At 44.5% G+C, this 61,909-nt stretch overlaps 1 protein-coding gene across 1 annotated transcript; it reads left to right on the top strand.

The window, feature by feature from the left end:
* The first annotated feature begins 10,917 nt into the window (after window positions 1–10,917).
* Window positions 10,918–60,552, top strand: opn7b (opsin 7, group member b). Its single transcript, XM_067240237.1, has 6 exons — window positions 10,918–11,141; window positions 48,474–48,561; window positions 49,116–49,278; window positions 50,046–50,173; window positions 59,057–59,391; window positions 60,007–60,552. Exons 2-6 carry the CDS (start codon window positions 48,474–48,476, stop codon window positions 60,505–60,507), a joined length of 1,215 nt encoding a protein of 404 aa, XP_067096338.1. The 5' UTR covers window positions 10,918–11,141; the 3' UTR covers window positions 60,508–60,552.
* Window positions 60,553–61,909: the final 1,357 nt, after the last annotated feature.

Below are 61,909 nucleotides of genomic sequence, written 5' to 3' on the forward strand. Positions count from 1 at the left end.
TTTGAACGTACAAGTGTTGTCATGCGAAAGACTGACACTCAAACCAGTTTGCAGATTTATCACACGCTACTTCATATTTCTGTTTAAATACAGAAAACATTTGGACGGGGCTTGAGTTCGTGCTGAAATAGTCCACCCTCATCCAGCAGTACAAATGAATCTTAAAAAGCTGGAGGTAAATCTTCTGCGAATCATGCAAAGATTTAGCTGGTTTCCTGCTTGAGCTGTGCCCACCACAGGCCTTATGTCCTTCTGTTGTGTGCCTCTCTGTATTGTCTTCTATCAACACATTCCTCACAATTTTGAGACACTTGAACAGTGTGGGAAAACAGTTCCCTGTTCGGGTTTATCCCTGAGCTAAATTGTTTCCATCTTTTCGTTCATACATATGCTCCTGAAGACTTTTATGGAAGCATTCCTCTTAAGGTGTGAGAGCTGTGAGACTTGTTTTCACTGAACACATTCCAGAGAACATGTCAGTGTCTTCTTTGAGAGAGCTCAGAATGTTTTTACACACAATTTGAGAAATATGCAATGTACAAACATAACATCAAAGCTATGAGCATGAAACCTACCCATAAATAGCCAGATATGTATCCTTATCATATTGACACATTGTATATTTAATTATATTCTAATCCCACTTAGTACTGCTAGTTTATGTACCCTTAGTATAGTTAGTCCACATATTTAAATTTTAGGTATATGTTTATTGTATGCACCTTCCTGCCAAAGCAAATTCCTTGTCTGTGCAAACTTTCATGGCGAATAAATCCCTTTCTGGTTCTGGTTCTGGTTCTGGTTCTGGTTGAGGAGATACATTAATAATAAATGAAAAGGATGTCAAGAGACAAGTGTTTTGTCTTTATTTGTTAAGAAACAACAATCCACAATGTAACAAGTTGGCAAATCCACACTTTTTCAACCTTTTCACCTTTTTAACTTCAAAATTCTAAGACAGAAGAGAAGACCTGCCTTTTATGAGACCTGCTTGCATGGAAGTTGATCAGTTACCTTTGGCAGTCCCAGTGTTAAACAAGTGTGTTTAGCATAAAGACTTGGGTTGAGGAAGACAATACTCAAATGTGGTCAAATCGTTTCATTTGACTTTTGGTGAAACCCAACTGATGCTCTCAGGTCACATGTCATGTGAAACCACCTGTGTACTTTGTTCTTTTGCACTAAACCACTGATGTGGAATGCAGGGCTGAAGCAATCAAAGATACTACTGTATAGATGGATTTCCTAAGGGACTGCAGAAAGGTTTAAAATATTTAGAAATAATTTCTCAATTTTAAGTGCTGCTGACCCAGGGGTTTTGAGTAAAGTGGAATCCCTCTTGTTGTGCTATTGATTTCAGTTGGTTTAAACTTAACCCGACCCACACAAGTATAAAACCTAATTTACAATAATTCACTGAAAAGTAGAGTATAGGGAATGAAATATTTTAGTTTATCAATTAAAATGGGTCCCATTTTCTCTGACAGGGAAAGAGTTAACACTGTCAAAATCATGCCAAGGAATTGAAGTAATCCAACACAGGTATTAAAATGTTTTTACATTTAATCCGCACCTTTAGATATACTCTGGGCAATGTAGGATTAAAAACTTCTGTAATATTTTTTACATATATTATCCAATGCCTGTACTTGACATGAGCCCATTTTATAACAGCCTTGAAATGACAACACTTGAGTTCCTGAAGAATACCACTTCATATTTGTTTCGATTGGTATGTCCATTATGCAAATAACCAAGGACAAGTTCCATTTTGTAGTTTGTATTATATTGTTGTCCATGGCATTTTCTGCAGTGAGAAATACATTTAAAAGCTCAAATTAGTATTGTACACATCTGTAGGTTTCAATTGCTGGAGAGCTGAGCGCCAGGAAGGGGCCACCTTGAGGTGACTGTTTAGCTAATTATTTTACAGGTTTTGGTTTCAATGAAACAAAGTTTAAGAAATGCTAAAACACCAACAAAAAAACTAATCAAATAAAACAAATCAATAAATCTTTGAAGCACTGCAAGAGGTTAGGAGAAATCACTTGACCAGATTGTTCCAAACTCAAGAATGGTACAGTCCATCTTTGACAGTCACAGATTTATTGACAAGTGGTGAGGGGACCTGAGAGGAGATCTGTTTGACCTTAATCTCTGTCTCAGAACACCAATGAGTTATGATCACATCATGTTTACCGAAGCTTCAAGGGCACTAGTCTTTTTTGCACAGTGTCTGAGCATTAAAAATATCAACGATATTGAAAAATGACGTTGTGTCCTTGGGCAAGGCACTTCACCCTACTTGCCTTGGGGGGAATGTCCCTGTACTTACTGTAAGTCGCTCTGGACATGAGCTTCTGCTAAATGACTAAATGTAAATGTAAAATGTAAGACTGGAAACTGATGACTTTTGACATGTACATCCTTCATGCAGTGATTTAGAAGTGCGATGTATGCATTACATACAGCTCTCTATTGTGTTTCTCCAGTCCTTTGCTCTTTGCCTAATTGCCAGAGGCCCAACAAAATAGGTTCCTCCATCACATGCCTGAGACCAATTTAAGGAACTGACCACCGTGAAATATGACACTGAAATCGTTGCTTCTCAGACGAAAATACATCAAAAAAAGTTAAACACCCTGCTCTGAGCCAGGGTTTAACCTAGTCTCTTTCCCTAAGGAACGGAATAATCTGTCAAAGACTTGCTAAAGTCAGTCAGACACAGAAGGCGATAGGCCGCATGCTGCTATAACCACAGACCTACATCAGTCTCACAGCTGGGGCGAATTGCTGTACAGTAAGGTTTCCATTCTCTTTCTTTTGATATTGTATGGGATTTTGGAAGGCCATGAAGACATGATTAAAGTGTAGATATAAGAGCCATGATATTCCTAGCATGCCACTTACAGACCATTATGAAGCTCTCAACCAAACTTACTTCAACCTTCACTTTTTCTTTCCGTAACTGTAATTGCTCTAACCACATTTTTATTACACACTTTGAGAAAACTATTTGTAACTGAAATGGAGGGAAGTGACATTTCTTCCATGGAATTGACTGCACTCTTACATATACAGTATGTTTCAATACAGGCAAAATTAAAATGAAGCTACTAAAACCAGTGTTACCTTCTGAATCACAATTGATTTCAGTTTGCTCACGGTAGCTTGCGCTGTTCGTTGCAGGACCTCAAAGGGTTGCAGCGACCGTAGGGTGCAGTCCCTCTGAAAACTCTGCTCTGGTAACACAATAGCTCATGTGACTGGAATGTTCATGTATGTGTCTTTGTAATGTTGTGTTCATGTTTCATCATTGTGGTAATGTGATTTAAAATGGCACCGGTTGTCAGTTCCAAAACAGGGGTAATCGCTGTTGTCACTATAACATAGTTTGGTTTAAAAATGGATGACTTCAGGTCAACTGGATGAGAGTTGTATTTTGAATACATCTGTATTTCTGGGGTTGTGCAGAGTATGGGGCACAGGAATTGCTGTAGAAACAGGAATCTCTGCCTCTGAATGATTACTTCCATGCTTGCTCGTCACAGTATCCTCCTATCCTGTGAAGCATGAAAGATATCGGCTGGCTACAGTAGCTACCCAATCAGCAAACAATCAATCTTATTTGATAACTTGCCTGCAGCCAGCTTCCTGTTTTCTCCCACTGTTCCCACTCATTAGGTTTGCAGGCTCTCAACCTGTGTCCAGCTTCTTATAAAGTGTTGAAAAAAAAACATGGAAGTTTAAATATTTTCTAATTTCTGCTCTCTGGATCTCTATAATTAGAAAGCAGCTTTTCATTTTGTTCATCTGCGTCACAGTGCATTGCTTTAGCCGTCTGTTTGAAGGATGAAAAAGTCAGATTCATTAAGTCTGCAAGATTCTGCTGCACTAAAGAGGCAGTTTGTTTGTTTGGTTTGGCAGGAATGTACGAAGCCTCAGTGTAACTCAATCACAGATCTACACTCCTCTCCTCAGTCTGAGAACTAAGAGATAGTTCATAAAAGATAAGAAACAGGTGAGAACGTATGTTCTTTGCTCTAATGCCCACATATACCTTTTACAAAATGATGGATTCGACTCACCTATGGCCGGTAGAGAGACACAATGGTGGGTTTGAGTTGGGAAGACGTAATATGTGGAACAGAGCTCTTTGAAGCTCAGTAATAAATCTCACCGGGCTAAATCATATGTGTCTTGTCAGAGCTCTGCCCGACAGTGTTCGTGAACAAGTGAAGGAATTATGCTAAAATAATTCATTGTTTCTTGTATCGCCCAGACCTCATGGATGATGAGAAATGTAAGACTCCATGTAGTTGATCCACTGAGTCTACATGCTTCTCCTGCTTTATTGCACTGAGTTATGTTATTAATTAAGTGGACACTGCCAAACAAAGGCTGGGGTGAAATACCTTACCTTTCAAACCTTTCCTAAGTCAGTCTTTTTTAAATGTTCACTACAATTATTCATCTGCCAAAAGGGAGGCAGTAGTATCATAGTAAGAGGATAGGCTCTGCACTAAACCTGGTGAAATCTAAATTTTTGTGCTCCAGTGGATAGTTGTTGGCTGATTACCAATAAAATGCCATTGTGTGTGAGTGAATAAGTGAGGCATTTGAGAACAAGGCAGTGATCCAAGTGAGGGAGCCAGAGAGCAATCGAGATGAAATGATGAGCTCAGTGGTGTGAAGGGAGGAGGGCGGGTGACAAAAAAAAGATAATTCTGTTTTCCATGCCTGTGGCAGACAAGTGGCCAGTGTACAGGTTCTCTTACAGTAAGTAGCAGGCATTACATGTAAAGAAACACACCACAAAGGGGGAAGTGAAGTGACATCTAATGAAGCCCAATTGAGATGATTAAAGGAAGCCTGGTTGCATAAGGATGATTTACATTTCCCTCCTGCCGGGTCTAACAAATAATAATGAATAAATACAATATATGTATATAATACATATCCTATATTATATGATATACTGCCAATCGTATAATCTCATTTCCTTATTTTTGAATTTACAATCTCAATGCCAGTACTGTGGGTGGGAAACCCACCAGTGTACAGTACATCTGAACATTTACACAAACAGATCACATTTTTGGTATTCATTTTGTAATATCCTTACTATATCATGCCTTCCCAAGCATGTTTAAATTCTGCATGGCTACATTTTCTACTCTTATCGCTATTCTGAAGCATTGTTTATGATGTTTGATACACACATTTTTTGTCTTCACATGATGACACAATTTACATTTTCGATTTAGGTAGCCAATCATTATGATTGAAGATACATTGAAGTCTGACGGATGGGTGGTTGGATGGATGGATGGAAAATGGATGGGTCTCCCAGAATCCTCCTGTGTACAATACTTCATTAGACAGACACAAAACTGTGTGGGTCGCACATAGGCATGTGCATGGTTCCGTGTGTGTCTGCACATGCACTGGCTCTGGGCTTGTGTTTCTCCGCAAGTGTTTGTTTTCCCAAGCCCAAGGTTGTTGCTATCACCATGCTGAGATGTAAAGCGCAATTAGTCATTAATTAGCTTGTCATAGTTGGCTGAGCAGATAAGCGAGGGTCTGTTTCAAAGGGATTTGATCCCTGACTGAAGTTTGACTCTTGGATGGGTCCATGATTAAAACGTGATGTTATAGCTGTCCAGTTGACTGAACAAAATTATGAAATGTTCTCACTTATTTCTTTCTCTTTACTTTTATTGAACCAAAAAAACATCCATTGAGACACAAGCTCTTTTTCAATGAGAGTTGGCCAGGACAGACAGCAAAAGCCCTTTGGATAAGAGGCTTCTAAAAACCTAAAATATGAAAAACAAACTAAGAGCATACAAAGGATAGCACAAATACCAACCAATATCTACAGTATACCCTTACAACAAGCCAGCCTTCTGGAAGCATCTAATTAACAATATGAACACCTGGGACCAAGGAGTTCAGCACCCTAGCTAATAACTTTCCAAAGCTGAAAAACCTTTCAAAAGTTGACAAAGCACCATGATAAAAGAGTAATATTTCCCATCTCCGTAAAAACCCAGGGAACATGTAAACATCAGGTGGCTGTAACTTGGTAAAGGGAGGGGTACACCCAGGATTTAATTCATGGGTTGGTTTTTGAAGTGAATAAAACCAACCCAGTATGCTCAGTAACTCCCTCCCTCCATCTGTCCATTCATCTATCCATCCATCTGCAAATATGTCTTCACAAAGAAACTGTTTTTTCCATAAGATTTCATTGATCAATCAATTTGATCCGGCTAGTATAATCACCAATGCTGATGTTACATTTACATTTAGTCATTTAGCAGACGCTCTTATCCAGAGCGACTTACAGTAAGTACAGGGACATTCCCCCCGAGGCAAGTAGGGTGAAGTGCCTTGCCCAAGGACACAACGTCAGTGCGCACGGCTGGGAATCGAACCGGCAACCTTCATATTACCAGCCCGCTTCCCTAACCGCTCAGCCACCTGACTCCCTGTTCCCCTGCGTGTTTATTTGGACAGGTATTAGCATGCCAGAAGAGTTGGCTATCGCATTATTTTCCCTGAGCAGTGCTTGACGATACATTTCTGCAATTATATCCACATCTCTGTCAATTGCCATTGTTTAAAAGGACAATAAAATCCTAAACTGGGCAATTAGGTCCTTATATTTCAATGCTGGCAAACATCCCATTTTCCAGCATAGGTTAGCCTAGACTGCACCTCGTAGAAAGATACTATAATTTCAAAGGCAACATCCCAGAATTCCATTTGAATTACAATACAACATTGACTGAATGGTGCGTGACTGCAGTTTTTATAGCATACCTTGTCCGTAACGGCAACAAATACATTCTGCCTCAAGTCACATATTTACTTAGGAGAACATGCACATGGCCTTGACTAATTCCCCAGTATTTTATCACATTGCCTGCTATTCTACCCTGGCAGAGTGAAAACTGCAGTGGGTGAAGACTTTTGTTAGCTTGATGTGAGCGGTTGTTTGGGGACTAGGATCCCTGGAGTGGTTTAGATATGCTGGTTTGATGCCCATCTTTTGATTATCTGTTCCATGACATTTCGCTAAGATCTTATTCCCCGTTCATAAAAATGTTAATGCTAAAAATGTTTATTTATGACACATTTTTGCCTCGTGCTGATTTGGAGTGTGAACTTAGGCCATGAGCAACAACTTGACTTGACGGAAGCAAGAGAAAGCGTTTGAAACGAAAGCGTTCTGGGGGTACTCCCAGCGTGAATGTGTGTGCGCGTGTGTTTGTGCGCATGAAAGAGGTGTCTCGAATGGTTTCTTTTTGACTTTGTGATGGTCCAGACACCAAAGTCCCAGTGTGGAGGATGGAATCCACTTTGCACAGGAGCACACATCAATGAAACACTCCACCAATTTCCTTCCCATTCATCCCCCACTTCACTTAGATAACCAGGATATATTTACCTCTGTCAGTATCTCACTGCACATGCAACCCCAGTAATCTTAACTGCTTGACCACTGCAGCTCTGCTGTGTAACACAGAGGGTGAGTGTCTCTAACTTTCATTCACCTTGTTATGGAACATCAATTATAGATTGAATGCTTCTTATTACGAATGAATGAATTATTTTATGTATTAGCATTTTCGAATCTGCAACATGAAATATTACTATCTGTTATTCTATTGTTATCTATATATTATGCAATGTGTTTTTGTTGCCGATGCGGATGAAAATGAACAGATTCTATTGGAAGATGAACAGATGGTGTTGCAGAAGGGCGAGTTAGGGGAGAGGGAGGGAGAGAGAAACCATTTAGTAAACTTTTATTCTTATTAATATTAATATCATCAACAACACTATTGTTAATAATGACGATTATTGCAAAACTCTTAAAACGAATGATAATAAGCCCAATAATAATAACCTTGCTGATATTAAACCTATTAATAACTAACCCTATTATTGTTGTTTATATTGATATTGGTGATAATAATATTATTATGCTGATATTGTACATATGGGAATAGCTCCAGGAATGTCAATATAGAAGTTAGAATGTGTTATATATGGAATGATTATGGCATGAAAGTGAAAAAGAATTGCTGATTTTATCAGAACATAATCTGATTTTATCACCCTTAACTGTATGGATTGCACCAAATGCAAGGGAGATATTTTGATTTTAAAAGCTACTTTACATCAAATGAACTTATAACAGGACAAGGTCTCTGCTCCGCCTCCAACACTACCCTGATGATGGTAGTGAAGGGCGTACTGTATCTTTAAGATCAATCAAGAGTGTAGTCTAGACCGTTCATCTGCAAAAGTGTCTTTTGAAAAAGACAGACAAATTAATGCTCTGAACCAATCTTTTTTCCGCTCGAGGTTCTCTAAAGCTCTTTACTCTGAAGTAGGCTATTACTTCAGTTCCTAAATCAGACTCTCAGGTTCCTTTGTGTGCCCAATATGTAAATGTGGAACAACTCTTCATGGTCCAGAACATTCCGCTACTGTAGGTTGGGATCTCCTAATCCTGAGTCTATTTGAATATCCTTCGTCATCCTCACCATCCTGACGGCTGCCCCGCTTGCTTGACGTTTCTTGTGTTTGACAGTATCTTGACATCTGTCTTGTTTGCCCTTCCTGGTTGTGCTGTCCAATAAGAAGTGCTGTTTGTTACGTGGATTCAGACGAGCACAGATGAGCACAACATCTGAGGTGAGTGTGGGCATTGCTACAAGTCAGCCTGCCCAGTACTCTTCCATAGAACCTGAATGAGTGTGGTTTCAGGACGTGGGGATGATGGATGCCACAGGTGCATCAGTCTTGGTCCGTTTTGAGTCATCTCCACAACTGGTTCCAGTGAGTTCATCAGCTATTCCGCCTGATCCCAGTCCTCAAAACGTGGGCAAACAAAATGTCTAGTCCCCTGAGTATATTTTCAACGTTCTCTTTTTGCTTTTGCAACCTTTGAAACATGTGATGTGGAGTTCCATCTAGTTAAGCCTGCCTGGTGCTCAGATCACCATGTTTTTTTGCCTGTGTTCAAGTGAGTGCTTGGAAGTGATGGAATGATCATTTTCACCAACTTGTCACCCATAGCCTTCTGTGACAGCAGGCCCTTACATGCGTGATAGATGAAATAGAAGTCAATAGGAATGGATAGTAAATAGAAGTCCATCATGGATGTATACTTGAACACCTGCCGGATGGAAGAAAATGTTGACGTTTGGTCTTTATGGTTGTTTTTTTGCATTCTCCTGAACCATAACTAGGCAGTGTGGTACACATGCTGACAATCAAATGATAGTTTTGCTGTTATGAATATGTATTTGATGGATTGCCAGAGCAGAATCCTGACAATTATAATTAAGGAGTAAATTATTGACAATTATGGTAAGTATCTTTCGACAAATACATCTATCAGGTGTGTGTGTAAAACAGCTTTCTCTCTCTCTCACGCAAGACAACACACAGATCTCCCCCCACCTCTCTTGCTCACACACACACACACACACACACACACACACACACACACACACACACACACACACACACACACACAGAGAGACAGACTCCCCTCTCTCTCTTATTCTCAGACTCAAATACAACTATCCAGCTCTATCCTGCTGTCTCACTTAAACAGTACACACATACACACCTTATCCCTTGTCTCTCGCTCGCACACCCCTCTCTCTCCCTCTCTCGCTCAGCCTGTTTATGTATTAAGCTTTTGCCGGATTTCCCTAACTTCACACACAGTCGATGTTGATATGTCTGCAGGTGGTCCCAACCAACAGCCCAGAGAAACTGAATTGGCTTTTTGCCTGTGCAAAACTTCATCTCCTTCCCCAATTCCGCCCTTGTCACACATCTATGGCGTCAGTACAACAGTATCTTATCCTGACCTTATCCTGCAAGCGCTTTGCTGTTTCATCCTTTTAATTTACTGTCTAGTCTTCCTCCTGTCTTTAATCTGGGTGGGTTACATATTCTATGACTTCACACAGTTGAAAAGAGACACTTCTAATCTGTGTGTAAGAGAAAGACTGTTGGGAAAACTTCACATGCTATACTATCAATCAATGTATTTTTATAAAAAGCACTACTGCTTGTGCCTCTTGACTAACAAGCAGGTGGGCAACTTGACGATCGTTAGCTTACTAAGATCGTTAGCCTACTAAGATCGTTAGTATGTATTCTCCATAAGACCATGCTACATGCCAAAGACTAGGATACAGATTTGATAGTGTCGCCACAATCATTTCACTTCAGATCAAGAAGTTGCAAAGCCCATCTGGGTGATCTTAAACAAACCATTCATTCTTCAAGATATTCCTCCAAATGATTGACATTGTCAAAAGAGGTCCTCAGTGTGGCTGTATGTCTGAGTGGAGGTCCCAATTAGCAGAATAAGCAAAGAAAGGTGTCTAAAGGCAGACAGAAATAGCAGATATGTGCATGTCCATGTTAACATTTTCTCATTACGCAAATACAACTTGTTAAAAAAATCTTTCAAACCATTATTCGGATGACATTTTCAATTAATCATCCAATTAGTCTCGATTCAAACATTTCTGGAGGTGAGTGTGGGAAAGAGACTCCCCCTCCCTGTCCCCGTGGAAAGATGCGTGAACGGAGCGAGAGGGAGAGAGCCATGAAAAAGAAGCACGCTGGTAAGCAGGGCGCCACAGAGGGGGAGGGAGGGGCTACAACAGAGAGGTAGAAGGCAGCTTAAAAGAGGAGGACCAGAGTGAAGCTGAGAGAGCAGCAGCAGAGAGAGAGAGAGAGAGAGAGAGAGAGAGAGAGAGAGAGAGAGAGAGAGAGAGAGAGAGAGAGAGAGAGAGAGAGGCTGTAACTGGAGTAGGCTCTTCTGGGCAGCAGCACATCTCCGTTCCCTCCACGGACGTCCTCTTGGCTGGCTGTGTGGGGGCCACCCTTCCAACGGGAGCTGACTCCGCGAGGGATCTGTGTGAATGACAGAGCGTGTGTACATCAGAGAAGCGGCGCGCAAGTCTGCAGCATGGATCGAGCTCGGCTCTACATTGCTCAAGATGGTTGTGCCACCCATGCCCAGCTCAGTTCCGGACTGACGGACACTCAAACCACATGATCCCCAGGAAGCCCTGGCACACCCTTCCAGCAAGGTAGGTGTCATCCAGGCATGTCTTGAGATACCCTGTGTCGTTTCTCTGCTTTGTAATTAGATCTGTTGTCATTGTTCATGGACAACAGAATTAGGGAAAGATTGTGAAACATCTATTGTGATTATTGCATGGCCTGCTTTGGTGTCTTTGGAGAGGGGGAATGGAAAATACAGTACCAGTCAAAGGTTTGGACACAATTGGGAAAATGTGTCCAAACTTTTGACTGGTACTGTACATTCAGGGTATGGATTACATAATTGACTAAGGCACATTGCTTGGTGTTTTAGCCTCCATAGTAAGTTTGGGCTATAAGAATATCTTGGATTGTTTAACAAGTCCCTGTTGAGAAGAATGGATGTTTGAACATGGTCTGGTTTAACTTGTTCTGATACATGAGAACAATGCCTGGTATTTGTGTGATCCCATTGTACATAACTTTGCGTGTCAAATATTGACCTCTTTAAACCAGTTGCTAGAAACCTGTGTCTCAGGAATACTGCGAGGCCAGTACCTTAGAGGTTTTAAATAGTATTTTAAATTAAATGTGACATGCTGGCATAGATTTCATCAGGCTGTGTTGACAGTGCCTTGCAGTGGGAAATCATGTGAATGGGGTCATGATTAGTTAAGAGAGGGAAGATTGAATACAGAACATGTGGTTAAGTGGTTCAGGTCACTGGTTCAGAGTGGCTGTTTGGACAGTTTATTGAGTGGTGGTTGGGATACTCCATGTGGTCTGTGTTAGCTTTGTAAAGAGAACGGTAACAGAAGATCATTTGTCAGTCACCCTTCACAAACAAGACATCTATGCTACTTTTAAAGCTTACACAAATAAATGCCAATGAAGATTCAAACCTCCAAAATATGAAACCAATTGTCAAATGAGATTGACGATAGTCAACATGCATTTGAAACAATATTGCTCCTACAATCCCACAGAAGTACTTTTGTGTCAACAGTTTGTGTCATCGCTAAAAATATGTTTTCCCTCTGGCAAAATACGGGTTTCCAGCATCTGTGCATGACTAGCTCGTGCCAGTCGCTCGAAACCTGTCGGCTCAAGGCGCTCGAACCGAGGATGCCTTTACAAGTGCAATGTTGGAAGTTTGCTCTCGGTTAAATGTCGCCATGACCAAGATAATGCAATGTAAATACTTTTTGCAGTCCCAAAAAGTAGGAGTGTCATGTCTGTCAGTGAAATCTGACCTAGCCAAAACAACGAGCGCTAAATCGGTCTCAACTCACATACACGCGCTTTGACTCGGTTAAAGATCAACGTACCGCTCACAGATCAGATGAATTTGTTACCAACCCCAAATCATTTTGAGATGATGCTTTTAACTGACAAATTAACCACATTTCACCAGGTTGGGGTGCTAAATCATTAAACATGCGCATTATCATCACTTTTGTAAATTCAAATACTCTAATTAAACGACTCCACTGACGAAATCTGACTAAATGTTTTTAAACATGGCATTTTAGCCTAAAATCTGTAGTAATGTTCGAAGAAAATGATGGTGTTTTATAGAGGTGTTGCTCAATATTGTTGAGTGACGCCACAATATTGCTTTGTATTTACAAAACAACGGTCTTGTAGTAGCTTGTTTTATTTTGCTAAAATTATTCATCTAAACGTTGGAGGTGGAGTTCGTTTAATCTCCTTTATTTACCTAGCAGGCAGTGTTGGAGTAGGCTACACATTTCTGTAGACTGCCTCTCGTTGCATACAGTAGGCTAATGCACATGTCTCGTTATTGGGCTTCTGTCAGCGACGTTTACCGACACCGCTGCCTGCTGAGCTCACTTTAGACCAGGCAAAGTGTAGGTGTCGGGTTGGGCACGCGAAGCTATTTCTTTAATTATATGTCACTCGTTCTCGAGACTACACGGTACACGTTCATGAATGTTTAACCCATCGACAATTATGCACATGCAAATTGAGTGTGGGGTAGACTATGCACGGTGGATTGGACTGGTCATAGAATGAATATGACTGCTGCTTACATGAATGAATGGTCTGCTGAACCAAACTCAATCATTTTGAAACTTTTCCAAATGCACCCACTTGGTAGCCTAAGTATTTTTAGGCTTGAACATCATGGAAGTGTAATTTGAAAGTTGAGCCAAAAAATTATTTAATACATGTAGCGGAGTGACTGGCTTGTGTGTCTGTGTCTGCATGCATGCGTGTCATGTGGATACCTACATTACATTACAAGTGTGTTTGTGTGTGTCAAAGGCTGGGAGCTAAATTAGCTCTTCTTTAAAGAGCAATTAAACAGTAACTAAATAACTGTTCTTGCACGATTCCTAATGTGATTGGCTGTCTTTGAGTCAATGGATACAATTTTATACAATTCGACCTTTTGGGGGGCTAAGTGAAGTAGATAAGTCGCAGAATCCAGTTCCTTCAAACTTCAGTTAAATTGATTTATTTTGCAGACGTTTTTATCCGCTTTTATAAGTACACATAGTGCATAATAATTGCAGCAGATAATGGAGGTCTAGAAGTAGTTCTAACAGAATGGTGGTTCGAATTTTGCCTGTCAAAAACATCTCAAATTCAAGATTTACAGAAAGGACAGCCGATACCACATAATGTATGTCTCTTAGTTCTCTCAGTCCCTCAAGCTTCAGTTCTGCTTACTGCTAGTTACATTTGGCTTATTGGAGATCTGTGGCTATCGTCTACTGCCTTCCCCATTCCTTCCCTCTTTGCTTTTCCTAAAACATTTGACTGGGTGGCTCTAGTGAGGAAGCATGCTGCAGGTAGCTCCCCCTGTGTCTCTCTCCTTCAGTTCCGTCTCCTTCCGTCTCTCTCTCTCTCTCTCTCTCTCTCTCTCTCTCTCTCTCTCTCTCTCTCTCTCTCTCTCTCTCTCTCTCTCTCTCTCTCTCTCTCTCTCTCTCTCTCTCTCTGTCTATTTCTACCTCTCTCACTCTCTCTCTCTCTCTCTCTCCGTTTTCTATTCGTCTGTCTGTTTGCCTGTCTGTCTGTCTCCCTGTCTCCCCCCCTCACACACACACACACACACCTCCATAAGCACTGACACACACATTTACACAGCTGGCCAGCGACTGCTCTGGTGTCTGTTTGATCATCGACTTTCTTCACACACGATTCCCATTAAACGTCACAGTGGAAACACCTGGACGACTGAGAGCTCATAAACACAAAATGTGTTTATTTTTGTGAACGCAAATGTTCGTCCCATCTGAGCTACACTAACAATGCAATCAATGCTCCCAAAGAAAAATCTATCACAACAGCTGTAATGTAGACCACAGTGTTCTACTGATCCTCAATAGGCTACCTGCTCTACACTAAAGCAATGACTCCTTGAATGGAAATACAGAAAAGACCCAGGAAGAACTTCTTGAATGGGGTTTCGCTCATTCCTGGATTGGAGTCAGATGGCTGAGCGGTAGGGAATTGGGCTAGTAATCCAAAGGTTGCTGGTTCGGTTCCTGGCCGTGCAAATGACGTTGTGTCCTTGGGCAAGGCACTTCACCCTACTTGCCTCGGTGGGAATGTCCCTGTACTTACTGTAAGTCGCTCTGGATAAGAGCGTCTGCTAAATGACTAAATGTAAATTCCTCAAATCTAACACCTTGTGGACTCTTGTGCAATCTTAACCAAACATTGGAGGTCTGTTTGACAAAGACATCCTTGTGTTTGAGAGAGATACCGGCCTTAAGGAAAATGTGTTGGAATCTGTCCAGAGTCATCTAAGGATAGGTGAACAGGGACGTCTGTTTATGTGATGGGAGCATATAGAGATTAGAAATGATTAGAGACTTCCACGTTACACTGAATGTGACCTTGGGTACGTGTTGATTGCTCTGATGCTTGTGAAATCCCCAGGACAGACTATTAGGCATTGGGCATCAGAATCAGAATTAATCGGTAAGTTTCCACAAACAAGGAATTGACTATAGCAGGAAGGTGCATACGGTCAACATATAAGACTTCCAATATAAAACGTAGAAAATATTAAATGTAGAAAATGTACAACACTGTCTAAATAATAAGAATTCCAACCACGATACAACGTATTGTTTTATCAAACAAGATTTAAAGAAGAGTGCAACGTGATTGGTGCATCGTGCAATGCGCAATGTGCAGAGTGTCCTTTGCACCTGGGGCGTTACACACACGCAACAAATTCACGGAAGCCACAGTACGACCTCTGCTAAGGGAGGCTCCGGTCACCATGTTTTGGATGATCAAATATCCCTCTGTCAGCAGAGCATTCACCAACAGTGTGGTGCAGTGTTGGCCACCTCTTTCGACACACTCAAACCAACAATCATAGATAGCTGTGTGCTCTCTGATTAACGTAAAAGTGCCGATAGTTGCCCCCTCCCCACTTTTACTATTGTGTGTGTGTCTGTGTGTGTGTGTACATGCATGTTAGAAAGTGTGTGTGTGTGTGTGTACATGCATGTTAGAGAGTGTGTGTGTGTGTGCGGATGTTCACGGGTCCTTCCCCCTGACATAATATTAGAGGTTAATGTAACCCTACACCTCATAGATTGAACGAGACAGCCAGCCTGTCAGCCCTTATGTCTGGTAGCGTAAGGCCTCGTGTCTGGGTTTCTGTGCCTGTCCTCCTGCTTATGTGTTCTTTGTCTGGGATTGGTTGCCATTGCGTGCCCATTAATGTGCTCTCTGCCCCCCTCCCTCCTGCACTCTCCATCCATCCCTCGCTCTCTCTCTCCCTCCCTTGTTCTCCCCTCTCCTCCCTCTCCCTTCCTCGACTCTCTCTCGACCTCCTTCTCCCATCACCTCTCTCTCCATCTCCCCCCCCTCGCCCTTCTCCTCCCTCCCCCCTGCTCTCCCCTTCCCCTTTCTCTGTCTCCATCCCTTGTCGGTCTTCCACTCTCACCTGTATCCATGCCGTCTCCAGACCGAAATCCAATCAGCAGGGCCTGCCTTGTGTCTCCCTGCCAGCTGAAGATAAAGAGCCTGACAGGAGAGACACCAGCCGCTACTCTCAGACCATCTCCCAACACACCTGCTCATGCCTTGAACCAGCACTGCACACACAGAGACTAACACACACACAGACACACACACACAGAGTGGCAGGTGTGAGGTTCCGTTAACATGGCAAGATCTGAAACCGCAACAGACCCTTCACAGCTCCCTCAGAACTCATTCCACATTCTAATTGGTTACATCTGGACCTGATGGCTTGTCAAAGGAAATGCTTTATAAACATTTTTGGGGTCACGGCGATGATTAGGAAAGGATTAATACAGTCGGATGGACTGTTGTAGTCGTTTTCTGAGCGCACACTAATAGGGCTGACGGAAGGGCCAGAGAGAGAGAGAGGGAGAGAGATAGCGAGAGAGAGAGAGAGAGAGAGAGAGAGAGAGAGAGAGAGAGAGAGAGAGAGAGAGAGAGAGAGAGAGAGAGAGAGAGAGGACGACTAAGTGTGGAGCAGGCCAGGATAATGCTGGGGTTCTTTCACCTGTGCCTGCTCTGGATGCGAGGACCGGAACAGGCTCGAATGATAGGGAAAAATGGCGTTCACCTTCCACATATACAGCACTTTGTCGTTATATTACTGGAGCCCACTTCTGTCCAGAGACAGTCCTGATTCATGCCCGCTTTTCACTCCGCACCTCTCGCCCTGCCTTAGGCCGTTTAAAAATAAAAAGTGTGATTCGAGAAGTAAGCCATGCCTGAACAGCTGCCTTCTCGCTACCCCACCACCACCACCACCATCACATCCCATGCTACACGGATTATATTTGTGTCATGTGCATGAATACAATGATGAATGTCTGGCGGCATAAACACACACTCCTTGTTCAGAAAATAGGATGTTTTTTATTGATTCAAGTATGAATGACCCAGACTTCTCTCAAGTCTGCGGCTTGATCATCATCCTTGTCATAAATGATCATCTCACCAGTGACTCTTCCTATTGAACCACATCCATGTGACTATGACTCACCTCTCTTGTACAGTCAAATTGCCAATGATTGTGTCTCTGGCTGATGCTGACACAGGTCTGTCATGTGACTGACTGGTGTGTGCCTCACCACAGACCAGGCCAAACTAATTTTCTCAAGTGCCGAGTGTGAGCATGCCCCTACATGGCCACCGTAGTGAGGAGAGTCAGAGCTGGGTGCCAGTTTCAGGTTGTAAAACTCCCACCTCCTGCCTTGCACACGCTCAAGTCATCCCCCCTCATCCCCCCTCCCCTCCCTCTAGTTGTTTTGCATCTAGACTGCCGGGGAGGTTCTGCTTTCACACTGACTCCCCTTCCTTTTCTGTAATAATGCAGAGTTTAGTTTAGAAGGAGTCACTTAAACACGTTTTGTTTAGCAAAATAAAGAAAGTAGTGCTGGGCTTAATCAAGTGTGGTTGTACGGTACATCATGTGTCGCTTTAACCCATTCAGAGGAGCTGCAGAGAGTGAATGGCAAATGCCTTGAGCATGGCTCTGGTCAAATCTATATACTAAGGGAAGAGAGGGCAAACCAATGTTTCATCCTGTCAGTCAAAGATTGAGAGATCTGCCTCGTGGCTAATTTGTTGAGGCGTTTGACTGTGACAGAACATCCGCTATTTACCCTGTTCCATGGAATAGATTTTGACTTGTGTGTGTATGTGTGTGTTTGTGTGTGTGTGCGCTTGTGTGTTTGTGTGAATGCCAGTATCTCCAGGGACATACCGTATCATCTCTGGGGAAATGGCCCAACTGATGAGAAGCCAAATGTCAGTCATCCTTTAAGCAGAGGCATGCATTATGCATAAGCCTCTCAGTCCTCTCTTTACATGCTACATGCACACCACCCCACACGACACACACACTGAGACAGACCACTGTTAAATACTGCTGTCGAGAGACAAGCAAGGCTCACAGGGTAGGGGGTGGTTCTGGCCGAAGAATTGTCGTTTGTCATTTACCTGACCTCCTCCGCCTGTCCTCTCCTCCCGCCTCATTATTTCCCCAACCCCTACATCCACCCAACTGGCTCAGCCCTCCATTTGACCTCGGCCTGCAAGTTCCTGTCAGGAATTGTATCGGCAGAGGCCATATACATACAAACCAAACCAGGAACAAGGTGATGATAGGCTTGCCTATAACGAACCACGGTGATGGATTGTGTGTGTTTTGCAAAGAACACGGACACACAACCAAAAGCAGAGGATTTTTGGCTCGCTTTTCCCCATTATTTCAGCTGGAGAATGCAAATATGCTTGAGTTGTAAAGGATGATTTTGCTGATAGTATTGACAAAGGCATGTGTGTGTAGTGTCTGGCGTGTACATTAGCACCCAATGCTGGCATCTTTAATTGGAGAGGATAAAACATAGATGAGGTTGTTTGGAAAACGCTTGTGTGATGATTAGCCCTGCATCTGACTGAAATCCTCAAATATCACCAAAGGGACCTTTGGGAATTCCTCTTTGGTCTAATTTTAGAGTTTTGGTTCCTATGCGAACAGGAAGTAATTAAAGTTTCCCACTGGTGACATACATGGATACAAGGCTCTGGGCAGAGATGATGTCAAGAAATAACCTGGAGGGAGCTTTATGAGGAACAATTAATCTAGAAAATGTTTCCTCTTTGATCCAAATTACAATAACATTTGCTGTAAATGCAGGTTGTCTGTATTTTCCACACTGTCGATACGTTTAATTTATGTTGTTGAGATTTTCGTTGCCTGCATTGTCAATACACACTTGTATTTGTTTCAGTGTTGATAGATTTATAATGCATGGGTGCTCGTAATATCAGAAAAACAATTTTCTAGCAATTTCTTTGCTCTGCACGTTAAAGTGTGGCCGTGATTAAAGTGATTTATGGCTATTACAATTAATGAACCGCATATCAGTCTTATCCCCCCCCCCTCCCCGCAACAGAACAGTTAATGTGTTCAAATTGTTAAACAATCGATAGAGGTGAACTATCCCTTTTAGTCTATGTCCCATTCTCACAGCCAGAGCTGTGCAACAAATCAATCACGCCATCCTCCTCCACATCTTCAACATTGAACAAGGACCCAACGTGTGTCCACAACCACCAAGCAGCAATTAGGTGGCCAAGCAGTCAAATGAACCAGAAAACGTTTTAAACATCCTCAAAACAGGGTTCCGAGGGCATGCAGCAAGTTTGGTGTGAATCCATCAAAGATTTGCTGAGATACGACCCAAATTCCTGTTTGATGGCTTAATGGCACATTTTGATTGGCTGTACCGGGAAAACGGTTTCGAAAATCAAATGTATAGCTTTTGTGAGGCCTGGTTTGAAGATAATCTCTGCCAAATTTGGCAGAGATTATTTTATAATTTGGCAGAGAGAGTAGGAGTACAGAAAAAAACTTTTTTCAGTAATTCAAAATGGCGGCCGCATCAATTCCGCTGTTATCAAATGTTGTCATGTGTCACACACGGGATGTCCCAAGATATTATCAGACAAAGGAATCATTTAATACAGGCAAACAAATCAACAGCTATTGGCCAAAACACATTTTTGCCTCCTGCGGACACGCCCAGTTATCACATGACACCAAATTGTTTGGACATCCTCAGAAGAGGGTTCCGAGTCAACATACCAAGTTTGGTGTTGAATTCTCAAAGAGTCGTTGAGATATGACCCAACTTCCTGTTTGGTTGCTTTGTTGCCGATTTTGATTACCTGTACCGGACAAACGGTTTTGAAAATCAAAAATTTTCAGTGAGGGTTGGTCTGACGATGATGTGTGCCAAATGTGGGCAAGATTGGACAACAATTGAAGGAGGAGTGAAAAAAAAGAAACTTGGTTTCTTAAAATTCAAAATGGCAGAAACTCTATATAACCTGAAATTGACGTCATGGGGTGTGTTGAACTCATCTTGACCCAGGGAATTAGGGATGGGAAGATTCACCGGTTCACATCGATGCATTGGCATAAAAGGTCACGATGCTATGGCCCGGATCAAAAAAGTTTGCACCGGATACAATGTGGGATGAATCGCGATGCATCGTTTCTAACATTTTGGGATCGGTATAATCCGATGTATTTATATAAAATCGTGTGTAGGCGAACACCATTTAGTATTGTGGTGGCTGGCTTTCTAGCCGGACAGGTCCGAAAGGCCGAACACAGGGAGTCAGTCCAAGTTTTCAGATGCAAACCTACGTTTATTGATCAAGTCAGAAAGGCAACATACACTAGGTCTCTCCGAACACAAGATTGAGAGCCTACTTAATCATTGAATACAGTCAGTTTATATAGCACACAGAACGCCCCTGATCTACATGGCAGTTATCCTGCCATGTGTGATTATCTCCTACACCCCAAAATGTCAGTTTGCCCTGCCCTCTGTTCTTTGTACAAGGTCTGAGCTGTCGTTATCTCTTGTAAGCGTTTGGTCAATATGTGATGTTCTCTCAGTCTTCTACTGAGAGACAGAAATGTCAAGACAACCCTATATCATGGTGTTTCCCCTTAGTTTTAACCTGAGGTGTCTTATATCCAGTTTTCGGCCCACGACATAACCCCCCTTTGAGAGGGTCTTCTCCCTCTCAACTTAAACAAGATAACTGGATGTAGTCGAGAGAAATTCCTAGAGTCCTGAGCTGGTACGGTCCCTACATCTATATTGCCCGTGTTCTGATAACACTCGAATGATTTCTCTAGCGTTAGAGTTACCCCTTTCGGAATGGCCACCTCCTCCTCCAACCGTGGCAACATTCCTTCTAGGTATTGGCAGTTAAGTTTAATGTCTCTTCGGACCGGTTCTTCCGGGTCCCCTTGGACACTAAGAGTATACTCACGAGATCCTAGATATGCGAGGCATGCTGCTTGGGGACATTCTGTTTTATCATGTTCTCAGGTACGGTCAGCCACCGGTTGGTTTTCTCCTCGCACTCTTCCCAACCTAGGTGTGTTAGAAGTGACATACAACTCCTCGGCCCTGGCCTTAGAGCAAATATAACAGTCCGACAAACCGTTTGCCTGTGCTGTGAACTCAGTCCACAGATACCTTGAAGTGGGCTGGAGCAACTTTGATTTCAACCTCGAATCTTTCCATAGTTCTAACTGCTGGCATTGCCTGAGCCAGTACTTGGGCTACACATTCTACGTTAAAGTCATTGCTGTACATGCCTTCTCCTAAAACATCTCTAGAGTTTAGCCTTACCTTACCCCCCCCCCCCCCCTTCACTGAGCAACTTGCTCAGTGAAAGGTTTTGCGGTGCTAGTGTGGGATCTGCCTGGGGCGCCTTGTCCTCGCTCGGCCTCCTGGTTTGGAGGCTGCTTGCGTAGTCACGCTGTCAGGTTGTTTGGCGGGTTTGGCTTTGGTTCGGGAACCTCGGTTTCCGGCCTCCCTTGGGATCCTGACCCTGGCACGTCCCTTGGATCTGGTTCACTTTCTCCCTCCTGGAATTGGATACACGCCAGGAACAGGATAGCTTTGGTGACCAGAAAAACGCCAATTCGTTAGATGATCTTGGTGCATTCGTTTGCACTCTGTCATCATAGTGGAGGTGAGTTTATAGAAACCGGGACAGGGAGATAGGTATGCAGCACTAGTAACTTAGCCCTCCAATCCGGAGTTTTCAGTTTAGTGATAGCTTTTGTGAAACTTTATCAGGAACAATAGTGGGTGTTGATATACATCACCCATTCCTGCTTGTTCTGCCAACCGCCAGTCGGTTCTCCGTGCCACGACAGTAGTAGCTGGGAGTTTGTTAACTCAGAGCCAACAGAACATTGTTATAGTCATCAACAAACCCCTGGTTCTATCACCTTAACCACCAAGGCATATTTGTTAATAATTACTTTGGTTTCACATTTCGAATGTCAAAATTGCTGTGCATCCTTCTCTCCCCCGTGTCTCCCTGCGTTTCACTCACCCCCCTTCTTCCCAGTTGGAACGCAACCAGGGAAGGAATTGTTCGTTGTCCCGGCGCTCGAGTTTCATTTTCTGATCCCTTTCTTGTGAGCAGGTTTGAGTGACTGTTCGCCGTTGTCCAGGGTGGCTTGGTAAGACTTTCAAGCCCTGGATATGGTCCTTGGTCTTAAGCAACGACCACGCCCAGTCCTGAGATTAAACAACGTTATTTGTGTGCTTTGCTTTAGGACAGCACAGTCCTGTACTGTCACAGGGAGATCAGAGTCAATAGGTGTTATCAAGTCTGATCCGGGATTTTTAACAGTGATTCCAGATGAAATCACATGGTTGACCCTTGACACTGTACTGTTAGTCACAGTCGCACAGTTTCTACGCGGAGTGTTCCACTTTCTCCGGTAGATTTTAAGAAGGACCCGGTCACTAGGCTGGATAGTGACTGGCTTGGGAGGTTTCTCCTCTCTCTCCTTCTCCCTCTCCCTCTCCCTTGGGATACGCCCTGGATGGATCCTAGACACTCCTTCACAACATCTTCAACAAAAGCTTCGGCATTGTTAAAAGATTAGACTTCCAAATTTTATGAATCTTTTTACTTTATCATTCATAATGTTTCTTTAGTGTGGCTGTTTATTTATCTACCAAATACTGTTTAAAGTTATCGATTTCAAGTTGCCTCCTACACCTGGAGACCATAGTTCGAATTTTTGTTTGTCTTCCGTTACTCATTAACTCCCCCCTTCACATAGCAATGTGATCTATGCGATTCCTACAAAGACAGAAGATAACATGTTTAATAGTGGCAAAACTCAATCCTTCATATTTCCTTCACATTTATCTAATATTTTCACCTCTTTCTCTTTTTGGGTCTGCCTTTAAGCAGAGCTGGGGACATTAATTAAATCTTGTTAAATGTTTTTTACCTTTTTGGCTCCCGTTCCACCACAGAAAATCCTTCAAACCTCTGGATTCCTGAAACACGATCTGTCTACTGACAGAGTTCAGCATTCCAATGGCTACGTTTCGAATTGGTTCTCAATCTTAACCTGCTCAAATGTCTTGAGCTTCACAATCATGGGGATAACCCCATGCGGCAGAAACAATAGTGTTAGCTGGATTTACAGTGGTGGACACAGGTGTTTCCCTTTAGAGCATAACCAATCAAAATGTTAATTGTTATGCAAAAGTTTCCATCTTTCAACAAAACCGGCCTCTGGTTGTGTATGTGTTCCTACCTGGGGCCTCCATTCGGAGGGCAGTCACGTTATCTCTAAGGTGTATCGTAACTACACCTTGATAGCAGGTTGGCAACATTAACTCTGCCTGTGGCTGGGCCCACAAATAGTGTGCTCTAGGCTGCTGTCCACAGCCTCTAGTCACTGGGCCTCCATTTGGCGGTCGGCAGTCACGTTTGAAGTGTCCTGGTTTCCCACATTTCCAGTAAATCTTTTCCTTCTCGACTTTTTGCTGGGTTGGGTTTCCTTGGTATCCCCTGGCTCCTCCTCCCACTCCGTACTGGGGAAGCGGATTTGCATAGGGGGTTGGGGGATCGTGTGAGGCAGGGGGCAGGGGGGTGGTTAAGGGTTGTTTTTCTTTCTCACATCTCTTGCGAGTTCTTCTTTCCACCTCTGCCACAACCCCCTCAAGCCCCCTCCTTCCAAGCAGATACCTGGTTGTGTCCTCACATCCCCCTGGGAGCTTGGTGCACAGTTCATGGAGGATCTGCTTAACGGATATAGAACAGCTGACAAAAGAGGTTATTGGAATTGTTCCCTCATCCTGTACCTGGAGGTTGGGTGCCGCTGGCATGGACTCAGCTTGGTCATCAGTGACGTCGTCATTTGGGTTTGGGTTCCTTCCAGCACTGGCTCGCTCGGCCTCCTCTTGCAGATCTCTGAAGTAGTAGTATGCCTCTAGTAGTTGTGGGCCTGTCAGACCGCCTTCCAACCCTTCGTCGTCTGCCCCTGGGGGGTCTGGCCTTGCCTCTGCCCCTCCCTTCACCAAAGTCCTTCTGGGTAGGGCAGAGCTGGAACTCATTTGGCCACCAGGCTCTGGCTGGGAGAGTCTGGTCAGTGTGTCTGGTTAGGCTCGCTCTGCCTCCTTTCCTCGTTGCCATGAGAGGCAGCTTTGGAACAGTGGGCTTGGATGATCTAGACTTGATATAAGTATATGATTAACCATTCGAGAAAAAAAAACCTTTCTTCGTTTCTCAGCTATAACGAGATATGAATCGGGTTAAAACCTCAAGACTATACCCCTAGTTAAATAATGTGTCAGTTTATTGCTATATGTGTGTGGCAGAGGTCTTGTTGGACGGGAAAACCTTTTTGCAAATGCAATTTTTGACACACATATTTTATCTGTTTAATAAACCTCCTCATGTACAACTCGGGTGTCTAGTTTGTTTGAACACTTCCTCGTGCTTGTGCCAGGCTCACTTGCCCCGCCGTCTGTAATTTCAGAAAGAAAAGATGTCAATCAATTTACAGTTAATCCTTCCTTAAAAAATTCGACATTTACATATTCCGTTTTATAGGACAATTAATAAACAGTTTATTCTATAAGTTTCTGAACATCGTTTAATTTTATTATTATTTGATTCCATTCCTTCAATCCCTGCACGTACCTTCATAACGACTTCCTTGACCTTTCAACATCACTTCTTCAATCTAAGTTTACAGCCTTCTTTTTCCCTTTCTACAAACTTATTCCCATACACGTACCTTCATTTAAAACTTGCTTGACCTTTCTTCAATCCTCCGTTATTTTATCAATAATTTAACAGTTTACAAGTATCGTTTATTTTATCTGACTCCATTCTTACAAACATTGTGATCCTGTTATTTTATTAAAACATTAACATAACTGGTTATGTATATATATTTTTTTTTCACAATGTTTGTACAACCTCTCATTACATACTTCCGTGATTTTTTATTGAAGCTCTTTTCTGTGTTTGCTTGGCGCGTCTTAAAAGATACAGGTTTATAACTCCCGTATTTTAACTTTTTAGACTAAGAATTTAGAGTACTCTAATTTCTCTGCTTTTACCTTGTTTGTTTTAAGTACCCAAAACTTTCAGAATGAACTAGTTTGATTATCTTCATACATGTTTTACTTCCTATATACATTTTCTGATAGACTTTGTACAGTTCATTTGTTTAGTGTCCGCAAAGAAATTGTAAATGCTTTTGTTAAGGTCTGTCCCTTAAACTATTAGCCGAATTCAAACAAGTCTATATAATTTAGCCGTATTTAGATTTGGCAAATTAGCCTAAATACGAACGCATTTTCATGAATAACATTAGAATCCTATGCGGTTTACTGTTACTCCGTTTCTTATATTATTGCTCCACTCGGTAACAAAAGTTTATTTGAAATAATCCTCCCTGCGTTTATTTAAACTAAGATTTTACGTCTTAGGGACACCATGTGCGTCCAACATAATCCCCCACGTCACAACGCTGCTTCGACAAGACACTTGGCTCCGCGACAGTAGAAGGTTTAGCACATATACATTTACTCATTCATTCATTCGGGATTTTGACGTACATGGGGTTTTAACAAGACAGATTCTGCTTGATGCAACATTGCTTACGTTTTTGCATCTGAAAACCTGCGACTTTGCGCCTTCTGTCCACACACGCCACTAACTACATTTTATAAGCAATTTCTATTACCTTATCAAAGATGTAGGTTTGTGGATCACGTCGGGGTCACCAATTGTGGTGGCTGGCTTTCTAGACGGACAGGTGCGAAAGGCCGAACACAGGGAGTCAGTCCAAGTTTTCAGATGCAAACCTACATTTATTGATCAAGTCAGAAAGGCAACATACACTAGGTCTCTCCGAACACAAGATTGAGAGCCAACTTAATCATTGAATACAGTCAGTTTATATAGCACACAGAACGCCCCTGATCTACATGGCAGTTATCCTGCCATGTGTGATTATGTCCTACACCCCAAAATGTCAGTTTGCCCTGCCCTCTGTTCCTTGTACAAGGTCTGAGCTCTCGTTATCTCTTGTAAGCGTTTGGTCAATATGTGATGTTCTCTCAGTCTTCTACTGAGAGACAGAAATGTCAAGACAACCCTATATCATGGTGTTTCCCCTTAGTTTTAACCTGAGGTGTCTTATATCCAGTTTTCGGCCCACGACAGTATTTAGAAATGTGACCAAAGATTTGTGACCAATAATTCTATATTTAGATAGATTCCTCCTCTCGCGCTCTCATCACCACTGCTGTCAGTGCCCAATTCTCGTCAAGTCTCCCGGCCAAGTTTCCCGCGAGTTGGAGGCGTGTTCAGGCGAGTGTTATCATGGCGAATTACACGTTCCTACAAATTGCAATAAATCCAAGGTTTGGCAACACTTCGGATTTTACAAGAAAGATGGGCAATTTGCAATTGGCAAGATATGTCGTGCTGCTCTAAAGTACACAGGGAGCACGGCTAATTTAGGTAGTTACCTGAAGAGGCTACATGGTATTTGTGTGGAGACGTCGGCCTTCCCCTCGGATTCAGCTATGGCTACAGTAAGTGGCTAGCTCCACCGGTACCCCTAGCAAGAATAGGAAGCTATTCTCCGAGAAACAAATCCCTGTTGTGTACAACAAAGTAAGACGAGAGATAGCTGAGTCATTGAGAAAAACCTTAGAGTAGGACGTATGAGTTCAATTTAGTGTGTGGTGTTACGACTGTTTACAGCAGCTTGTGGCTGCCAGTAATAGTTTACCCTTTTTTACATTCAGAGAACACAAAAGGAAAGAAAGACTGGTTTAAGGCTAGGTCCAAGCCTGATGTTATTTTATCTTTTGTCAGAGACTGCTTAACACGTGAAGTAAACCTTTCACTTGTTTAGTTAATTGATGATTTGCTGTCTGACAAATAAATCATTATGTACCATATTAAATTGCATAGCATCATATTCTTTTGCATCGCATCTCATTTAATCGCATTGTGTCGAATCGCACTGCATCGCAATAGGGGTGAATCGTGTCGCATTACTTTGCTTTTATATATCTTTAATGTATCGGATCGTTGGCAGTGCATCAAGATGTGTGTCGCATCGTCCTCAGTGATGGAGATGCACATGCCTACAGGGAATCCAACGGTACCTCATTAAAAAAAATCTGTCATACGGTTCAACTTTGACCAGTTGGTGGCGCTAGAGTGCTCCAATGGGAGACATGAAACTTGGTGTAAATAAAGAGGGGCCTGTCCGTAATGAGTGTGCCAAATTTCACAACTTTTTACCATACGGTTCTAGGGGCTGCCATAGACTCCAATTGCGGAAGAAGATGTGTAATAATAATAAGAAAAGGTAGAAACACTTAAGTGGCTCCGCAGCTTCGCTGCTTGGCCACCCATTAGCTCCAAGTCAACAGAAAGTCACATTTACTGTATACGCTTCAAATGACTTCAAGTTGGTGTGCTGTTGGGATCTTGTTCTTCTGATCAGAGGGCTCCTCACCGCCCACTCTCGGTACCTATTAATATGCCACTGTGTCATAGCCAGCAGGTTCTGCTTCATGGCGGGTAATGAGAGAACCACTCATTAAACGCAAGTAAAAACAGAACGCTCGGCTTTGCGTCGCCATGGAAAACATCCCATCTGCCCCTGCGCTAGGGCCAATCTCTGCAGCTTAAGGGCGTAGGGTTGAGGAGGAGAGAATGAGGGGGGGGGGGGCGCTGTTGTAAGGAAAAGGGTTGAGGTACAGGGACCAGAGCAGCTCGGCTGGAGGGGCCAATGTACCAATGAGACGCCACTGTCCTTTTTAACAAGTGTATCATGGACCTTATCTCTCTCTGGTGTGGGAAAATACATGACGGACTGAGCTCATTCTCCAGCTAATTTGGACCCACAGCTGCTTGGGGAAGAGAGGGTGGGTGGGGGTTAAACTAAGGGTTGGTTGCTGTGTGGGGGATAAAGAGATAGGCGGGGAGAGGGGAGCAATTTGGGTATAGGAATGCCAGTTCTCACAGACATTATGTTTGTATACGATACAATATGTGCAAAGGAATGTTCTAGTTGTATAAAGATTCAAGACAGAGAAAAGTTGTAGGTTGGGAAGGATGCTCACTCGAGACTTCACAGCGTGAGTGCAACCGGACCGTTTCGTTGACAACTGTTTTATTGCCACCTTTCAATATGAGATTGTCTTTAATTGAAATTAAAAACAATATTTTTTTCATCTCTAAACTCAACCTATATGTTGCACAAACACAGACCTGTTTCTTTCAACATGCAGATAAATAAATGTCATTGTCATTCATTCAGATTTAACATAATACTAACATCACATCCCTTCTCATGACTTGTGGACATAACCACATAACCAATACTGCATGACGACATGCCAAGCAACTAAGTCGATGGAACATAGACACGGAGCACGCCTGTTTGAGGGGAACAGTTCCTTAGAAACACAAGGAAATGATGCAACAGCGCCGCATGAATGAAACATACAGCAGAGCCGGAATGCGACGGTGCTGAGGAACACTCGTGAAAATGTTTGCTCGCTGAAGCTGAACACGGACTGACATACAGAAGGCAGGACTGTGGGGGTTGGCGGTATGTGTGGGGGGCGGCAGGGAGGAGGATGGTGGTGGGGGAGGGGGTGACGACTGGGTAGGATTGATTGTCGGTGGGTGGGGGCACGAAGGCGTTAGGAGGTGAGGTGGGGACTGGAGGACACCGGTAGATGTGTGCAGGCGCTGGGACGATGACCATGACGCCGGCACGGGACCAGCTTGTTCTGCTGGTCTGTTGAGTTCCACTCATGCAGGCTGACAGTTTTTGGAGTGATTTGCAGTCAGGGTGGGAGAGACAGAGACAGAGACAGAGAGAGAGAGAGAGAGAGAGAGAGAGGGAGAGAGAGAGAGAGAGAGAGAGAGAGAGAGAGAGAGAGAGAGAGAGAGAGAGAGAGAGAGAGAGAGAGAGAGAGAGAGAACTAGATAGATTGACAGACAGACAAGGGCTGAGATATGCAAAGATTCAAATGAGACAGAAAGCGAGAGATAGACAGAGAAAGAGAGACAGAAAGAGACAGGGAGAGAGTGGCAAACAGAAGCATGTGGAAACACAGGCATAGACAGTGTGTGATGTTTGTGTGTGTATTTGTGTTTGTGTTAGCTTGTGTTGGAGTCATTTTTTGAGTCATTTTCCCCTGACCCATTCCAGAGCTGATGGGCTTCAATTGAATAAGCCACTTGCCAGACATTGGTGGTAGACCAGACCTCCCCATTTGTGTTGGTTGCCAGGGCTTCCACTTTTCCAATGCCCACTAAGCTGCCATTAATGATCCAATTGTGTTATTTCCTACGTGAAACTAATTGATAATTGATAATTAGGGCTATTACTGTAAGTGTGTGTCTATGAAGTCGGTGGTCTAAAAGCTGGTCTAGGGAGTCAGGTGGCTGAGCGGTTAGGGAGTCGGGCTAGTAATCTGAAGGTTGCCAATTCGATTCCTGGCCGTGCCAATTACGTTGTGTCCTTGGGCAAGGCACTTCACCCTACTTGCCTCGGGAGAATGTCCCTGTACTTACTGTAAGTTGCTCTGGATAAGAGCGTCTGATAAATGACTAAATGTAAAAGAACTCACACTTTATGCTGAAATCTGAAAGAAAATACTACTTGCACCCTCTTACATTTTTACCAAAACATTTGTTCTTTGCGATACAAAATGAAGGAAAGGATCCACGCTAGGGGAGAGAAATGTGAAGAAGCGAGGCCACTCAAAGTGTGACATTGTTTTGGGAATGGTGGCGGGTGGGTGCGAGCAAATCAGTGTATTGTAGAGGCCCACCCGCCTGGACCCTACAGTCTGCTTCTAGAATAAATCAGCCTCCCAAACAGCGGCTCTACCGACTACCTGCATCTCCAAGCTGCTCTCACCTTGCAGGAAACCTCAAAGATTCAGCTGGTTAGGCATTTCCGAAGTATATTTGAAACCCTGAACTTTTGGACATCCCTGAAGTAAAAAAAAAACATCTAGGTAATTGTCTGTGTGTGTGAGTGAGAGAGTGAGTGGGAGGGTTGTGTGTGATTATCGATGTGGGGTTTGGTTGAAACCAGCCGTGTGTCCACAATCGAAGTCTTTGGGTACACTGGATGGTGGCTGTCTGGAGCAGCAACGTGCGCATTAAAAACTCATCCTGAGAAAGGCCAATGAGAGAGGGGCAGACGGGTGGTTACTTGATGCAATAGGGGCCTCAAACACCGACGTCGACGACAAAACTCGATTCCCCCGGCGACTGACGGCGTTCCCCCACCAAAGCCCACGTCTCACCAGGCTCCTCCTCCACTCAAACCTCATCACGGCTCTGCTCTGAGACCCGCTAGCCGTCTCAGTTGTGGGCTTAACATCCATGCACACGAGCCCGTGTGCTCGCGTGTGCTGCGGTAGGACGGGAAGGTATTACCGGCGGCCCATGCATGTCTGATGGGAGATTAACAACTGCCACGGATAGAGATGACGACCTCCCACGCACCCAATTTATTTGGTGTGTGTGCGCCCGCTCCTCTGTTCCCTGCCGTGCCCTTGTCTGAGCCGTGCCTTTGTTCCCGGGCAGGATATGATGATAGTGCTCTGATATTCAAATCAGGCCCCTCAGCAGGAGGAAAGACAACACTTTGTGGGCTTGTTATGCATGTGGGAGAAAGTTCCTTAAAACAGAACACAGTGTGACACCAGTCCACCCCCTCAGACAGAGATGGAAGAGAGAGAGAGATGGAGAGAGAGAGAGACATACATAGGGAGAGAGGAGATGGAGACTAGGGACCAGACAAGCTTCCTAATAGCAGTCAGCGTGGTCAGTATCTCCCAGGGCAGAGAGACAAGCGGGCAAGAGAGAAGAGAGAGATCGTCTCTCGCTTCTCTGTCTGCTCTGTCTAGTTGATCCTTCCTGCTGCGTGGAGAGTTATCTGAACTCAGCTTGGCTCAGTCTTTGTTCCTCTGCACACCCCTCCAGGAACAGTCCCATTATTTACAGGACTGCCAAAGGACTGTCTGTAGTGCTGACCACATTCAATCACCCCCCCCCCCCCCCCCCCAACAGCCTGGAGAATTGGGCACCTGTCAGCACACACCTGCTCCTGTTTGTTAGTTTCTCCTATACACACATGGTAGGCCTTTAATCATGTATAATTTATTCACACTTTTATCCAAAGTGACATGCAGAGTGGAATTTGAACTTGGGACCTTTGACCTCTAAGCAAAACCCCACCCCGACTATCGTCACTGAATTCACTCTGTGTTCAGTATTACTCTTTCCGTCTGTCCCTTTCCCCTTCTCTCTCTCTCTCTCTCTCTCTCTCTCTCTCTCTCTCTCTCTCTCTCTCTCTCTCTCTCTCTCTCTCTCTCTCCACAATTATTTTTCTCTCCAACACGCTCTCATTATAGAGGCTTACAAGAAAAGATCTGCTTGTCAATGTTCCATTCTCCAAAAGCAAAGAAACTCCAGGCCTTATTCTCTTTGATGTGGAATTCTAAATGGTATATCTAAGAACAAAAACTGAAAGCAACATCCACATTGATTGTGTTTGGCGGAGTAACAATGAAGAAATGCTAATATACGCTCCCTGATCCAGAACAGATACTTGGAGGAGTAAATATACGGGAATTGGTGGCAGAGTGCTTCGTCCTTGTTGTGATGATGGGGAAATGGAATGAGTGGGGAAGCTTTACGAGGGAATCCTGGCTTCTTGCCAACACTTTCCTGAATTTCTTCTCAAGGATTTTATAGTCCACTCCGCCTATCAATCATTTAGTCAATCCATCACCATGCCGATCATTGATGCTGTCACCCTATAGGGAATGCACAATGGCAAGGGCAGCCATGATAACCTCTCTGTGGACGTCTGTCTGCGCACAAACTATGATGATTAATAACATTGAACATGTGAACCATGTAGCCATACACCACCTATCCACCCAGGCATTAAACACACGCACACTCTTATCCACTCCACTTCCACAGAATATAGCCGCAGAGTCGAGCCTTTGCCACACAGCATACTCTTTGCTGCGGGACATTCTAAGCAGCGCTCGCTTCCTTTCCATTGGTTGCAGAGTGACCTACTGTGACAATGAACCAGTGAGTGCTGAGTGTAGCGAGTGCCACTTCCTCTGTGTGTTCCCCCTCAGGGCAGTGCAACCAGCCAAATGTTTGAGATGGCGCGACATGCATAGCGCCAAAAGAATATGAATCACTGAAAACCAGGGCTGATTGAATGGGACGCAGTCCCCGTCGCGCAGCTACACTGGCTCATTTGCTCATTTAACGGACGCTGCTATCCACAGTGACTTCCGGAACGAACAGCGCTCAGAGCGTGGCGTGATCGTGAGCCACAGATCCACAAAAGGAAAGCTCAGTGTTCACGACCGACAGCGTTCGGTTTGAAAAGGAAGCCCCACGATGAAGGCTCGCGTCGAGCCCCCTTTTAATTGGCCGACGGACAGCAGGTCAGGGGTCAGCTGTGAGTAATTTGCCATCTGTTCACCGAACGCCCACTTGGAGGAAGCGCTCGTTAAAAGTCCAGGGTGAGGAGGAGGCGACGTCAACACCTTCCATCCATTTGGTCGAATCCGCCAATGCGAGGGTTGGCAACGTGTTGATGGATCTCCGGTTGTGGCTGAATGCAAAAAAAGGATATGGAAATGGATGCCGATGGAATGTTCAAGGTGGAAGAGTGGAAATATGTAGAACTCTGAAAAAAAAAAAACACCTTTATGAGCTTTTGTGTAATCCCACTAGAAGCAACGGGCTATAAAAAATAACCCATAAATGCCCAGATGAAAACTCCCTCTTCCTGTTCATCTCCTAGTCACACAGGTTTCACTGCCTTGAACATGCTACCATGGCAACACCAAGGCGGTAAGTTTCCCTGATTGGGAAACTTTGTTTCCTTTTAGGAAGTGTAGGCGACGGCAACTCGCTCAGCCAATCAATACCACAGGGGAAGCCAATCAATAGCCTGTCGTCTGAGAGGAAATTTCCGGAGTTGCGGCCCACAGGAGAGACCTATCTTGGTCTGGAGGTGAAGCCAGTGAGATTCCACCTAGATGTGTGAAGGGATTTGGTAGTCATCATGGCTTTCCAAAACGTCACTTGATGAGACCGTGAGGAGTAAACCGTGAGTGGTAGCGATCTGTCACTGTCATGATTCAGTGGACCCATTTCTCAGCAGTAACGCGTCCAGCAGCCACAGAAGCAACGCTATCCATCATCCCTCCTCCTCCTCCTTTCTTTTCATTTTGACCTGGGCAATGGAAAATCACTTGTGGAGAAAACGTTGTCTTTCCTTTCTTTCTTTGTCTTTTACGGCAAATCGAATCCCACCACTGTTAGTTGACGTCATGCGTGCCCCAATCTCAGACAGGGGGATGATGAACGACAGCCTGCTCCCGCTGTCTTCAATTTGCCCCTTTCTGTTTCATCCAGATTTGCAGCATGTTGTCATTCACAGCGGCGTTAATCATATTTTTCGTTCAGTCAGACATGATATGACTCAATGTGCAGAGCCCGATGTGGGGGGGGGGGGGGGGGGGGGGGGGTCATTTGGCACATCCAAAGTGACTGCTCTTAGTGTCTCCTCCCCTCTGTAGGTGCCACTGACTGAACACAGTGAACACTCAAACGTCGTTTTGACTGTTCACTGTTGTTCAGCCATAGTGTGCCTTGAGAGTTTAGACTTGGGTACATGTTACGGTATCTAGAAGGGTGTTGTACATTACTGGTGGGTGAGGTGGCTGCACACAAGAGGACCTAATGAATAGAGCTTTGTACATGTACATGAACATCCCTAGTCTTCCCAGCTCTGTGGCAACTCGAGGTGGTGTCTCGTTTCACAACCTTTAAAGTGCTGTGTGTCGTATATTCCTGGTACAGAAAGGCCAGTTCAGGGACATGTACGGTACAATCCTTTGGTAAGCTCCTCATGTTTTTTGACAAACAGACCCTCAGGGGTTTGTGTGTTGTCAGCACAACTTCTCTTTTTGCTCTCTCTCTCTTTCTCTCTCTCTCTTTGTCTCTCCTTTGATCCCTTTTCCCCTCCCTCCCTCTCTATCACCCTCTCTTTCTCTCCCTCCCTCTCTTTCCCTGCTTCCTCCCTCCATCCTTCTATTTCACTCCCTCCCTCTCTCTCTTTCACTCTTCTCACTCCCTCTCCATCAGCCCTCCTTCACTCTCTCTCCCACTCTGCCTGTTTCCCTTTTCTCACTCTCTCACTCTCTCCCTTTCTCCTTTTTCCTTTTTGTCCTCCCTCCATCCCTCCTTCTCTCCTTCCCTCCCTCCCTCCCTCTCTCCCTCTCTGTCTCCCTCCCTCCCTCCCCCCCTCTCTCACTCTCTCTCTCTCTCTCTCTCTCCTCCCTCACTCCTCCCACCTGACCTCTTTTTATCTCAGTCTCACTCCGTAATTCAGTCAGAGACATTCAAACGAAATGCAACAATTACTTAAGAGAGAGTATAGATTACTTTTCAGTAATGAGTTTTCTCTGCAGACGCTTCAGTAACAGGGTTTTGTCCAAACCAATAACTATTACAGGCTTAGAAAGTATAACGAACTTAGTATAAATTCCAATTTTCCCATTTCTGGTTAAGCTTGTGCATTCCTCTTTAGCACACAGGACACACACACACAAAATCACATAGCCTATATATTTTTTATATACCATATTCAAGTATACACAGTATTGTTAGCAAACATTCTACACACATGCACAGTAAGCATGTATAAGCATACATGTTGCTTGATAACAGAGTGCCAAGATAAACATCTGTGATGTTCTGTTCAGTAAGTACTGGTGCACTGTTGGAAAGTCAAGGACAAATGCCTTGATTTGATTTCATGGTGATGTTGTCATATTAGGAAGATCAATTGTGATGCGAAGGGCAAACGTTGACTTTCACTCGCTTGTTCTCCCTCCCTCTCTCTTGCGCGCTCTGTCTCACTCCCTCTCTTCCACCCCCTTTCCCTCTCTGTCTCTCCCTCTCTCTCTCTCTCTCTCTCCCTCTCTCTCTCGCTCTCCCCCTGCACTTTGTGTATGGCTTAATGAAGAGGACCATGTCAGAGGTTTACTGGTTTTATATCCGTTAATCTGTCACACCGGGAGGTGTCTCCTAACAGGATTCCAAGGAACGGAACGCCCCAGCTGATTAGTCCAGCTGTGACAACACGACGGGTGGGACAGAGCGGTCGTACAAACCGAGGTGTTACATAACGCCCCAGCACCCGGGGGACAGTTGAGAGAGAGATGAGGGTGACATCACTAAAGACAGATGGAGAGAGAGGCGTGAGGGCCAGGTGATGGCGGCAGAGTTGGCCTGGTTTGATCATCCGTGGTTTTGTGATGACTCCACACTTTTTTTAGCATAGACTTGGGAAAAAAAAATATCTGCTTACCCCGTGATTTTGCAATGAGTCATAGGCTTCTTCATGAGGAACTTTTTTTGGACATGGGAGCCGGATTATCAGATATTAATCCCTTCTGAATTCTGATAGCTTGTCCTGTGAAGTATGAGCTAGTGCTATTGGCTCTGAGCCTTCTCCTCTTTGTATCTTGTAGTCAGTCTAAGGTGTGTATGGGGGAAGAGCTATGTATTAGTGGTCCGGATGATGAAATGTCTTATCCAACAGACAGATCAACCGTAGCTATTTTGACACATTTCACGGAATCATACAGCAGCGATAAAAAAGTGTTCTGGTTCTGTTTTTAATGAGCTCTCTCTCCTTCTCTCCCCTTCCGTCTCTTCATGCTCTCCTTCTCACACGTACACAACCCGTTCCTCTTCAAACACAAGCACACACAAAGACGCGCGGTAATTAGTCCTCTATTGTCTCTACGAATCAACAAAGAGAGGCGGAAATGGAGTATGTTTAACTGGTTCATCTGATGTGTCCTCGTGTATTTGGCCAATCGTGCTTTTTAACTCCTGCTGTTATAGTGAACGCATGCTGTCGTGTTTTCCCAGGTTAGGGGCTTTATGCTAATCCCTAGCAGGTGTCACTGTGTGTCTACCTTCGTTCCCCACTGTCGGGCCGCATTATGTCTGCCAAGTGAAAGTGAGGGTTGGGATCTGCTGTCTGCCTGTTAAGCGGCAAGCCGTAATCAGGCAGTAATCAAAAGGTAATCAAGCGCTAAAAAGCCGAGGGGATGAACTGGGAAGGCGAGGGGAACTGCGCGTCCACGCGCGCACATACAGTACCGCAGAAACATTCGCGCGAGCGACCTGTGTACACCTTCACATTGCGGTGAGCTGCTGGATGTGGAGAGCACCTGAACTTCCCCTCACTCCCTTTACCCCCCTCCCCCCCCCCTCCTCCTCTTCCCCCACCCTTGCTCCGCTCGTAGGCTCTGAATAAAACATCACTGGAGACCTACTCCTCTCTTTGCTCCAAATGCCACTGCTTGTTTTGGTTTGGAGCTACCGCTTCGCAGCAGAAATGGAAAATCCCTGAACACCTCGGGAGCTGAAGATGCGTGGACACACACACACACAGCTGCAGTAACAGACATGAAAACACGAGCGAGAGAAATCTGACAATGAGAAGCGAGGATGCCCGAGCAAGAGAGAGAACCAGACTGTGACAGTGAGAAGTGGGGATGGAGAGAGAGAGAGTCAAGAGTAGAGCCCTAGAGAGGTGTTAAGAGAGTGTGACTCAGAGATGGAGTGTGTAACCCATTTTAATTAAAGTGGACAGGAGTAGCTCAGAGTAGAGACAGAGGGAGTTCTCCCCTGTGGCATGGCTACAGTCGCTCAGACCCAGCACACTGGGACCTGTTCAAGAAGATGTACCTGCCCCGGAATGCTCCAATCTGGGCTTGGCAGGCAGGGGGCACAGCCTGTCCTGGAGGGTGTAGTGGTTGGCCAAACAATTCAGCGTTAACAAGCTGTCAGAGTTGAAAGGAATAATTCTAATGTTCTTGGCCACGTCTTCATACAGCTGTCATGTCTGTCAGCCTACTTGGAGTGTTGTTTTCTTTCTTAAAGGAGAAGAAAGCCAAAAAAGGGGAGTTGACGGAGGGGGGGGGGGGATTTTGGAAGGGGGGGCAGTTGTCATCCTGTCATGTTGTCCTGTTTCTTCTCGCTTCTGTCTCTCCCTCATGGCTTGTGTCTGTTGGCAGTGACTGATGTACAGAGCAGAGGAGAGGACAGGAGAGGACAGGAGAGTGGAGAGGGTAAAGAAAAGAGGAGATGAGAGGAGTGGAGAGAGACACTCATATACACCTCGATATCTGTTTTGAAGAGGACTTTCCCTAGTCCTAGGCATCCTTTTATAAAGACATCTGCACAAGCAAGAGACGGCTTATGCTGTGGATTAGCAGTACTTGTCTACATTTCCTTATTCATTGGCCAACAAATGGACTTAAGATATACTGCATGAATGCATGGGTAAAGAGCAGGATTAAGTACGTGGGTGTAGGTGTGTGTGTGGTGTGGTGTGGTGTGTGCGGATGAATAAAGTCTTACATCTGCCGCCTAATTGCTGTCTTCTGACATAGCATTCGCCAGGCTAATCTTGCTTTGGCACCTAGCTAGCATAGCCTTGTTTACACTCTGTTAGCACTTGCGTCCTGATCCACAAACCTCCGTTTGCACACAGATCTCAGCATGCCTGCTAACAGGCTAACTGTCCTGGATGGGTTACAGCCATTTGATGCCAGGAGCACAGGGGAGTCTTGCCCGGGCATATGTGTGTGTGTATGTGTGTATGTAAGTATGTGCCCAGTAATGTAACACCAGGTCCGTCAGTCCACATAGAGCCGCCTCCCAACTCAGTCCTGCTGCTGTCTCTCTTATTCATTCCTCTTTTCGGCTAGGATTATCACTGCTCACACAGCTGCCTCCACTGGCTCTGCCTTGGTGAAACCTCTCTTTGGAGTGTGTGTGTGTGTGTGTGTGTGAGTGTGTGTGCACAGTTGCTTCTGTTAAAATGACCCCACTGTAACACGTCGAGGATTAGCAGAGCAATACAAAGCGAGAAACTAAAACAAACACAAGCCTGGCGGTGTGCCACCACAGGTCCATGCCAAGCAGGAAGAGAGGGAGAGAGAAAAAGAGGGGGAGAGAGAGAGAGAAAGAGAGGGGCAGAGAGAGAGGGGGACATAAAGAAAGAGAGAGGGGGGGAGGAGAGCGGATGAGAGGGGAGAGTGAGAGGATGAGAGAGAGACGGAGAAAGGGGTAGAGAGAGAGGGAGAGTGAAAGAGAGGGGGAGAGAGAAGGAAGGGGAGGTGAGAGAGAGATAGCATGGGAGAAAAAGAGAGCTAATTCCATCCTTTCCCCCTGAGGAGAAGCCGGCTGGCTCGCCCACGAGAGCGAAGAGGCACACAGAAACCCTGTCAACTTGAAACTGACGTTTGCTGCTTGTGGAGGTAGTGGCGGTTGCTGTTGTCTCTCTGAAACCAGCCCAGTGAAGCACTGACCCAGATCGTTTTTCATGTTTGTTCTCACCTCCGTGTCTCCCTCATGGCTTGTCTCTGTTTGGCAGGTAGCGGATGTGGAGGGGCGAGGAGAGGGGGGAGACAGGTGAAGAGAGGAGGAGAGGGGAAATGCAGGAGGAGAGGGAAAAGAGGAGAGAGAGAGAAAAAAAAAGAGATTGGGGTGAAAAGGAGCAGAGAGGGGAGTGGAGGACAGGAGGGGGGAGAGGAGAAGAGGGAGGAGAGGAGAGAAAAGGAGGGGAGGATAGAGGGGAGGGGAGGGTTGGAGAAAAAAGTGTTGTGCACCACAGAGGACAAGAGGAACGGCGAGCAGCCGGCAAGGACGTGGGTCTGCAGAGAGAGGAGTGGGTCCATGTGTCCACTACAAGGACACGTGTTGAGGTTGCAGCACTAGTAAGTGCCAGTGACAGAGGCTGGCCGGAGACAGGATCAGCGAGAGTGAACACAGCGCACAGGTGTGGGGGTCCGTCCCAGGTGCCTCTGCCAACCTGGCACCAACACCGGCACCCTGATGCTGGAGAGCTGCCTTCCAGCAGGGTTTCACTCCGACACTAATCCTGCACAGCTGACTTGAATCATGTCCTGGTTGGTGTGTTGGATCGGGTTAGTTCGAAGTGGGGTCGGAGCAGAAACCAGGAAGCTGTGGGTAGCTCTCCAGGAATGACAGAGATGGGAATCATTCAGAGTGCCCTCGTTCTCCTCTCCCCCTCTTCACTTTCACATGCATTCATGTGAGTCTCAAAAATCCTCACGTCTCGGTTTTGACAGGCAAGTTTCAATTTCACGTGAGATCCGTTTTTTTTCTTCTTCTGAACTTCAATCATTTTTGGTGTGAAATGTGTCCTTTCAATGTATATATGCAGAGTGCTGTTGCAGCATTTGATTTGGGGACATATTTGACAATAACTTTCAATTACAATAATATAGTGTTGTCCTGCTCATCCTCGCTGGAAGTTAATATGTTTGCTATTCTGTCACAGAATAGATGTGAGATTGCACGAGCGCACACGAAACCAATACTTGTGCAAAACCTGTTGTGGAGATGGCTTTTTGAATGTGTGTGTGTGAGTGCATGTAACTGGGTGCAGGTATGTTGAATAAACCAGATAGCACAAACAACATGATTTTCCCAGGAGATAGATTGCATGTCAGATAGATGTATGCTCCGTTTGAAAGTACTATACTGTGCGCTGTATGCATTTATATATACGCATACAGAATATATATATATATATATATATACATTGCAGGGAGCAGTTTCAGGTGAGGAGTATTGCTTCACAGTTTGTCCTGGTCAGGACGTTTTTTCTGCAACAGACATAAGCTTAGACATACCTTTTAGGTTCCAAAAACACTCAATTGTTATTTAGTTCAATTAAGCTAATAACGGGTACAGTACCATTTTGTCTGAAGATTTGAACCCTAACATTATTTTTTTTAATAATGGCTCGAGCAGACCTTAAAACAGGAAGGCAGACTTACAACTAGATAGCAAGTGCGGCAGTTGATACTACAAAAGGATGTATATCAAACTGTGAAGTTTGTGTAGTAAAGTGTACAGTTCTGAATGTGACATAGTTGGTGAATATGAAACTGGCACATCAGTGTTGGTCCAGGGCTGTGTTTTACCTACTGTGTCTGTGGTAAGTTGTGTATGGGGAATGGATGTAGCTCAGAAAGGTTGTCCACATCCCAGAGGTCGAGCGTTGGACTGCAGATCAGATGGTGACTGGTTTAAACCCCCCCACACCCCCAACCAAGATCCTACACACTGAAATACGTTCAAATACATGAAAGAACTGTTAGAGAACCCCGATATAACACATTCCCAGGTCAAGGGACAACCCCTTTTTTAATGTGACTGCAAACAAAGGAATTTAAGAGCCTCTACAGTCTGGTAATATATTAACCGCGCGTGTGTGTGTGTGTGTTTGTATGTCACTGGGAGCAAGTGAACAACAGATAATGGCAAACACTTTTATTAAACACTATTAAACAAAACGAAAGCCAAAGCCCCGTGTGAGATTTACAGAGACGCTAAAAGCCACGACAGCAGCGAGCTCATGTTTCCGCTGTCTTGTTTCAGCCTAGCTGCAGAACAGAGGTGCACAGATGGATGAGGATGGGTTGGAGGAGGACGGAGGGATGAAGGGGTGCAGGGATGCAGGGAGTGCGAGCGCAAAAAAAAACCTCAGTGCCAGCGTTTGGATTGATTTGAATCAAACTGAGTGGTTGAAACGAAGGAACGGATACTTGGATGAGCGATGACGCTGGCACAGAAGGGGGAATTGATGAAGGGATGGAGATGGTGACGGAAAGAACACCCTTGTTGTACATACTTTAAGGAAGTCAGATGAATCCAAGGCAAATGAGGTGCCTGGGACTGTAACTGAACTCCCTGATTACCGAGCTAGAAGCCGAGCATGCTGGGTAAACATGATTCAAAGATGAATAAAGGAATCATTTGTGAGTGTGTGTGTGTGTGTGCTTTTTTGTTCATTTCTCCCACTTGGGTTCTAACCAGTTTATTCTTGTCTGTTGTCTTTGTCTAATGAGAGACATGGGGTTGAGGCATCAAAGAGTTTCTCTACACAGACACACGCACACATTCACACAAAGTAAAGTGCTACCAAGTGTAAAAAGAAATTTCATTCTACATAAATGTCAAAGGATGTTTTTAATTTTTTAGAAACTACACTTAGATCTTGCTTTCCTCCTTCTATTGTACAAGTGGAATGTTGATAAGAGAGAAAAGGAGCGGGAAATAAAGGGAGAGAGACATCAAAAGAGAGAAAGAAAGAGAATCGTAAAAGAGACAATGCTTTTGTCTTTTCCTAATCTCACATTCATATTCAAGGGCAACATGGTTGATTTACATAAACGTTAGAGCAATATGAGTTTTGACATTTAAATGGCGAGCTCATTACTCGCCCACCACTCTCCCTTTTATCTCTCTCGTTGATCCCAAGCTGGAAACACTTACGTTACAGTGAAAGGAATTCTCCGTAGATATGTGAACGTCGAGAGAATGAAAGGGCTTCTTTATTTGACCAAGAAGTTGCCTTACAGGTTCACTAAAGTTTAAACAACAGTTGACAATATTTGCTCAGGACCAGTCTGGTTCAGAACTTCATTTTATCCAAATATACAGAACGTCTTAATCCTGCTCAAAACGACTTTTCCCAGTGATGAAGGGAGAGGGCTGTGTGATGAGTAAGCATGTCCCAGAACTTATGTTAAGATTAGCTTCCAACTTTAATTTCTGGGTGGAGTGTATCTCGTGATAAAATATTGACCATCCTGTAGGCCCAAGGTCAGAAGAGTGTTTGATAGTATCAGTGCTTATTGTTGAAGGTCCTTCCAAAGTAAGACACACAGTAGTTGACCATGGAATAGAAATACCCTCGCTTGCAGCGCCATTACCATTGGGATTATGTGGCATTAAGAAAGAATTTTTGAATTTAGAAGACATTTCAGGTTAAAACTCGCAATGGCTGACTAAGTTCCTTAGTTGATGCATGTGGAAAATGTGTGAAGGAGGCAGACTGTAATTGTCGGTAGGTAGGTGGGTAGGTAGGTAGGTAAGTAGGTAAGTAGGTAGGTAGGTAGGTGGGTAGGTGGATAGGTGGATAGGTGGGTAGGTGGTAGGTAGGTAGCTGAGTAGGTGGGTAGGTAAGTAGGTAAGTAGGTAGGTAGGTATAGGTAGGTAGGTGGGTAGGTAGGTAGGTAAGTAGGTAAGTAGGTAGGTAGGTAGGTAGGTAGGTAGGTAGGTAGGTAGGTGGGTGGGTGGGTAGGTAGGTGGGTAGGTAGGTAGGTGGGTAGGTGGGTAGGTGGGTAGGTGGTAGGTAGGTAGGTAGGTAGGTAGGTAGGTAGGTAGATAGGTAGGTAGGTAGGTAGGTAGGTAGGTAGGTAGGTAGGTAGGTAGGTAGGTAGGTAGGTGGGTAGGTAGGTAGGTGGGTGGGTAGGTAGGTAGGTGGGTAGGTGGGTAGGTGGGTAGGTGGGTAGGTAGGTAGGTAGGTGGGTGGGTGAGTGAGTAGTTAGGTAGGTACGTAGGTATGTAGGTGAGTAGGAGGAGATAAGCAGGTAGTCATAGGCTAAATGTGATAAGGCACATCTACAAACTGAGGCAATGTTTCTTGTTAATTGAGAAAAATTAACTAAACGCATGGACAGGCCGGAAACACAACCCCATAAGTCTTCCCTCAATAAACATGCTTTTTTCAATATGCTTCAATGTAAGCCCACTAAACTGAGTTTATGGACCATGTTAATGTTGGGAACCTACCGTATCTTTTAGTGAAGGTAATGATGTGAAGGACATTCAATAAGTACTTTGGGATATCTCATAGTAGTAGGCTTGTGTAAATGTCTGGGTATGCACCTCAATCAACAGCAGTTGACCTGCAGCTGGGTTAACTATGATTAAATCAAATTTGTCCTGCAACACATTCTAAAGGCTAAATGTTTGCCTCAGTCTAATGGGAAACATGGCTTTTATGTTAAGTACGCAATTGCTGATTACGAATACATTGAAATCCTTACATGTTGGTCTTGTTTGCCTCACACTAATCTCTATAGAAGCTTCACTTAGTCAATTGTGACATTCAAATAATAATCAGTCATAATAATGGTACAATCTTACAACTGATTTACAGACACACACACACACGGACAAACAGACACACACACACCCGCACAAACGGAGGAGGAGAGGAGGGCAGACACAGGCAGAGCACAGGAGAGGAGAGGGACGGGCCTATTCTGTGATAGCACTCTACCTCTCACCTCGGGACGGAGAAATGTGTGGCTCGTTTGTCAAGGGGTGGTGAGGGAAAAATTAGTGAAACGAAAGAGAGATAGGGGCGAGAGAGAGAGTGACTGAGGGGGAGTGTAGAGAGGAAAGGAGGCACGGAGGCAGGGGAGTGTGGGACAGCAGCAGGCAGTAATATTGCAGGAAAGGCATTATAATCCTTCTCGTCCTGTTTACATAATCACGCTTATTATTGTAATGGCTTTGCCGTTCATCATTTCTCTCCGTCTGAACGTTCTCTGCTTAACGCCTCCCCCCGATGTAATTGCGTTGCTTACACTTCTTGCTCTTTTAACCCTCACTCAATAAATGAACACCTTTTTTTTGTCCTTGTGCGGACTAAATCGATATTGTTACAAGCACATTCACAGGGGAAGCGTGAGCGAGTGAGAGACAGACGGAGATGCAGGGAGGAGCAGAGAGAGGGAGAGATAGAGACAGACAGAGATGCAGGGAGGAGCAGAGAGAGGGAGAGAGAGACAGACGGAGATGCAGGGAGGAGCAGAGAGAGGGGGAGAGAGACAGACGGAGATGCAGGGAGGAGCAGAGAGGGAGAGAGAGACAGACGGAGATGCAGGGAGGAGCAGAGAGAGGGAGAGAGAGGGAGAGAGATAGACAGAGATGCAGGGAGGAGCAGAGAGGGAGAGAGAGAGACAGACGGAGATGCAGGGAGGAGCAGAGAGAGGGAGAGAGAGATAGAGACAGACGGAGATGCAGGGAGGAGCAGAGAGGGAGAGAGAGATGGAGAGAGACAGACGGAGATGCAGGGAGGAGCAGAGAGAGGGAGAGAGGGGAGGATCGAGTAAGACGTCACAGATTCCAGAGGAGCAGATTTATTTTTACTTCTGAGAAGGGGCCAATCTTAATTACGACTCTTCCTCTGTAGTCTTTTGGGGACACTCAACGTGTGGGGCTCTCCTTGGACTCGGCTAATAGGTCATGTGCAGTTTATGACCGTGTAGCGAGACTCATTACTTATGCATTTAAACAGCCTTGCAATGGGCTCGCTAAGTGCTGTGTGCTGTTGAATGGCATATCTCTCGCTCTCGCTCTCACATGGTCTGGCACTGTGACACTTCAGTGTAGGCATGTGAGTCTGTGGGCATGAGAGAGAGAGAGAGAGAGAGAGAGAGAGAGAGAGAGAGAGAGAGAGAGAGAGAGAGAGAGAGAGAGAGAGAGAGAGAGAGAGAGAGAGAGAGAGGGAGAGAGAGAGAGAGAAGGAGAGGGAGAGAGACAGAGACACACACTCAAGGGATCTGGAGATGGCGCAAGGTAGACACACATACATGCACACAAACACACACTCAGTCACAAATACAATGGGAAATCCACATATTTTATTATCGAAACAGAACCAATATTTTCTTCAGCTACTCGCCGGCTGCTTGTTTTCTTTTTTCAAATCAGATGTGGAACTGTTCTGTGATGTGGTGAAGCGTGCGCTAAACAAATCCAATTGAACTCACAGATGATAAAGTTAGGAGGGGGTGGGGGGTCTAGAAAATGTTGCCGGGAGAATTTGGGGGCTGAAGGAAGCATACTGGAGGAAGATAGAGCCAGAGAACAGAATCTAATCCAAATTCTAAATTTAACTTCACAGCTCAAGTATAATCCTTTTTTTTTTTAAGCCAATAGTAATGAGTAAACATGCCCTCTTCTTCAGTCCACAATCTAAGCTGAGATGTTTGCTACTGCCATTGAGATGATGTGTGTGTGCGTGTGTGTGTGTATTTGTGTCTGGGCAATAAATAGTTTGACATTCACTGTAACTGGACCTCCCGCCTTTAAAAAAAGACGTTGCTGAGAAGTGGAGAACAAGGCCATCACATGTATGGCAGCAAGGCTACTGGCAGCACAGGGATGACAGCAAGACTATAGGCAGCACAGGGATGAAAGCAAGGCTATAGGCAGCACAGGGATGAAAGCAAGGCTATAGGCAGCACAGGGATGAAAGCAAGGCTATAGGCAGCACAGGGATAACAGGAAGGCCATTGGCAGCACAGGGATGACAGCAAGGCTATAGGCAGCACAGGGATGACAGCAAGGCTATAGGCAGCACAGGGATGACAGCAAGGCTATAGGCAGCACAGGGATGACAGCAAGGCCATTGGCAACCCAGGGATGACAGTAAGACTATTGGCAGCACAGGGATAACAGGAAGGTCCGAGACCTTCCATAAGTTAAGAGGGACCCCCCGTTATGATTACTTAGATTACTTCGAGTTTTAGTTTGAAGGATCCCACACCATTGGCCATTGGCAGCACAGGGATAACAGGAAGGCCATTGGCAGCACAGGGATAACAGGAAGGCCATTGGCAGCACAGGGATAACAGGAAGGCCATTGGCAGCACAGGGATAACAGGAAGGCCATTGGCAGCACAGGGATAACAGGAAGGCCATTGGCAGCACAGGGATAACAGGAAGGCCATTGGCAGCACAGGGATAACAGGAAGGCCATTGGCAGCACAGGGATAACAGGAAGGCCATTGGCAGCACAGGGATAACAGGAAGGCCATTGGCAGCACAGGGAGGATACCGTAGCAAGGCTTTTCTGAACATTGTCTCTCACTGTACAATTGAACTGAAGGATGACAGCCTCCTTCTAACATTCTCCCACCCACACAGACTGTAGCTCAAGAGAGAGCGCTGTCAGAAATGTGGGGAGAGGATGAATGACAGCTCGTGCATGCAGGTGCTTTACATTTTAAAACTTTTTATTTTTGTTGATCCTTTTGTTTCCCCCGCCTTCTCTTATTTTATTCATCCCCCACTTGAATTGTAGTTTTCTAAAAGTTTTTTTCTTTCTTCTCACCTCCTGTCTTTTATTATCTTGTATGCTTAAACTAACAAGTTCATCTCATAATGTTTGACTTTTAGGTTCATTTTGCAGTTGTTTCAGAAAGAGAGTCTGAAATAATGTTCAAGTTAGGGGATTGACTGGTATTATTGGTCTGTTGGTTCTGTGTTTTGGTTAGTGTGAAAGACCTATGGGCCTATGTACAATGAATGTGTTTTAGGAGAAGTTTACAGTTGGTTAAGAAGCTTGATACAATGAATGTTGATTCAACTCCATTTGGTAGAGATGCCATTTGCAGTTTTATGACACCTAACTAGGAGTCTGGGTGACCTGGGCGAGTTCTTGTCACCTGGGGAGGAAGAGACAGTTGGTCTGGAGACAATGTGGATTCAACTGTATTGTTCTAAGGATTTAACCAATAATAGAAGAGATTTGGTATGTCTGTAGGATGGAACAATGACTTTTGAGAACTGTCGTATCTATAAAATGGTCTGTTGAAGAATGTTCTTGGGGGTTCAGGGCCATCAGCTGGGTAGTGCTGGTGGGCTGGATTCTCCCGGTTCCATTCTAGAATGCTAGATGGAGCTGTATGGAATTGTCTTTGTGTTTTTGTCTTATGTTTGTGTGTAGATGATGTTATGTTGATAACGTTATTATGTTTAAATCTACGTCACATAAACATTAGCTCTGTACTTCACCCGACTTCAGCTTAAACGATTGATTCACTCAAAAACTTCCACGACATTAGGTTCTCCACTTTTCCATGAGTGACAGACAATGTTTCACAAGGCACTACTGTCACCCAGGAAAAACTCCTGGAGTATGTCATGAACATAAGGCAAAAAGCAATAGAAGACAATTTCAAAGTGTAGTCTTCCAAAATTGTTTACAATGCTTTGGAACCAGTCTGGTTGTAGAATAAAATCTTGACCTTGCACTTCAGCATCATGGCTAGAACTGTGCATTCCATATCCGTTTGTGTTCTTCTGTGTAGCTACGCTGCATTTGAACAGTTGATCAGTCAAACAGAATGATTAGCATGAGGTTGGTCAAGTTCTCAATGAGTTATTTGTATTCCTTGAATCGATAGTGTAACTTTAAAGTAATTTGACAGACGTCAGCAAGTGCAAGTAAAAAGCATTCTGTTGAATTCATTGTTTAAATTAAATCCTATCAAACAACTGGCAGGAATCTTTCATGACATGTTCTCGTTTTCAACAGATCTGATGCCAGTTTTTATGTGCTATGCCTTTTATCAGCTAAACAGGTAGATGAAAACATGGCTCTATGAAAAACTGAAAGAAATGAAGCAAATCTTTTTTTATTGTATTCATTGCCTGCAGACCAAAACATTGGTTGTCCATAAATGACGCACAGACACTTTGAAACACTTCATTTAGGCTTCTCCCCCTTCGGCTGTTTCTTTTTATCATATTTTGAATCCACCATTTACGAAAGAGGTCCAGCAAAACAAACGTGGCGCCTCAGTCGGAAGTGTTTGAGCATATACTATTACCATGGCATCTCTGCTAATACGTTATCGGTATATTCCATTACTCCAAGCGCAGAAGGTGCATTCAAGACAACGCTCTCTCTAACATGCTTGGGAAATGGAAAGGTAATAAACGTAATATGCATGTTTGTGACATGAATGAAATAACGTGAGGGGGCCTATCTACATATATATGACATGCCACTTCAGCCTTATAAAATGTCATATGATCCGCCCACTGTTTACAGAGTAGCTTCAATGAAGAAGGCCCTGGCATTATAAATGGGGAGTCAGGTGGCTGAGCGGTGAGGGAGTCGGGCTAGTAATCCGAAGGTTGCCAGTTCAATTCCCGGTCATGCCAACTGACGTTGTGTCCTTGGGCAAGGCACTTCACCCTACTTGCCTCGGGGGAATGTCCCTGTACTTACTGTAAGTCGCTCTGGATAAGAGCATCTGCTAAATGACTAAATGTAAATGTAAATAAATTGTGCAGCCTGTGGATTGGTCTTGGGAAAAAAAATCTAAAAAGATTTCATGTGGATTTGCGGGAGACTGGATATCAAGACACAAGGCTTTCAAATATATCTCGCTGGAAGTTTTAACGTGAATAAATCTCAGTGGGTGCTAATGGAAACACTTCAAAGAGTTTCCTATCCTCTATATAGAGTCCTCTAAATAGAGTCTTGTATCAAGTTGTGATAACAGCACAGCCAAGCCTTTACTGCACCAATAAAATACTTAAAGACCAGATCCAAATGAGGATGATTCTCATGTGCAAGCTGTTGATGAAACAGACCAGAACAACCAGGTTGTTATTTTAAATCAACATTGGTGAGATCTTGTATCTTAGGCTTGATCCTTCTACGATGGCCTCAAGCACCTCAGTCTCTCATGAAACACGAACAAAAACCTCTCAGTGTATCTCTCTCTCTCTAGATGGGAAATGCGTCGGAAACATCTTTTTTTGTGTCCACCATATCTAAAGAGAACGACATCATCATGGGAACAATCTATACCATCTTTGGTAAGTACTGTTTTACTATACTTGTAGCGGCAGTTGCATGACCACACATCAAAGACAATGCCTTTGTTTTAAGCCCAAACCCAAGATTGATGTAAACATTTTTAGGAGTGTGTTTTGATGTATCCTGTGTTGGCCATGGATGGAAGTCTTTATATCCAGTTCGATTGAACATGGACAGTACAGTTGGTATGGGCTAGAGGACAGTTTTGATAAGAATGGATTTGATTCTAAATCAGAGAGATTTCATCCCCAAAAATGTTCTAAAAGCATCGGACAGGGGTGCTCATTTATAAAGCATACAATTTTCCTAGAAGAAAAAGACGAAAAGTACATTGACGTATTGTGCATGTCGACTGTATCATGTAATCATACATCCACTCAGAACACGCTGTAAAAATTCAGACACAACTCCCGCAACTCCACGTGATACAGTCTGTTTGGTGTGCTCCATTCTCCCCGAGTGACAACCGTTCAAATGTCTCTGGAACCATCCCGCTGTCCGTCTCTGTCTCTCTCTTCCTTTCTCAATCTGTCTCTCAATATCTGCTGCCCAGGTGTCCTCTCGATGGTGGGGAATAGCATCCTGCTGTTTGTGGCCTATAGAAAGAAGTCCTCCTTGAAGCCAGCTGAGTTTTTTGTGGTGAACCTCTCCATCAGCGACCTTGGTATGACCATCACCCTGTTCCCCCTGGCCATCCCCTCAGCGTTCTCTCACAGGTAAGAATGCCTCTTCTCTCCACCCCTCTCCTTTCCTTTCCTCTTCTCTCCTCTCCTCTCCTCTCCTCTCCTCTCCTCTCCTCTCCTCTCCTCTCCTCTCCTCTCCTCTCCTCTCCTCTCCTCTCCTCTCTTCTCTTCTCTTCTCTTCTCTTCTCTTCCCTCCCTCCCTCCCTCCCTCCCTCCCTCCTTTCCCCTCTCCTCTCCTCTCCTTACCTCTCCAGTGGTTTGTTGGTAATTTAAGGCGAATTTCTTGCATTCTCCCTCCAAGGGATGGGTCACATCTTCACACGTTGAAAAGGAGGAAGAGAAGAAAGAATAAAAAATAATAAAGTGAAGTCACCGCAGGATGAGTTTCACATTGCTGCCCCTCCCTGGGAGAGCTACTGAACACGTCTCAGGAGGGGGGGTGGGGGGTGTACGTGACACATATCGTGATTGATTATGCACGGTCAGATCTCTCCCCTTCTCTTAAAGCCTCTGCACTTCTGCCCCTGGAGGTCTCTCTCCCCCGAGTCTCTCCCGAGTTCATGATTGATAGTCTGCTGACTGCATCTGTGACTGAGTCACGGTACAGTACTGCTGCTTTGTGTCTGAGATGGAGTCGGGAGATGGGGATTGGGGAGCAGAAGTCTTTGTTACCACTCTCTTGGAAGAAGGACCCGACCTGATTCTTCCACCACAGTCATAAACGTCATTCATCATGAAATCTCTCTCTCTTCATGTCTCTCTCCTCCTCTACCTCTCATTTCTCTCTCCCTCCCCTTCAGGTGGCTGTACAACGAGGTGACATGTTTGGGATATGCCTTCTGTGGCGTCGTCTTTGGTCTGGCCAGCCTCTCCAACCTGACGGTGCTGTCGTCCGTGTGCTGGCTCAAGGTCTGCTGTCCCAACTACGGTGAGAGAACCCTGCTGAGGGGACGACGCCTCGCCTCCAGTGAACACGGCGCCGTCCCTTGTGACCTGTATTTGACATGGACTTGGTCCGGAAAAAAGGGGCACGGTTATGTAAAAGCTGAAAGTTTAGAGTTCCTGCTTAATTATCCCGGACCGTTGCAAAAGTTCATGTTGTGCCCAGTAGGGCAACTAATTATGAGAGTTGAGGAGGACAAGGAAAGCGGCAAAGTGGGAAAATACTTTTCAAGGAGATTTTGAATACCTCTCGTCGAAGGACACAGAGAAACATATTTCCGCGTTAAGTCCATTAATTCTGCATGCATTCACATTTATTAGCACTTCATTATAATATTTATTTGATAGGTGTGCACGCATTCTAATAGGCCTCTCTGAAATGAAGAGCTTTCTGGTCCTTAGTGATTCTGTTTGTGTTCTCTGTTAGATTAGAGCTGTTGTGATTGTCCAACGATTTTTCCTGAAAACACCAGGGGGGTATTCCAGAAAGCAGGTTAGGCAACATAAGCGGGTAAGTTAACCCACCAGCTGATTCATAATGTTGCAGCAACCTAGTAGAAATGTTGCTACAATGCGGTGTGTCAGCTGGGGAGTTAACTTACCTGGGTATGTCACATAACCTGCTTTCTGGAATACCATCCTGATAGTTTCAAGTTTTTTATTGTCAGGTGCACAGAACAACACAAGGTCAGACTGGGCACTGAAATTCTTCGGACAAGACAACGCAAGCAACCTGGCATAACATAACATATACTAAGAACTTAGATTACATCTATGATAAGATAAAACAGAATAGAATAAAATTATAATAAACCTCCTAAATATACAAAATAGTAGATTCAGTAAGTTGTTCGTGAATCAGTAAATCAATAGGAATCCAGAGTTAAAGCCACAGTTCTCCAGCAATGTAGCAACTTTCAGCAGTTGGAGCAACTTCTTTCAGAACTAGGAGAAAATAACTCTACAAACTGAATGGTTGAAGATGCAGTACAAAAGAATGTGTGTGTGTATGTGTGTGTGTGCATGTGTGAATGTGAGGGAGAAAGGTTGTTTACTGCAGAGATATGCCAGGGTATCACACCCACCAATTAGCTTCATTCATCTTTATGCCAGTCAACAGCTGCTTATGATGCAGCATCTGCAACATGTGATCATCGATAAATGTTTTCTACCGTGTTCTAATACTGTTCTGACACTGTCACATGCTAACGCCCTCACGTGGCAGAAGGCTTCCCGATGGAAACATGTTGTGTGTAAATAATGAGGTGATTTTGATGGGCTTTTGTGTGATTCGACCGCTTTGGGAATTCGAGCAACAACAAAAAAAGCAACTTTACCCATGTTTACATCCCTTCATCAGTTTTTGGCCGACCGTAGACAGGACTGACATGTTTAGGATGACATTAGTCTTTTTTCCTTTTCTAGATTCATCCAGTGTATCCCATAGTTACTGTGCTCTTACTAGCAAATACTCGTCCTCCTTCCAAATAAGTTACGTTTGTTTGAGTAGTTTTGGTTTGACTGTCCATACAAACCAAGCAAATACATTGACAGCTTTAGTCATTACATTCAATTCCTTACCAACCCTCTTGATGCTATGGTAACATCTGTTGGCCTTGGAAACATACACAGTTAGAGTCCATTCTCCCGGGATGGAACTGTCCGTGACGTCCTCTATCCCTTGATTGCTCACTCACAGATACCCATGCTTATGCTCTCACTTACTCAGTCTGTCTGTTTCAGGTTTAATGGAAATTTGTGGGTTATGATTTGTGCTGATGATTCAGAGCATCAATCAGAAAGCATACATACACGCAAATCATTCTGTCTCAATTAGGGGTTGGTTTTTATTCAAGACGGATCAGCCACCATTTAATGTGCTCATTAAACCATCATTACATTGTTTCTCATCTGAACTTGTCGCAATTTGTCAGCACACTAATTAGCCATTATTAATTACAATTTGACGTTAATCTGTACTGATTGTTTCCTCTCAGAGATACCCGTTTGAAAGGCTCTTAAACCTCATATTCCACTTTTAGCGAATAATCCCAGAAATGTCTGTCATCACTCTTGTCCTGTTTGTCACCTGCTCACTTACCCAAGTGTCATCTGTGGCTACATTATCATTCCAATGTTGGGAGAAAGGTTGGTAATGTAAGGGGTGTAGACATACAGACAACACACCAGGCAGTCCGAGATTTTTTTACCATCCACTTATATTAGGGCCTTAGGCCTGCTTAAGCAAGGTCTGCCAAATTAATTTGTTGATTGGATACTGTAAATGTTTGTTTTTTGCAAGGCAACACTTCTATGTTTGATCCTTGTGTATGTGAGAAGGCTCCTTTGAAAATTTGGCCTGCAGACATACTTTTTCTGTGATTATTTGGAAAAGAGACGCATAGACAGGCTTTACTCATTTAACTGTCCCTCAAATCCTGGTCGGATCTTTATTATGTGAGGCATCGTTCAGAAGGTAATCCGATGTTGATTTGTTCATTAGAGTTGATGTTCTGTTTCTAAACTGTACAATTTTCCTGCCAATTAGCATCAGGATCTATTTGCCTGGCTTAAGCCCAAGCGTGATTATTTTAGGAGAAAAGGCTTTTAAATATTTAGATTAAGTAGAAAATACATACGTTTCAAGTAGGGAGTTAGGGTTTGCCAAAAGACTGCAAATTCAAATGACCAATTTGAGAACCACTTTAAGATTGAATTGTCCATCAGAGCCATTTCTGTGACTGACAAAGAGATAATGTCGCCTATCAACGCTATTAGTAGAGGGCTTCAATGACAGTTACAATGTCAGAGACAGCCACTCTGAAAAAGACAACCATTTTTCGTCAATGCTAGTTTTCTGTATGCACGCACACACTGCTCTCAATGTTTGACCTTGTTGAATTAATATCTGCTTTGTTGAACAGATTTGGCCCCAAGCAGCAAAGCAGCAAAAAGACAAGCATCAGTTTATTATGAGCTGCCCGGGTGTGTAAAGTGTACTCTACATAATATTTTACATGTACATATTTATGTTGATCTCATAAACAGCTTAAGGTTTGTGCAAGCTTGCCTTTCGCTGTTGACCTCTTTAACATTAACCCTTAGAAGGCAAGCTCCGTGTGGGTGTGGTCAAATAGGGCCACAGAGAAGACGAAGCTTACATAGCTAGGCAGTTATGTAAGCTTCTTTGATAACGATTAACAATTCAACAGTTTTTAGTCATTGAAAGCAAGTTACAGTCAGTAACATGATGTCCGGTCTCGTACATATTTTTGCCTAAAGTACATTTTCGAGATAAGAGCATGGATAATTCCAAAGCCACAGAGATTTCTGGCAATGCTAATAAAACCGTTTGAAGTGCAGATGAGAACCAAAAATTACTTGTTTACTCGTGTTGATTGCAATAACCTGGTAGAAACTCACATTAAAACATGATGTGTGCAACATGTTAATATTGTGAAATTGATTTTCTCAACACACAAACATACAACTTAATCAAACAAACAGAATCTCTTTCTGTCTCTCACACACACACAACTGAATAAATACAGTGCATTGAAGCGGACAAGACCGATCTGGTATTTTAACAGTTTTACCATAGATGCTTCCATTAGATTCTATACATGATACAGAATCTATAAGGTGAAAAGCACAACGTTTGCTTATTAAATCGTTAGGGTTGACCATGAATATTGTACTGTTAAAGTTAGTATTCGGGCATGGCTTGAGGCAACGTTTAGAAAAGACAATCACAACTAGAGTGGGTACAATTTCTGGGGAAATTGTAGGGTGTGCTTGCTTGCGTCGGTTGCACAGGGGTCCGTTTTTGAATTAAATTTTTACAACTGATATTTCTGTATATTTTATATAAAAATGCATCCTTATTATTTATAAAGATTACATAGATTTAAAAGCATTTTTTTTGCTGCTCATTTACAACTGAAAATACGAGTGAAGTGTAGAATGAAATAGATGTCTTCTCATTTCCCCTGCAAGAGGCAGCCTCATCGTTGAATCAAAACGAATAAATTTGGCAGACCGGTGTACAAATTGACCTAATCTCTATGACTTAAACGTCATTTTAAGTTTTTCCCGTCTCATGATATTTTCAGGCATTTAGCCTACTCTTTGCATTCATTCATTAATAAAGAACCCCCTTTGAAGATTATTCTACGACGTTACCCGGCAATAGAAAATGGAATCGCGATTCAAACAGTACCATCTGCTAACTGAAAATATGCCCCCAAAAACATAAATAAGCTTGACATTTATTTAGTGGAAAATCGCTCATTCATAAAAAGCTCACTGGTAGTGATCATTGTCAGTAACAACGCAAAATGCGATATAGCCCTGTGTGGAGAAGCTGCCCCGGTAAATTGTACTACTACGGTACAGTACTAGACTACTGCTGTTTTCGTCTTGGTAGCGATTGCGTTGGTTGAATTGGATTTAACGTTCCGTTGTACGGTTTAAGCTGAAATTAATTATTTTCATGAACAGATTGACAACGTTTAGGCTGTGGCAATGAAGGTCAGGTTAGTAGATAGTAAGTGCTGAACATGTTCTGTCGCCGTTTGACTTCCTAAACAGCTGTGTAGTGTAGATGTTTTTGTAGTGTTTCTCGCGTAAGCTTACAGCATTGCAGTGAGCTACACTGGTTTGAAACCACAGGTAATGGTAATTTCACCAACAAATCGTTTACTAATGTCAGAATAAATCCTACAACGAAAATGTATATGTGAGGAATGTTTATTTTAACGATTGAAAACAGATAACGCTACATTATAGACCACTGTAGTATGTGTTGCCCGGGCAACACAGGCTAATGTCATGATGCTAATACTTCAGTGAAATAGTAGACTACTGTTTCCGAAAGTAGATGTACTTCCTTAATAATATCAGCTTATATTGTACATTACACATCACAAAGTAAAATGAGTAAATAGTTATCACCCTGGCCTCTTTTCTTGTGGCGTTCCTTCAGCTGCCTTGCAGTAAAGCTATAGTTAGCCTAGCTATCCCCCAAGTTAACAGATGCGAAACAAATGTTCTGGCAAAGGTAGTCACGCGTGTTTTCGTGACGTTTGTGACGCAGTGACGTTAGTAACGTCAGTGACTGTGGCTAGCAAATTAGCCACCGTTAGCTTCACTTTTCGCCACAAAAACTTAACTTAAGCCTAAACCATGCAACAGAACGTAAATTCCAATAGAAGCAACTCAATCGCTACCAAGACGAAACTTTTGACACCTACGTTGTCTATGTAGGCCAAATATTGACTGAGTTTTAGGGGGGCAAAAAGAAATAATAATAATATATATGTGAGAGAACAAAGGTTGTGCTCTCGCCGAAGGCTTGAGCACACCCAAAAAGATGGATTGAAACCGTTAGAACACAAGTCTCAAGATCATAGCATGCTTGTTTCAGAAAAGAGTGCTGGTCTGACTCCAAGGATATTATACATCCACCCACCCTCCCAACCAACCTTCCTGTTTGTTTTGTCAATAAGAATAGTCTGCTATAACTTCCATTGACTTAAAAGGGCCTCTTATACAATAATACAAAACACTGTTTTAGGAGAAAAATCGTTTTAAAGAGTTGAAGTTAAGTTAAGAGTTAATCTACCCATCACACATCACACGTTTCACTTTGAGATCTCATTGATGAGAAATTGCAGACCTCGACACCTCATTATCACACATGTACCCACACACACACGCACGCACACACACACACACACACACACACACACACACACACACACACACACACACACACACACACACACACACACACACACACACACACACACACACACACGACCATAACAGGAAAAGCACAGGCAAACCTCAAAACAAAGTGTGTGAGTCTGAGTTGCTTTCCTGTGTGCGATCAGTCTCCGAGGATTTGCAGGGGAGGCATAGTTAACGAGGATCAAAGTCCTGAAGTGATGACACGCGCTCTGGTTCACAAACTCAGTGTCAGATTATTACAGTCGCCCAGCGCGGATTACACCATCAGCAAGAAAGCATCCTGCACTGCCGAGCAAGTGTCACCCGATGCCAAATGGGCGGATTGTGTGTGTGTATGTGTGTGTAAGAGAGAGAGACACACAGAGAGAGTGAGTCGAGTGGTTGAGAGTGGGTGTCTGAGTAGAGGTGACAGAAAGAGAAAGAGAAAAAGAGGGGAGGCAGGCTGTCCAACAGTGAGCTTTCCAATAGGAATGCGGGGGGGGGGATGGGAAGAGGGTAGTATTAGGAGGAGGGGGAGGATTAACAAACAATGAGAGCTCCATCGATGGTGATGGTTTATATGGACGGAAGCGAGCGTCCTTGTATCCACAGCATCCTCCTCTGCAGCCCCTGTGAACATCGTCCCTCTGACAGACTCTCAATCAGGATGGTTCTCCCCAGCTGTAACTCTATAGACATGTAGATAAAGCTCTAACTGTATAGACATGTAGGTATAGCTCTAACAGTATAGACATGTAGATAAAGCTCTAACTGTATAGACATGTAGATATACGTAGCTCTAACTGTATAGACATGTTGTTATAGGAGAGAATACTTTAAGGTAGGAGGCTTTCCAGAGGTTTTGATAGCTGAGGCTGTGAGATATGGTGTTGAGGGGTCCTTTCATTCTCCGCAATCTCTGGAAGTTAGATAGTACACACTGTGTTATGGTTGTCCATGGTGTTTTGAATCTGAAACATTTAATGCGTGTTAATTTACTGAACTAATTTGTAGGCGTCCCAAATGTCACAGATCTTCCCAGAAGTGCAACTGATTTGGGATATCTTCTTGTATTACCTCTAAACTACCTCTGAATGCTTCACTTTGCCTTTTTATGGAGATATCGTACAGTAGCAAAAGCTTTTTTAAAGAAGTACATTGTTCAGTTATGTCTTTAGCGCTAAAAAAGGCAGAGGGAATGGAGTGGATGTCAGATTCAGCTGAAACCTTCCATGTTCACCTCTCCATGGCGTGCGTTGATAACTGAAACCAGCAATCAGGCTCCCCGGAGCGGCCTCCCTCGCCGTCCTCTCTCACACGCTGTCTCTACCCCGTTTCCTCACGTCGAGAGAGGAGACTGGAAGATACACAGCCACCGTCAGCCACCATACCACCAACCCCCCCCCCACCCCCCAACCCCCTCGCCTCCCACACACGTAGGCCAGTGCCCTTCCCCATCTATCAACACCTCGTCTGCTCTCGGCCCGGAGCGGTCGCAACCGGCACCCTTTATCTCTCCCCCCGCTATTAGGAGCAGAGAAAGATGACCTCCCTTCAAACTCTCTCTCTTCTTCTCTCTCTCTCTCTCTCTCTCTCTCTCTCTCTCTCTCTCTCTCTCTCTCTCTCTCTCTCTCGTCTATCTCACTCTCTCTCCTCTATCGCACTCTCTCTCTCCGTCGGAGGCGGCGGGGTGGAACATTTCCTCGGTCTTTGCGCCGGCTTCACAGTAAAGCCCTCACGCTATAAATCAATTAGGAGCTGAGTGGTGCTAAGGGGTCTCCGCATCTTCCCATCAAAGACTTGGACCTTGACGACTATGCTAGTTGCTCTGTCAGTGTAGCCCTGCTGCATGGCTGAGGAGGATTGTGACAGAGAGCGGGTGGGCAATTCATCAGTCAGCTCTCGACTCCCCGTTTTTGTTCTCCAGTTTGCGGCGAGCCCTCACCTGGAATGTCCTGCCTGTGGATCTGACCCACCTCACGGCCAGTGGTTCAACTGAGGTGTGTCAGATAACAGTGCAAGTCCCCAGGAGTCTCGCTCTACGGCTGGAGCCTCTGTTCACAGGGAACATGGACGGACTGCGTCCACGACAAACAAACGTCGCCGCTCGGATGTTCAACATTGAATGCCAATGGCACTTCAAGCCATGTGAGAGGGCAAAGAATATAAATAGATATTGCATTACCCTGTGAAGATACGGTCCCCATGGCGATAGTTTCTGTCTGAGCTGGATTCCCCCAGGGGCTCGATGGTGATTATGGTTCTCAGAATGGAGTCACATGTGACAGCCCCCTGGGAATGTGTGTGTGGGGAGGGGGAGACTTGCGTAATGGCTGGCTCCGTGTGTCCCATTATGGATGACAGATTCATGGTAAAGCGACCGTGCTACTAATCTCTACACACAGTGAAGGGTATTTACATTTTGGGTCCTGTAGCCTGGATGTGTTACTGGTTTGTGTGTGTGTGTGTGTGTGTCAGCGGACAGTATGCGTGTTGACAGTATGTGGCTGTATGAGGTTAGATGTGCTTCACCTCTGTCTCGGAACATGCTGGGGGGGGGGGGGGGGGGGGGTCATGCTCAAGTCTGCAGATGAAAGGAAGACGGAACGCCACTTTTCTCATCGGCTTCCTGAACACCCGCTGGGATCAGGACACCAGCCGTGGGCAATAATGTGACAGTGTTCCAGTCATCCAGCCAAACAATCACCTCTTGCACTGTCAGTGGTGTGGCGGGCCTGCTTTAGTGAAGCGGTTCACATCTCGAGAACGGACATTTCCAATTCATGACCAACTTCAGTCAAGCCTCGGTTTTCCTTTTCGGGGGCCGTTTGGGCTCTTCTGCCCACTTGTCCTTTGTCTCACTGTATTTGTTCCCACTTCTCCCTCTCTCCCCGCGATCTCTCTTCAACGTCCTCTTCACACTTTGTGTCCGAGCACCAGGCAGCCACGCGCGAACGTCCACGCTCGACACGCTCGGCCACGTTGTCACGTCTCGCCTCGCGCGTGAACACGCTTTTGAATTTTTCTCCGTCCTCCCCAATCCCCTCCGTATCCCCCCCTCCACCCCCTCAGTAACCAGTAACTCTCTCTCTCTGTGCCACCCTCCCCCCCCCCACCCACACACCCTCCCCCCCCTCAGGCAGCAAGTTTTCCACCAGCCACGCCTGCATCCTGGTGGTGGGGGTGTGGTGCTACGCCTCCATCTTCGCTGTGGGGCCCCTGAGTGGCTGGGGCCAGTATGGCCCGGAGCCCTACGGCACCGCCTGCTGCATCGACTGGGAGGCCCCCGGACACAGCATGGCCGCATTGAGCTACATCGTCTGCCTCTTCCTCTTCTGCTACATTGTGCCCTGCACCATCATCTTCCTCTCCTACATCTTCATCCTCCTCACCGTCAGGGGGTCCCGCCAGGCAGTGCAGCAACACATGTCCCCCCAGAACAAGATTTCCAACGCGCACACGCTCATTGTCAAGGTAAAGACATTCCGTTCTTGTCTAGGTAAACACGCACTCTCTGAGTAAATATACACAGTCATTGTGTAGGTAAATATACACGCTCAGCTTCAAGGAGAACACACACAGTCTTCTTCATGCTAAACGCGCACATTGGGGTAAACACCGACATGTTATTCAACGTAGAAAGACTACACACAATTATCATCAATGTAATGCGGGGGTCAGATGGCTGAGCGGTTAAGGAGTTGGGCTATTAATCAGAAGGTTGTTGGTTCGATTCCTGGCCGTGAAACAATGACGTTGTGTCCTTGGGCAAGGCACTTCACCCTACTTGCCTCGGGCGAATGTCCCTGTACTTACTGTAAGTCGCTCTGGATAAGAGCGTCTGCTAAATGACTAAATGTAATGTAAATGTAAATACACACTCACCATTCAGGTAAACAGACACACATCTAAGTCAATACACCCATTGTCAAGCAAGTACAATTGAACACAAATGTTTGCTTCTGTATCCTATACAATATTTGTGTTATACATATTACCAAAGTATGCCAATTTAATGAACAGAAAAAACAAGCCTAGTTTCCCAGTGCATGAGTGTGTGTCCTCATGTGTTTGTGTTTGTGTCCTCAGCTCTCCGTGGCAGTGTGTATCGGCTTCCTGACGGCGTGGAGCCCCTATGCGTTTGTCGCCATGTGGGCAGCGTTCGGTAAACCCTTAAACGTGCCCCCCATGGCCTTCGCCGTGGCGGCCATGTTTGCCAAATCCTCCACCATTTACAACCCCGTCATCTACCTGTCCTTCAAGCCCAACTTCCGCAAGTCCCTCTGCAGAGACATGGCTCACTGCAGACGGACGCTGTGCCTGTGTCTGTGCCGCCACGGCTCAGTCCAGTCCTACAAGGGCTCTCAAGCCAATGACAAAGACCAGTGTCACTCCACAAGGCTGTCCAACGGCCTTCCTGAGAACCACAGGTCTTGCAGGCACTGCCCGTGCCCAGAGGGAGCCTCCGATCCTGGGGGGCACAGCCAGGACTACACCCCCCAGAGGACCGCTCGGGTGCTCACGGGGTCTATGCACAGCGAGGTGGCTGTCAGCCAGCTCTCCAACGAGATGCAGAGTGACTTCCTGTAGACGGGTCGAGTTGAGGAGAAGAGGAAGAGGAAGAGAAAAGGAGTTGGGGAGGGGAGGGGGGGGTGAAACACGAGAAAAGTTGAAAGGTGGAAAAAAGACTATGTTCCTTCAAATACTGCCAAAATAACACATATAACCACAAACTACAAAGCAAAACCTTTGATCAGGCAAACCAACCATACAGTACTGTACCTTGTAAATTGTCAGACATGGGTCGACAACTAAAATCATCCATTATGTTCAAGCTCACACTGACTGTATGGTGTGAAACCATTGAAGTTGGCGTCCAGGGAGTGGGTGGGGGATGGGGGTGGTAATTTAAGGGGGTGCAAAATGGTGCACACATTAAGCTAAATGCAATAGCAGATAATGGGGCCATGTGCACCATGTGCAACCGGCTCTTTTGTTCTGGTCGTACATTGAAGTGGATGTGAATCAATATCATCCTTGATCAAGCAGCCATGTTCAGAGCAGATCTGCACCAACTAAGCCCTGGTCACAAGGTCACACTCCAAACGCGTTATGCCTACCGAGCGAAACGTCTTCTTAGTAACAAAGGTAGAATGTAGAAGCCAATGGCCCACGGAAAAATGAAACAAGCCCCCCAAAAAACAGGTTTTATGTTTACGTGAGCACTTGACATGAACTGTGGATGCCTAAAGGCTCATTACTGTAATACGGGTTACAGACTAGTGGAAAGATCCGTACATCAACCTGTGGGCAATTCAATTAAACGGACACATCATGTGGACTCTGGTTTTTGGAACTTGGCCGACGATGAAACGCATAATTTTTTTATATTTATGAAAAAGGTAAAACTATAAGATGTGTTAAGATTTGATCTTCCTGCTCTAATGAAAATGCCTCATATTTAGATCTCAAAGGTACTCTGTTGTTATCTCAGACGAAAACAGATGGAATACACAATAAAGGAAAATGATACAAATTAACATAAAATAGCTAAACAAATTAAAAAGTCATCTTTATTTGTCTAATCTAGAAAAGAATATTATACAGTACAAATAATGCAGTATAAATGAAAATATGTTTTCCTTTTTGATCTCCCACCCCCCGCCACTGTCATTCTGGAGGCTTTTCTTGTCCAACCGCCTTTCTAGAAACTTCCATGAAACAGATTGATGGCTCTTGTAAACATGGAAGACGAGTGTGCTGACCTGCAGCGGGGGGCATGTTTCTGTCTGGATACGCAAATTGGCCTCTTCTTCCTTAGCCTGAAAACCAACTCGGAGCAATCAGGGATCTTTTCACAGTACGGACTGGACAGCCGACTCATTGTGCTGTGTGTGCATGAGTGTTTGTATGTTTGTTTGTGCGTGTGTGCATGTGTGTACATGTGATACGATGAGTTAATTTGCATACATGTGGATGTTACGCCTGCCCG

Source organism: Osmerus mordax, chromosome 7 (assembly GCF_038355195.1).
Source record: "Osmerus mordax isolate fOsmMor3 chromosome 7, fOsmMor3.pri, whole genome shotgun sequence".
Classification (NCBI taxonomy): domain Eukaryota; kingdom Metazoa; phylum Chordata; class Actinopteri; order Osmeriformes; family Osmeridae; genus Osmerus; species Osmerus mordax.

Coding starts and splice junctions, on each gene's coding strand:
- opn7b (XM_067240237.1), top strand. CDS start 48,474: ATGGGAAATGCGTCGGAAACATCTTTTTTTGTGTCCACCATATCTAAA. Junction 48,562..49,115: donor AACAATCTATACCATCTTTG/GTAAGTACTGTT, acceptor TCTGCTGCCCAG/GTGTCCTCTCGATGGTGGGG. Junction 59,392..60,006: donor CGCACACGCTCATTGTCAAG/GTAAAGACATTC, acceptor TTGTGTCCTCAG/CTCTCCGTGGCAGTGTGTAT.